The 66,785-nt window shown below is 41.3% G+C and overlaps 2 protein-coding genes and 1 pseudogene across 2 annotated transcripts; all 3 read left to right on the top strand.

Annotated features, from left to right (window-relative positions):
* The first annotated feature begins 742 nt into the window (after positions 1-742).
* On the top strand, positions 743-24,082 carry LOC139463800 (serum paraoxonase/arylesterase 2-like; annotated as a pseudogene).
* A 2,560-nt stretch (positions 24,083-26,642) lies between these two features.
* Positions 26,643-39,536, top strand: LOC139463801 (serum paraoxonase/arylesterase 2-like). The gene is made up of 10 exons (XM_071245115.1): positions 26,643-26,732; positions 29,154-29,225; positions 30,073-30,143; positions 30,665-30,720; positions 31,574-31,769; positions 33,219-33,348; positions 33,838-34,038; positions 35,225-35,306; positions 37,591-37,725; positions 38,842-39,536. The coding sequence occupies exons 2-10, from the start codon at positions 29,161-29,163 to the stop codon at positions 39,010-39,012; spliced, it is 1,107 nt and encodes a 368-aa protein (XP_071101216.1). The 5' UTR covers positions 26,643-26,732; positions 29,154-29,160; the 3' UTR covers positions 39,013-39,536.
* A 16,837-nt stretch (positions 39,537-56,373) lies between these two features.
* Positions 56,374-66,180, top strand: LOC139463802 (uncharacterized). The gene is made up of 6 exons (XM_071245116.1): positions 56,374-56,475; positions 61,579-61,711; positions 62,855-62,943; positions 63,638-63,691; positions 64,495-64,571; positions 65,163-66,180. Exons 1-5 carry the CDS (start codon positions 56,424-56,426, stop codon positions 64,563-64,565), a joined length of 399 nt encoding a protein of 132 aa, XP_071101217.1. The 5' UTR covers positions 56,374-56,423; the 3' UTR covers positions 64,566-64,571; positions 65,163-66,180.
* Positions 66,181-66,785: the final 605 nt, after the last annotated feature.

Genomic DNA, 66,785 nt, shown 5'->3' on the forward strand with positions numbered 1-66,785 from the left:
TCATCATGACTAATTATTGTGCATAAATATATTCAAATTTGTTAGTTTACTGTTTTCATACAAAATATGTTCTTTTGAAGTTTGATTTAACACAGAACTTTACCTATTTGAGGTAAAACCCACATACCCTGATCAAAGCATGCTGTCACCCTCAGAAAAGAAAGTTCTGAGTCATGCCTTTAGTGCCCCCTACCCCCAACACCATCCTCACCTCCACGCCCTACGGGCAAATTGGTCAAAATGTATTTTATAAGCCTAGACATAATGCTATTGTTAGGAGTATTCAAAACATATGGACCTTTCAGGGTTAATAAACATACCCAATCTCTTTGACTAGCACCTTTGTGGGACTAGTACACGTATACTTATACATGTATATGGTTGCTGCTGTAACTTGTAATAAGTTGAAATTTACTGCACATTATGACTAATATATCATAAATCATGTCCAAATATCTTTGTTTTAAGATTTTGTTGAAACATATTAGAGATAAAGTATTTTATACATCTTGTCCTTAAGTGTTGCAATGGATGAATTTATCAAGAGTACGGGTCACTGTGTTCAAGTGTTATACCAAATGTCGGATCAGGTCATTTTCTTCTGTGATGGCTGTCTGTCTCTGAGCGTGAATGGACTTATTTTGCAGCTTGTGTCTGTATGAATGTATGACGTATGTTCAGGGTAAACACAGACATTCAAACACTGACACCATATACTCCCACTGAATGCGGTGAAGACTAACAGCACGTCGATGTAGGGGGCTGGTACGTGTGTTAGTACATGTACTTAGGAGGACTCAGGCACAAAGGTAGGTCCTAGTACGCTCCCACTGGGTATCGGGGCCATAGCAGGGTTACCGTTAGTATAATTAACATTGCATTGTTTTGTTATTTAGAATTACCATGAGTCCGATTATAAGATATTCTTGTGTGGGGGAGGGGTGCTTCTGAAAAAAGCTCCCAAAAATACGGGAAAAAATATTGGCCTCAGGTTTCACAGGAAAAATACTGCGTTCACTTGACTGTGTCTGAAAATAATGTGATGTGATAATGTTTGTGTGCATATCTTGAAGGGCAAACTGAAAACATACTCCGTCTCAAACAAAACTCCCAGGCACTTCGAAGAATATTAAACGGTCGGTCCCCACACAGTGACGGGCGGTCCTGATAGAATGTGGAGCAGATTTAACATGGGCTCACAACATCTCGTATCGCATTGTCATCTGCACATGCAGCTATTTCCATAACTGAATAATACTGTTTCCCAGACGGTAATAAATCACATGGCTGTGCTAGAGAATGGCATTAATTGTATCTGAAATGTAAGGCACGGTAACAGGCCTTGGAAGCATTAGCTGCTAGTATATTATCTAACAGAGAAGCCAAGTTAGTACCAGTTAATGTATGTAATCTACCAGGCGTGATGTGAGGTGAAGTTGGGGAATTATATAGAATGGGGTGTAAAGTCGCGTTCAAGTTGCACTTAAATGGCAGCGTGCGTGCGTGCGTGCGTGCGTGCGTGCGTGCGTGCGTGTTATAGTTAGTGCTTGCCCACGGAGATACCATGCAGCAGTTTAACATGGATACCCCACTCAGACACAGTTTACTGCCTTCGAGTCGACCAGTCCTTCTTGTATTCCCTTAATAACTAGCACCAGGCAGGGTAACAACAGGTACCGTCTTTAAACGTCTTTTGGTATGACGCAGTTGGGGATCGGTCCACGGACCATGCGTTCTCTGTATTATTCGTGTATAATACGTGTGTTATATGCATCCTTAATTATGGGAAATTAAATTCTGGAAAAATATATTTGTGGTATATAAACATTTCAGGCTGTCAGCATAAACCACGACATTTACAATCTTTCAACTCTGTTGTTTTTCGCCAAAACAATATTCTAATAAGAGAGCGCCCTGGGCGCTTATTATGTCGAATACGGTAGGTCCACAGCGACATATGCTGGTCGTAGTGATGACTTAATGGATCGGGTGGTCAGGTTCGCTGACTTAATGGATTGGGTGGTCAGGTTCGCTGACTTAATGGATCGGGTGGTCAGGTTCGGTGACTTAATTGCTCGTCATCGTACCCCGATGGTCGTTGCTCTCAATATCAATCAAATCCGACAAATAGATGGAATATTGTTGGCATTGAAAGAACAAACAAAGGATTGCCACTAGGTCCTAATTCGCCTTTGCATCTCTTTACAATTTCTTCTTACCACTAACTGCAATGGCCCGTAGGCGACCAGCGGGATCAGGTGGTCAGACTCGCTGACTTAGTAAATGCATGTCATCGTATCCCAATTAGTGAATGAGTATGGTTTTACGCCGCTATTAGCAATATTCCAGCAATATCATCCATGTGGGGAATCGAACCAGGGTCTTCGGCGTGACGAGCGAACGCTTTAACCACTAGACTACCCCACCGCCCCGTATCCCAATTACGTGGATCGATGCTCATGGTGTCAATCACTGGATTGTCTGGTCCAGACTAGATTATTGACAGACCGTCGTAATATAACTTTGATATTGCCGAGTGCGGTGTTAAACAACAAACAAGAGAGAGAGAGAGAGCAGATCTGTATGAGACATTTGAGTGAGTGAGTGAGTATGGCTTTACGCAACTTTTAGCAATATTCCAGCAATATCGCAGGGTATGTGGATGTGGGGGCACTAGAAATGGTCTTCACACATTGTACCCATGTCGGCAATCGAACCCAGGTCTTCGGCGTGACGAGCGAACGCTTTAACGACTAGGCTACCTGACCGCCCCTTGAGTGAGTGAGTGGGTAAGTGAATAAGAGGAAGGGTGAGAACTTGAGTGAATGATATTTTGGGGTATTTCAGTTACGGAAAGCGATTGGAGCGGCATGTGACGATAGTAAATTCAAGCACACGCAATAATAAAACTGCCATTGAAAACCTCTTTGTCTGAAATGTATATCACATGTGTGGCAGCTTCAATAAATTAATTGCGTGGATCGATGCACTTGGTGTCAAGCACTGAATTGTCTCCAAAGTCGATTTTTCACAGACAGCCGTCATGTGAAAGAAACAAACAAACAAATACTACATGAAAGTAAATAATGCATACTTCACACGTAAATCAGCCGGGACAGTTAAAAACATACAAAAGTGAAAAAAAAGGCATCGTTGGCAATTGTAGTTTCGAACCTCCTTGCCTATTAGCCAGGCCCGACATTTCTGGACTTATATGGGATTAGAGTTAGCTCCCCTGTTTGTTTATGTGCTGTTGACGTGCTCGAAGTCCATATCAAAGGTGATTGTTGTTCTAGAAGCTGTAGGTGAAGTCCGTGATTGTGATATATAGGCTACACGTTTTCCACATTGAACATACGTTCTATAAAATTCGATATAAATGTGTATGTTGCTTTTTGACTACGCCTGATATTAATAATAACTTGTTAATCAGCTGTTGATGTGGAACTGGAAATGCAATGTCTGCATCTTTCTAACTCAACGCTCCACTAACACAGTTCGTGAACGAAGCTGTTTGCCCCTCCCCCTCCCCCCCCCCCCCCCCCACCAACACACACACACACATCAAGCACCCCATTCACGATCATTTGGGTCAGGTAGTCTACCCCTTAGAGATAAACATCCTTTCACGATCATTTGGGTCAGGTAGTCTACCCCTTAGCGATAAACACCCTTTCACGATCATTTGGGGGAGGTAGTCTATCCCTTAGCCATAAACACCCCTTTCACGATCATAAGGCCTAAAGGTTTGGCACCACTTCCCAACCAAACACTCCTTTACCATCCGTAGGGTTAGTTGTGAGGTATGGTTTGCTTAGCTGAGAGCTGCAATGGGTCCTAGATATAGGGTCATGTTTTGACTTTTAGGACCTCATCATGGCTCCTGGCTAGGGTTAGCTAGTAATGCCTTAAGTTATGAGACTCTTGAGATGTCGTGAGTTTGGCAAGAAACCATGGCATTTGCTTCAGCGCATCTAACTTTCGACCCGCGAAATGTCATGATCTGAAATTTTGCCCACACATTGATGACGTCATCAAGTATCGCATGCCACATGCCTTGTTGTCATCGGCTCCGTTTCTCATGATTTCTGCCACTGACTTTATGATGAGTCAGAGAAGGAATATTCTGTTGCTGGACAAAAAAGAAGTTATCATAGGCCTGCATTTGAATGGTAAATCTTGCAGAAAATAAGTCAGCTGTTAGATCTAGCCAAGAGCACAGTGCATGGTGTGATTCATCGCTTTAGCGAGAGACGAAGTTTGGAAAATCAGCCACAAACTGGGAGACCGAGGATTCTGATCAACCGTGACAGAGGTGTGTTGATTCACAGTGTCAAAGTCAATAGACAATCATCGCTTACAGAAATTACTAATAACTTCAATGAAAACAGGCCTTCTACTGTTTCCAAATAAACTGTTCAGTGTGAAGTATATCATGAAGGCTAGCACAGAAGGATTGTTCGCAAACACATCAGAATTTGAGAGTTCAACAGGAAAAAAGGAGTTTCTTGGTGCCGATCTTAACTGAGAACGCCAATTATTGGATTCTGGGATTAGGTGGTGTTTAATGATGAATCTAAGATAGAAATCGGGACTGACAACCGTATTAATGTGTGGAGAAAGGTGGGAGAAGACTGGTACCCAGGATGCCTCAGTCACCCCTTGGCAAATGTCTGAGTGTTATGCTTTGGGGATCCATAACGTTTGAGGCTGTTGGGACATTTACATTCCTGGAAGGGTGGGTAAATGCCCAGAAATATCAAGAAGTGTTGGAGGAAAATTTGTGGCCAGTAATTGCTTGACATTTTCCTAACAGTTCTTTCATCTTTCAAAATGACAATGCTCCCATTCACTGTGTACGGTCCATGGTCAATATAAAATTTAAAAACAACTCAACAACCAAATTCAGTTACTCACGTGGCCGGCACAGTCTCCAGATATGAACATTATAAGAAAAAGAGGGTTGAAAACACGTGTTCATGACATCGACGCTTATGAAGATCTTCAAGAAGAGATTCGTGACATATGGGAATCTTTGACTGTTGATAACATCAAAAGCTGATACAAGAGCATTCCAAGCAGGATTTTAATTTAAGAGTATACACTGTAAAGGGCTACATCACCAAATATTAGGTAGATCTATGTCCATTTGTCCTGAACAAATTACGCTTCCGGGGTCATGACGTCACTCAAGTGTCCATTAATTTCTGGCACAGTGCTGTACCTCACATCTTTCACGAATTAATTCAATGTAATTTGAGGGAAAATCTGTACAATTTTTAAATATCACTTTTTGAGTTTGGTTGAGAAAATAGGCTTCAGAGCATGTGCATCAAGGTGAACATTCAGTTACTGTTCACTGAGTAAACTGATTATATGTGACTGCTCGATATCTATGTTTGACCTTATACACGTTGTGGTACTTTGCTTTGCTAAGTTAACATCAAGTGGCATACCGGGCACCATACTAGACTATGATGGTTCCTGTTGATTTTATATGTAAAACTTAATGGAAAAACAGGTGAACTTCAATACCTATAGTCAATATTTTACCACCTGTGTTTAGCAGAAAATATTCATAGGTTTACATATATGGCAGCCAGGAGTTACCTCCCTTATCCCAACAAGCACCATCCTGAAAAAGATTTTACTGTTCCTGGCTTAGTGCTTTTTGTCAACAGACGGTGGCTGAGGCTGACATTTAGTCCCAAGAAATAAAGTTGTTGACTGCATTAGTATATATCTACAAAATAAGCATGTAGAACATGTACCATATTTCAGGCTAGAGCTGATGCAAACTAGACTTGCCAAATCAGAATTGAGTTAACCCCTTTTTTAATTTTTTCTCTAGGGTCTGGGAGACAGACTAACATTGGCCAAAAAATGTACAAACCTGAACCATGTTTGTAATAGGTGCGCATACATACCATCCTTTATTATGAAAGTAAATAATGTAAGCGTGGTTAGTGCATGGATTTGAACAGATGGGTAAGGACACTTGTTTCATGGTGAGAATGTTTTTTCTGCACATGGTTAAAAACACCTTGACACAATATTTCATTCAATAAATACACTGTCATTTAATATACACAGCGTTTTAACATGTCATTACATCAGTTAGATGTAATACAAATTAGATAGCTTATGAGCTTATGATACAGTTAATTACAAGGGGTGATAACTCCTTGGTCATGTTGATTGAATGAGTACCGGTACTTACAAATAATGTAATTGTAGTACAGGAACGGATGTCTTAATGTAATAGGCATGTCCGATTCAATAGATGTGATACACAATAGCACACAAAAATATATACGGATTTCCTGCCCTACGTATGACACAAGGGTTCAAATGTCAACAGTGCTGCTAAGTCAGATGACCGCCTCTGTGACAGCGTAAAGTCGGGGGTCCGATCCCCAGCCATGTCATGCCAATAGACATTAAAAAATGGTACTTGTTGTTACCCTGCCTTGCTCTCAGCATTAAGGGGCTAAAACAAGGACTGGTTGGCTCGGAGTCTGTATACTGTGTCTGAATGGGGTATTCAATTTTAAACTGTCACATGTTATCTCAGTGGGATAGCACTAAAAAATTGGCATCATTCTGAGCTGGAAAAAGCAGCCACTGATGATAAGTCATCACTGTGCGGGAGTGTATGGTGTGATGCTAAGTCATCACTGTGCGGGAGTGTGTGATGTGATGCTAAGTCATCAGTGCTTCTGAGTGTGTGATGTGATGCTAAGTCATCTATGTGCGTGAGTGTATGGTGTGATGTGATGCTAAGTCATCACTGTGCCGGAGTGTGTGATGTGATGCTAAGTCATCACTGTGCCGGAGTGTATGGTGTGATGCTAAGTCATCACTGTGCGGGAGTGTGTGTTGTGATGCTAAGTCATCACTCTGCGGGAGTGTATGGTGTGATGCTAAGTCATCACTGTGCCGGAGTGTGTGATGTGATGCTAAGTCATCACTGTGCCGGAGTGTGTGATGTAATGCTAAGTCATCACTGTGCCGGAGTGTGTGATGTGAAGCTAAGTCATCACTGTGCGGGAGTGTGTGATGTGATGCTAAATCATCACTGTGCCGGAGTGTGTGATGTGATGCTAAGTCATCACTGTGCCGGAGTGTGTGATGTGATGCTAAGTCATCACTGTGCCGGAGTGTGTGATGTGATGCTAAGTCATCACTGTGCCGGAGTGTATGATGTGATGTGATGCCAAGTCATCACTGTGCCGGAGTGTGTGATGTGATCCTAAGTCATCACTGTGCCGGAGTGTGTGATGTGATGCTAAGTCATCACTGTGCCGGAGTGTGTGATGTGATGCTAAGTCATCACTGTGCCGGAGTGTGTGATGTGATGCTAAGTCATCACTGTGCCGGAGTGTGTGATGTGATGCTAAGTCATCACTGTGCCGGAGTGTATGATGTGATGCTAAGTCATCACTGTGCCGGAGTATATGGTGCAATGCTAAGTCATCACTGTGCCGGAGTGTGTGATGTGATGCTAAGTCATCACTGTGCCGGAGTGTGTGATGTGATGCTAAGTCATCACTGTGCCGGAGTGTGTGATGTGATGCTAAGTCATCACTGTGCCGGAGTGTGTGATGTGATGCTAAGTCATCACTGTGCCGGAGTGTGTGATGTGATGCTAAGTCATCACTGTGCCGGAGTGTGTGATGTGATGCTAAATCATCACTGCTTCTGAGTGTGTGATGTGATGCTAAGTCATCACTGAGGCAGAATGTGTGGTGCAATGCTGTCATCATTGCGCCTGAGTGTGCACCTCTGTCTACTCCTTTAAATACCCATAGTCAAGCAGCTCCCTAGCCATAAAGTCTCGTGATCTCTATATGTAGATGGTCATTCAAGTAATCATTCTTAATTATTACAAATGTGTTTCAGATTCAAGATGTATATAAAGATAATAATCATCAGCTTGCTTGTGTTGCTGTTTCAACATTGTGTCAAGATATAGTGAGTATTGTTTTTTTCTCTCTGTGTAATATAGCTCTCTGACTATGATGCCCATGTCCTCCAAGGTTCAAAATTCCTTCAGATCGCTTGTGTTCTGGTGGGAGAGCGGAATGTCCAGCGTCCGATCCCCAAAAGGCATTACAAGGTGGTACTTGTTGTTACCCTGCCTGGTGCTAAGAGTCTTAAACAAGGACTGGTCGACTCGGAGTCAGTAGACTGTGTCTGAGTTGGGCATTCATGTTAAACTGCGGCTGTGGCTATATGGGTTTTCCAGTTGTAATTTAGAAACTATTCCCTCTTCTTTTTTAATAAGATTGATAATATGCTTTTCTTTTTTCATATCTGGGGGCACGGGTGGCCCAGTCGTCTAAGGCGCCGCAATTCGCTGTGCAGAGTTGCATCCCTTGGGCATGCCAGATACCTATGATTATAGGTTCGAATCCCGGTTCGCCCCGATTATGTTTCTAGGCCTGTCAGCACCATACCCATGATCATGGGTTTCACCGAAGTGTTAAACGGCTGAGACCTGCATCACTTCGGGCTTTCCTCCCACATTAAGCTGACACGCCACGATGTAACTGTAATACTGTTAAAAGTGGTGTTAAACTCAACTCACTCACTCACTCACTGTGATAACCACAAGGCAGTATTTGAGGTTGGTACAGTTGTCACACTGAGACCCCCATTGTTTATTACTGAGTGTCTCAAGGACTTGCAAACGTAGAAACTAAGGTATGAATGATTTGTGACATGTATTTCAGAATGAATGTCTGTTTCTTATTTCAGTTTCCTGATGGGTTTTAACAAGCATATATTCAACCATTACCCAGGCCCTTGTCATCAAGTGGAAGGAATGGGTATGGATAAATATTGGATCCTGTGGTATTTTCTTAAACAGCTTCTGTGAGTGATGGGGTTTTACACCGCTTTAAATAATATACCAGTAATTTCAGGGCAGGGTACCCCAGAAATAGGCTTCACACTGGCAGGGAAATCTTATACCAGTAGGCTTCCCCTCATCTTTCCGAGGCAAGGGAGTTAACTGACTGCATGAGTCCCGTTTCCACCCTAGCCGAACTACGCTGGAATTTTGGGGCTCGATCATAGCACCTCCGCTGACTATTATAAAAGAATCGACTTTCACTTTGTGTGAAATCATTGGAGTGAGGGCCCCGCTATGAGTATCAGAGCTTCACAGAAATCTAAGAGCCAGTCAGTATTAGACATTGGCACTAGTCCTGTAGTCTTTGCCAAACTGCCCAATAGTTATGGTGTCATGAGGACAAGTAGACACTCTTCTCGAGACTCGACCCGCGAAGATCCGGGGTAGAATAGGTCTTAAGCAACCCATGCTTGTCGTAAAAGGCGACTATCCTTGTCGTGAGAGGCGACTTACGGGATCGGGTGGTCCGGCTCGCTGACTTGGTAGAAGCATGTCATCGATCCCAATTGCGTGGATTGATGCTCAATCACTGGATTGTCTGGTCCAGACTTGATTATTTACAGACCGCCGTCATATAGCTGGAATATTGCTGAGTGTGGCGTAAAACAATAAACCAACCAACCAACTTCTCGAGACTCACCTTTGCCCAATGGTGTAAGGATTCCTCTTGTTCCCATCACATGGTCCAGACTTGATTATTTTAAAGGACACTGTAATTTAGCTGGAATATTGCTGACTGCAACAACATTCATACACTCACTTATTTATGTTTTTAGATTAGAAAATGGATTCCTGAAATCCTCTAAACATGTTAAAATTAGCATTTTTACAGTTAAGGTGCTAATAATATGAACACATCTGATCAAAAATGTCCTATTTTCTTAAATTTTGTAGATTTAGTGGACCATAAGAAGCCCTTGCCATACCTTGTCCTTTTAAATGTTTCTGATTAGAAAGTGACTCAGTTTTATGGGAGGGTCTTTTGTGTTCAGTGGTGGATAGTGGGAATTGATGCACATGCATTTAGAAGTGGTATAGACAGTCATTGGGGTGGAAATTAACCAAGATTGTCTACTAGCTCGAATAGCGACAAAATGTCTCTGTAACACCAAAATGTTTGAAATGATATTTGCCCTAAGGATACCTTCAACATTAGGCCCACTCTAGCGGCCTTGTGCTAATTTCTGTCCCTGTTAAATATCCCTAATAATTATGATAATATATCACTTAATTTGTTTATGGTTTAAAGCCACTCTCAGCAATATCTCAGCTTTATGATAGTGGCCTGTAAATAAAATATCTGATTGTATGAGCAGTGTATAACACATTTGTGGTCACCTGTGAAGATCTGGGTTAGAATAGGTCTTCAGCAACCCATGCTTGTCCCCTCGAAAATCTGGGTTAGAATAGGTTTTCAGCAACCCATGCTTGTCCCCGTGAAGATCGGGGTAGAATTGGTCTTCAGCAACCCATGCTTGTCCCCGTGAAGATCGGGGTAGAATTGGTCTTCAGCAACCCATGCTTGTCGTAAAAGGTGACTATACTTGTTGGGTGGTCAGGCTCACTGACTTGGTTGATGCATGTCATTGTTTCCACATTGCGTAGATCGCTGCTCATGATACCAATCACTGGATTCTCTGGTCCAGACTCGATTATTTACAACCCGCCGTCATATAGCTGGAATATTGCTGAGTGTGGTGTTAAAAAAACAAGCAAACAAGCAAAAGTTTGAGGTGTGATGACACACAATCAATCAACCATGTGTCTGACCACCCACTCCTTTTCATCACTGACCAGGGGGCACGGGTGGCCCAGTCGTCTAAGGCGCCGCGATTCGCTGTGCAGAGTTGCGTCCCTTGGGCACGCCAGAAACCTATGATTGCGGGTTCAAATCCCGGTTCGCCCCAATTATGTTTCTAGGTGGGTTTCACCGAAGTGGTAAACGTCTGAGACCTGCATCACTTCGGGCTTTCCTCCCACATTAAGCTGACATGCCGCGATATGACTGGAATACTGTTAAAAGCGGCGTTAAACCCAACTCACTCACTCACTCATCACTGACCAGCATAGGTGCATATGACCTATTGCAACTGGACTCCCCTCTTGTCCTGCCCAGTAATGTGTCTATGCATTCATACGCTGATGGACGTTTCCTGTTATTTTTAGGTTTTGGATCAGAAGACATGCACATGTTGCCAAATGGGATGACATTTATTACATCAGTAAGTTTGTAAGAAGTTGTAAGTATTCGGGATTCAGGATTTATCTAGACCTGCTCAGGCCAATATTTGTCCAGGAATCTTCTACAAACATCAGAAGAATGATCAAATTGGAATGAAAAGTGTCCCAATTCGTGTTGATGTGATCATGACGATGTTACCCTATATGTCGAGGTGACTTGTGTTTCACCAATAGGCGCAATAGAGAGGAAGAGTCATAAATGATTTGTTCTACATTATTTCATTGCAATAAAAATGTTAATATCGCGACCGGGAGGCTTGCTGACTCGGTTGATACATCTTGTATCCCAATTGCTTGGATCGATGCTCATGATATCAGTCACTGGATTGTCTGGTCTACACTCGATTACTTACACACCTCCATATAGCTGGAATATTGCTGAGTATTGAGTTGAAATCAAACAAACACAGACAATCTTGAAATAGAATGTTAAAATACTTCTGAATTTCAGAAAATAGAAAAATTGTCTGTCAAGGGCACTCTGTTTGAAGTCCTAGATAAATCCCTGACTTATCAAGAATATGCAGTGAAGACTTGCATCTCTATGGTTAAATTCTGTAAGGGTAGAATGTTCTTTGCCTTTCCCTGTTAAGCATAAGAAGGAATTATATATTCTTTTGCATTTGATCGGGTATTTTGCCTCATGCAGGACTTGTGTTGGGGGTATCAAGATGTTTTTCTCTTTTCTCAACATATTGTTGGATACCACAGGCAGTTTTCAAGGGGATGGAGAGGCAAAGGACATGCTTCCCTAGAGCAATGTGTTTCTTTCAATAATTTATTAGCAGTATGTTTACCTTAAGCGTATGGTTGCAGGGATTCCGACAATCTGAAAACCCACGACACTTTGAGAAGTTTTATGCACAAAACAACATCAGGGGGAGGATCTACTTGTTCAACATGAAGAACCCCAGGAAGGTGGTGCAGGAGATGACGCTGTCGTCCACGGAGGACTTTGACAAGGACAAGCTGCAGCCTCACGGCATCAGTGCTTGGGAGGACAAGACGTCGGGTGAGTTTAGGGTGTCTTGTTGATGTACAGGATATAAACTCCCACCTCATGGCATCAGTGCTTGGAAGGACAAGACGTCGGGTGAGTTTAGGGTGTATTGTTGATGTACAGGATATAAACTCCCACCTCATGGCATCAGTGCTTGGAAGGACAAGACATCAGGTGAGTTTAGGGTGTATTGTTGATGTACAGGGTATAAGCTCTCGCCTCATGGCATCAGTGCTCGGGAGGACAAGACGTCAGGTGAGTATAGGGTGTCATGTTGATGTACAGGATATAAGGTTCTGCCTCACGGCATCAGTGCTTGGGAGGACAAGACGTCGGGTGAGTTTAGGGTGTCATGTTGATGTACAGGATATAAGGTTCTGCCTCATGGCATCAGTGCTTGGGAGGACAAGACGTCGGGGTAAGTTTAGGGTGTCGTGTTGATGTACAGGATGTAAGGTCCAGTCTCACGGCATCAGTGCTTGGAAGGACAAGACGTCAGGCGAGTTAAGGGTGTCTTGTTGATGTACAGGATATAAACTCCCGCCTCACGGCATCTGTGCTTGAGAGGACAAGACGTCGGGTGAGTTTAGGGTGTCTTGTTGATGTACAGGATATAAACTCCCGCCTCACGGCATCGGCGCTTGGGAGGACAAGACGTCAGGTGAGTTAAGGGTGTCGTGTTGATGTACAGGACAAGCTGCAGCCTCATGGCATCACTGCTTGGGAGGACAAGACGTCGGTGAAGATTAGGGTGTCGTGTTGATGTACATGATATAAGGTTCTGCCTCACGGCATCAGTGCTCGGGAGGACAAGACGTCAGGTGAGTATAGGGTGTCGTGTTGATGTACAGGATATAAGGTTCTGCCTCACGGCATCAGTGCTCGGGAGGACAAGACATCAGGTGAGTAAAGGGTGTCGTGTTGATGTACAGGGTATAAGCTCTCGCCTCATGGCATCAGTGCTCGGGAGGACAAGACGTCAGGTGAGTATAGGGTGTCGTGTTGATGTACAGGATATAAGGTTCTGCCTCACGGCATCAGTGCTCGGGAGGACAAGACATCAGGTGAGTAAAGGGTGTCGTGTTGATGTACAGGGTATAAGCTCTCGCCTCATGGCATCAGTGCTCGGGAGGACAAGACGTCAGGTGAGTATAGGGTGTCATGTTGATGTACAGGATATAAGGTTCTGCCTCACGGCATCAGTGCTCGGGAGGACAAGACGTCAGGTGAGTAAAGGGTGTCGTGTTGATGTACAGGGTATAAGCTCTCGCCTCATGGCATCAGTGCTCGGGAGGACAAGACGTCAGGTGAGTATAGGGTGTCATGTTGATGTACAGGATATAAGGTTCTGCCTCACGGCATCAGTGCTCGGGAGGACAAGACGTCAGGTGAGTAAAGGGTGTCGTGTTGATGTACAGGATATAAGGTTCTGCCTCACGGCATCAGTGCTCGGGAGGACAAGACGTCAGGTGAGTATAGGGTGTCATGTTGATGTACAGGATATAAGGTTCTGCCTCACGGCATCAGTGCTCGGGAGGACAAGACGTCAGGTGAGTAAAGGGTGTCGTGTTGATGTACAGGGTATAAGCTCTCGCCTCATGGCATCAGTGCTCGGGAGGACAAGACGTCAGGTGAGTATAGGGTGTCATGTTGATGTACATGATATAAGGTTCTGCCTCACGGCATCAGTGCTCGGGAGGACAAGACGTCAGGTGAGTAAAGGGTGTCGTGTTGATGTACAGGATATAAGGTTCTGCCTCACGGCATCAGTGCTCGGGAGGACAAGACGTCAGGTGAGTATAGGGTGTCATGTTGATGTACAGGATATAAGGTTCTGCCTCACGGCATCAGTGCTCGGGAGGACAAGACGTCAGGTGAGTATAGGGTGTCATGTTGATGTACAGGATATAAGGTTCTGCCTCACGGCATCAGTGCTTGGAAGGACAAGACGTCAGGTGAGTTAAGGGTGTCGTGTTGATGTACAGGATATAAGGTTCTGCCTCACGGCATCAGTGCTTGGAAGGACAAGACGTCAGGTGAGTTAAGGGTGTCGTGTTGATGTACAGGACAAGCTGCAGCCTCATGGCATCACTGCTTGGGAGGACAAGAAGTCCCTGTTCTATAATGAACAATATGAATCCCAGTTCTGTACCTGAACATTACCTGAATCCCCTCTCTGTAATGAAGAACATGAATCCTTTTTCAGTAAAGAACATTATATGACTCCATGTTCTGTAAGGCAGCAGTTTGAAGGTACATGTATTAGAACAAGTCACTATGGGCAGCAGATTTTTTATTCTTTTTCACATGTAGCTGTTGAAGTTTATGCACATGACAAGGCTTAACTACAGTACATATTTCTGTATGATTCTGCTGACAAAATAATAAATTAATTTACTCTCAGGCACAGTGTACCTATTTGTTGTCAACCATGAACGGGACGGACAGGAGAAGATCGAGAAATTCCAGGTGTCGTTTGATAAACTTGCACTGCAGCATGTGAAATCCTACTACGGTGATCCAACACTGAAACAGTAAGTATTGTTCTCATAACACATGGGACACCTCAACTGTCACCAACCTCAAACTTTATAGATAACAACTTCTGGTTTATTGCATAAAGCGACGTTCCAGTGTTGATATGCAATAAGCCAGAAGTTATTTCCATAAAGTTTTACATTTTCTTATTTCTTCAAGAACTTCTTGAATGCCAATTAAACAAGGTCACACTTTTTAAATTTTATGGTTCACAGAATTATTCTAGCTTTTCCACACCTGGATTGCTTGAATAGACCATGATTGATCACACCTTCATTGCTTGAATAGAAGACAAGCCACACCTGGATTACTTGAATAGATCATGATTGATCACACCTTCATTGCTTAAATAGATTATGATTGATCACAGTTTCATTGCTTAAATAGATTATGACAAGCCACACCTGGATTACTTGAATAGATCATGACAGACCACACCTGGAAAGCTTGAAAAGACCATGATTGATCACACCTGGATTGCTTGAATTAAAAACTGTGTACACATGGATTTTGTGAATAGATGACAGATCACGCCTGGATTGCTTGAATAGACCATGATTGATCACACCTGGAAAGCTTGAATAGACCATGATTGTTCACACCTAGATTGTTTGAATAGACCATGATTGATCACACCTGGATTACTTGAATAGACCATGATTATTCACACCTGGAAAGCTTGAATAGACCATGATTGATCACACCTGGATTGCTTGAAAAAAAGACTGTGTACACATGGATTTTGTGAATAGATGACAGATCACGCCTGGATTGCTTGAATAGACCATGACAAATCTCACTTGGATTACTTTTGGCATAGATAATATAAAAGTATAGGTTAACAGCAAGAAGTCATAGAAGAGGTAATTGAAACATATTTATCTGAAACATGTTAATCTTCTCGCAGGGTAAATGACATTGTTGCCACCAGTGAAGACAGCTTCTTCTACACCAACTACCTGACAACTTCGAGCTACATTGGCCGGATACTGGAAACCCTTGCCCTGATGCCGTGGGCAGATGTGGGCTACTTCGATGGTACCCGCATATCGCATAGTGGCTGATGGGATCATGATGGCTAATGGTATTCAGATGTCCGGAGATGGAAGGTGAGAACATCCTTGGTTGTTGTTAAGGAATCTTCGAAATTGAAAATGGTAGAATTAGCAGTCCAGTTTAAAAGCTACCTGTGTGGTCTGGCTCTTTACCAAAGCCATCTCACCTTATTTTATGTGAGTGAGTGTGGTTTATGCTTTTTTTTAGCAATATTCCAGCAAGATCACAGGGGAGGAAACTAGAAATAGGTTTTACACATTGTTCCCTTGTGGGGAATCGAACCTGGGCTTTTGGTGTGACGAGCGAACACCTTGACCACTAGGCTACCTCACCCCCCCTTATTTTATGTTATATGTGTTGTCTTATATCAGTGATCCATATCCTTCCGTTTGTTACAGGTTCGTGTATGTTGTTGCCAGTTTGGGCCATGAGTTGAGGATATACGAGAGAAGAAACGATAACTCTTTACACTTGAGAGAGGTAGGTTCAACCTTTAAATCAGTTGGGAGAAAGTACTTAACTCAGCTATAATATTTGCCACAACAGGTCTAGTGTGTGAAGATACTGGGCACAGAAGAAGATAGTAGGGATGATCCCAGGTGTAACAGTGGCTGTGGAATCTGATTGGTCAGATGCATGGATCAGATCCTCATAACTGTCACTACCGATCATGGAAGAGCCCCTTCAGTGTAGTCCTGTTACCAGCACCACCAGTCATCTAGAGAATGAGTTTACTGTGTGGTAACAGTCCAGTAATAAGAGACCGCCTCCATGGTGTAGTGGTAGAGCGTTGGTCCAGACAGTGGAAGGTCTGGGTTTCAATCCCATGCTGCGTCATACCAAAAGATGTTAAAAGATGGTACTTGTTGTTACCCTGCCGGGCGCTTGTTATTAAGGAGCTAAAACAACGACTGGTCGGCTCGGAGTATAATGTGTCTGAGTGGGGTATTCATGTTAAACTGCAGCATGGTATCTCAGTGTGCTGGCATTATAAATCTGCATCAGTCCGAACTAGTACAAGCAGCTACACGCTCACGTACATGCAGGTCGCTATATCAGTGCAATAATCTTGGATGTGATGTGGTCCAGACTTGATTATTTACAGACTGCTGTCATATAGCTGGAATATTGCTGAGTGCGGTGTTAAACAACAACCCAACCAACCAACGTTAAACCCCATTTCAACTCACCTCCAATAAGAAAACACAAATGCAACTAAACCCCATCAAAATTCCTATGTCTGTATTGAATATTATTTTTTGTTTAATTAAAACAATACTGCTATGGTGTTTAGTTGTGTATACCACTCACAATGGGATTCATTCATTTATGTATATAATGATCCAATGTTGAATCACTAAGCTGAGTTTATATCTCATGTTGGTAATATGCAATACGCTTCAACATTATCCTATTTTGGCAGTTGCATCATGAAAAAATAAAGGAAAAATATATTTACAGCCTGTATTTCTAAAAGTGTATGTTCTTTTTTTGCCAGATCTATCCCCTTCACTCAGCTCCTGACAATATTATAGTTGATCCTGTGACAGGCGACCTCTACATAGGGCTCCACCCCATTGGCTACCAGTGTATGGCTCACCTTGATGACCCTTCTGTCAGGGCTCCGTCACAGGTAATTATAACCTACGGTGATAGAGTCAGGTTAGCTTTACAGGTGTGGTATGCAATGTCAGATCTGTAGGCATTGTTGGTAGAATAGGTCCACAGTACCCCTGCTATTTATGGTAGGTCCCTATTTTAGGTCCCAAGTACCTCTGACTTTTGTTGTTGGGAAGGATTGATCCACTGTAACCCTGACTTTTATTGTAGGGTAGAATAGGTCCCCAATATCTCTGACTTTTATTGTTATTTGGAATAGGTCCCCAGTATCTCTGACTTTTATTGTTATTTGGAATAGGTCCCCAGTACCTCTGACTTTTATTGTTATTTGGAATAGGTCCCCAGTACCTCTGACTTTTATTGTTATTTGGAATAGGTCCCCAGTATCTCTGACTTTTATTGTTAGGTAGAATAGGTCCCCAGTACCTCTGACTTTTATTGTTATTTGGAATAGGTCCCCAGTACCTCTGACTTTTATTGTTATTTGGTATAGGTCCCCTGTACCTCTGACTTTTATTGTTATTTGGAATAGGTTCCCAGTACCTCTGACTTTTATTGTTAGGTAGAATAGGTCCCCAGTACTTCTGAATTTTATTGTTATTTGGTATAGGTCCCCTGTACCTCTGACTTTTATTGTTATTTGGAATAGGTTCCCAGTACCTCTGACTTTTATTGTCAGGTAGAATAGGTCCCCAGTACCTCTGACTTTTATTGTTATTTGGAATAGGTCCCCAGTACCTCTGACTTTTATTGTCAGGTAGAATAGGTCCCCAGTACCTCTGACTTTTATTCTTATTTGGAATAGGTCCCTAGAACCTCTGACTTTTATTGTTTAGTAGAATAGGTCCCCAGTACCTCTGACTTTTATTGTTATTTGGAATAGGTCCCCAGTACCTCTGACTTTTATTGTCAGGTAGAATAGGTCCCCAGTACCCCTGACTTTTATTGTTGGTTATATTAGACTTTCTGGCAGGGTAGAATAGATCTCCAGTTGCCCAGATTGGTGTGTCAGGTCAGACTAAGCATTATATTGTATGGAGCATACATTTATACACACACTAATCTGTCTACACAAAGATAAGATCATTGCCTAAGATGCAGTTGTTTATTATGTCAGCCTGGTCAGCTTTAAGATGCGAATAAAATGAAAGACATGCCAGTAATCTATTTAAATCTATTTAAAGAATAATAGTCTTGGTTGTCAGGCACTGCCCACATCATCTTTAAGTTTGCTGCATGTTTTGTTTTTATTTCCATTTATAAAAACAGTAGTCAAATTCTGTATTCCAATATTTTACTCATCAAGGAATACATTTATGTAGGGAGGCCCTTTCCCAGGTTGATTGTACACAACTGTTTATTTGCTCACATACTAGTTTGAACAACCAAAAGAAAAAAAAGACACCAACCACCCGCACCATATTTTTAAAATCCATTGCCTGAGAACCAATACTTTTATTTTTCTAAGCCTAAGAAAACATTTTTATGAATGTCAACTTCTCTTTTATGAGGAACACAAGGTTTCGGAGCATATATATAAGTAGTAAAGAAGTTGACGTCCATAAATTCTCATCCTTATGTGTATCACTTCTAAATGCCCTTCAAAGACATGATAATCTATTTAAACAAAACACTCTTGTAGTGGAGATGTGTTTCAAACCTTACTTTTTGTTTCAGGTCCTGCAGATCAAGCTGAAGGATGGCTCTGTGTCTTCTGTGACAGAACTGTTCGTTGATGACGGAAACCTGATATCAGCATCAACTGTGGCAACTGTTTACAACAAGAAGATGCTGATTGGCTCTTTCCTCGACAAGCTAGTTTATTGTGATGTTGACGTGCCCCTCTAGAAATGTGACGGATACTTTATTCCATTCTGATATTTTTTTTATCCTTTGGAAATTGTTTTGACTAAGTTTTTAACTCATAGGTTGGGGTTTGAAAAAAAAGAATTTTACATTCAAAAGTCTATATTTTGTCAATGACTTCATTGACTTGTTTGTGTACATATTATGTTTGCTATCTAATTCTTTGGAATTACGCTCCTAATTATTCTGCAAATCTCACACAGCAACCATAATTCTTTAATAATTGACTCGATTTCATTTCTTGATCAGTTTCCTCATCTCCCATGCCTCAAGCTCTAGATGTGAAAAGACGTGCGTGCCATGACATTCCTCCTCTTGCATAATAGTAGCATTACCTTCCTCATCTGCCATGCCTGAAGCTCTAGATGTGAAAAGACGTGCGTGCCATGACATTCCTCCTCTTGCATAATAGTAGCATTACCTTCCTCATCTGCCATGCCTGAAGCTCTAGATGTGAAAAGACGTGCGTGCCATGACATTCCTCCTCTTGCATAATAGTAGCATTACCTTCCTCATCTGCCATGCCTGAAGCTCTAGATGTGAAAAGACGTGCGTGCCATGACATTCCTCCTCTTGCATAATAGTAGCATTACCTTGACTCTTGTCTGTTTCTACAACAGATCAGGAAGATACTTCTAGTTATTTACGTTTATATTTGATTTTAACTGCCAGATTTATATACATGTAAGTGTACTTTGTTGTGCATCTGTAAGTCAAAGACTATTTGCAACACACATCTATCTCAAATGTCGGTGCCAGTTTTTAGAAAATGAAAACGTTTGTGTGTGAACGATATTTGCTCAAACTGAAAAGTATGTGACTTTTACCTGTATTATACACAAGTGAAGATTTAATGCAAGAAATATGTTTGTATTGCATATTGCATATGTACAGTATATGAATGTTCTGCATATTTATGAAAGGCATATGTCTGTTCTGTCAGGATTATTTTAAATACTGTAAATCTTGAAATTAACGCGAGCGTGAATTTAATGCGAAAAATGTGAGCGGTCTTTGCTCACATTAATTAACTTCGCATTTCCAAAAGAACCATCATTAATAAGACCGCCTCACTGCAAGCTTGGGATAGCGGAAATACCAACTTGAATATAAACACAAACACGGTTTATTGAGCAGCAGTTGTAACAAGTATATAGCAATGTCATTCAAAGAATAGGAATTACACAATGGGCATCCGGTGAGTTATCACTGCTGGGGTCAAGAGTTCTACCCACTCGTGTCAAGCTTGTTGACACCTTCTCTGCATATCAATCAGTGAACTGTTGTTGGTTCAATTATTTTATTGCCTTTGAACTTCCTTAATGCCAGTCAACATATAAACTTTGTGTAAACTTTTATTGCTTTTATGGAAGTGCTCTACATCAGTGCTAATAAGCGGTGCTATTTGCTGTTTGATTGGATTAAGGTAAGGATATGTATCATTCCACTAGGGATGGGGTGGGGGGAGTCGCATTGATATTGAGTCGCATTTTTGGCTAGGGGTCAGCAGTCATATTAATTTGGAGACGCATTTATTTTTAGATTTACAGTAATAGTATTAATGCAGATAGTTTTTCCAATCTGATTTCGATACGGACATGTATTATTTTCAAGTCCTTTTTTGTCTTTTTTGACTTATCTTTTATATTCTTGATATTCATGGCTTCATGCATTTATAATACGGTGTTCATATTTGAAGTGTTTGTTGTGCTTAATACATTATGCCCTGTGGATTCTGGGTTAGAACCTATGCTTGTCATACAAAGATTAAATGACCCGTAACGATTGGGGGTAGAATAGGCCTTCAGCAAACCATGCTTCCTGTAAGAGGCAACTATGCTTGTCATAGGAGCCGACTGACAGGATCGGGTGGTCGGGCCCGCTGACTTGGTTGATGCATGTCATTGTGTCCCATTTGTGTAGATCTATGCTCATGATGTCAATTACTTGATTGTCTGGTCCAGACTCAATTATGTACAGACCGCCATCATATAGCTGTAATATTACCTAGTGTGATGTCTAACAACAAACAAAAATACAACCAACAACAAATATTAAATGTTTGGGTGATCAGGCTCGGTGACTTGTTTGACTGTTCGTCATCGTACCCTCAGGATTGGGTGTGGCTCATTATGTCAATCTCTGGTTTGTCTTGTCAAGACTCAGTTATTTACAGGATGCTGTCATATTGTTAAAATAGTTTGACATTAAGCAACCTATGGAAAAATAAGTGCTGTGTTCTTTGTTATCTTATCCTAGTTCAGTCGGACATATCGGCAAGAATGGCCCTGTTGTATAAAGTGATGGTAATCAATTACTGAGAGTTGTCCCCCCTTACTCATGACAGTATCTGCTGTTTGTGTGTTCCGAATATATGTCTATATCATGGTCACTTTGAGGTGACACATCATAGCATAACTGAAATCCTGGTTTAAGAATTGTTGACCCCAATATCGGCTTATTGATGATTGCCATGTCTACTGATACAGTAAAATGATTGAAAATATGTGTATATATGTGTATACTTTTGTATATTTGTTAAGCATAACTGGTCACCTACCTACCATATTTGACTAGGTATTAGCTGACATCAGATATAGACCAACCCCTAACTTAACCCTTGAAATCATGACCAATATATTTTCCTTTCAAAACGTAAGATTTTGCCTATGTTTGTCTGACTTTGTCACCATTCTACCATGACAAAATTAAACAAGAACTATTGAATGCTGGCCAAGATATCGAGGAATGCAGTATCAGTAAATTGACATTTGAATAGGTTGTTGATATGAATTAAGGAAACATAGTTAGTAGCCTTTGAACAAAGTTCAGTACTGTATATGGTTAAACATCGGTTATTTTCTTAAGAATGGTCTTTAACTTTGTGTGAGTTCAGTGGACTATGAACCTTCAGAGAGTGAGGGCCAAACTGTATGAACGTCATTCAAGATTACTGCACTTTTATATTGAGATGTGCATGAACGCTTGTGCATCTTCCCCGAGGCAAGGGCATTAACTGACCTTAAAAGTCCAGTTTCCACCCTTGCTGAACTTGGCTGGAATTTCCAGGCTCGATTGAAGCGCTACCAGTGGTCTTTACGAGTCATGTCCCTTCTGTGTTCCTCCTATTGACCAGTCACATTCCACCTCTCATATTACTTGCATTTGCTTAAAGACATCAAGATGATCTGATTGATAATCAAGATCTATATTGTAATGCATTGGGACTTACCTCGCGAAGTGCATCAAATCCCGTGTGCACCTTGAAAACGCCCAGTTGGTAGTACACACGTTTTGCCAATCCTGCAGTCGACGTTGAAATCCATGTTGTTTATGAACTGGATGTTTTGTTTGTTACAGGATTTTGAATTGACAATGCATAGACTAGTCCCGCCAAAATGTAACGCTATAATTGCAGCCTAGGTCTATAGTCAGTTAACTCCCTTGCCTCGGGAAGATGATGTGTGTGTGGCTGCTTGTACTAGTGTGGAAATAGCTTCACTCCCATCCTCAGTAAGCAGCTGGTAATAGGGCATGTAGACTTTTTATACTTTTCATGTCAAGATGTCACCATACAGAACTGTTGGTACATGTTCATTTTCGATCACTTGAGGATTGTTTGACTGTCGACATTTTATTGTATAGCTTGTCCTTTGTAACAAAGTCCAGTCTTGAGGAAACTCAAGTGATGGATAGAATGCATGAATAATGTTTAATGAACATGTTATGGAAACAGCGCTCTGATACACTGTTATCATGACCAGTAATGTACATATGTGCAGAAACTGTATTTTGGCCCAACAAGTCCTTTTGGGTCTCTTCAGACTTTTATTGGCCCGTAATTCCATATTGGCCCCCTTATATGTGTGACTGGGGTGTATTTAGGACAGTTGTTTAATCCTTGTATGTGCTGTGATACTTAAGTACTGATGCAGGACATCAAGTCTTATCCATAATTTATCTTAACACTTGATAATGCAAAATGTTGGAATATATCAATATGGTTTTAGTGAATTTTGAGCTATGAAGCTATCTGTAATACATAAGATGTGAAATCCATGGATGTGTATGATGATGAAAGGATGGTAAAAATGACTTGCTGGGTCCAGAGTCAAGGTGTCAGAGGATGCCCAGCATCATTGCCTTCTTTGAGACCCTCATGTGATAACCGCCTCCACCATGTGTGTTTATTTACTTTGAGACTTAGGGAGTATACATACCCCCCACCCCCATCCCACTCTATTCAAAATCTGCCTCTACAGAGTTGATATTAAGTCAAGTTGCTTCCAAAGTTAAGTCACCATACCCGTGCTCGTGGGTTTCACCGAAGTGGTAAACGTCTTAGACGTGCATCACTTTGGGCTTTCCTCCCACATTAAGCTGACACGCCGTGATATAACTGGAATACTGTTAAAAGCGACGTTAAACCCAACTCACTCACTCACTCACTCACTCACTCACTCCAAAGTTAAGTAATATTCAAACAAGTGTGGTTGGGATAATGCCAACTTTCAAATCTTTGTGTTGCACCTTCTGTTGCACCTTGTGTTGCACCTTCTGTGCAAATCATGGGAAACCACCTGCACATCTGCGTAATGACACTGCAGTTAAACAATTGTTTGAAGTGAACGTGATCAAGTTATAATGATTGCATATACTAGAATTCATAATTCTCTGTAATTTTTTTTCACATTTGTATTACCATGACCGAGTTGCTTCTAGCCTGCTTTAGTTTACACTTAAAGCTGCCAGTGTAATTACCAGATGTGTTTTAGAGCCTTGAAACTTAATTTGATTTGCACAATTATTTCTCTAAATCTTTTATAATAAAAAGATAAAATCTTCTCATAACACTTTGTTATTCATGAATTGGGTTGTGTGTATGATAAAGCAAAATATTATTACTGTTCTATTCGCCCAATGGGGACCTGGGTTAGAACAGGACCCTGGCACTCTTTTTCTTGTGGAAAAAGGTGACTTGGGTTCGGACTCAGCCTCGGTGACTGATTGTGTGTCATTAACCCACGGGTGGCCCAGTCGTCTAAGGCGCCGCAATTCTCTGTGCAGAGTGGTCCCTTTGGCATGCCAGAAACCTATGATTGTGAGTTCGAATCCTGGTTCGCCTCAATTATGTTTCTAGGTTTGTCAGCACCATACCCGTGCTCGTGAGTTTCACCGAAGTGTTAAATGTCCGAGACCTGCATCATTTCAGGCTTTTCTCCCACATTAAGCTGACACGCTGTGATATAACTGGAATACTGTTAAAAGCGGTGTTAAACTCAACTCACTCACTCCCTAAAGGCATGGGATGTTTGTTGATTATATCAACCACTGGTTTATCCGGCTTAAGATTGTGTACAGGATGCCATGTTGGAATATATCTAACTGCAGTGCAAAATAAAATTTTAGTTTGTTTGTTTGTTGTTTAAAGTTGCACTCACCAGTATTCCAGCAATATGACCATGATGTGGTGATGTCAAAAGCTTCCACTGTTTTTACTGATGTCAGGGAGCCTCAACCAAGTCAGGGAGCCTGCACCTTTAGTACACAGTACTGTACTGTCCAGAACACAATAGGCATTCAAGGTGTTCGTTTAGTAAACTAAGTATATTTAATACATGGATCCAAATTAGCTTATATTGTTCTGGATACAGTATGCAAGGTATTTTTACAGTTATGTGTGTCCTACAGACTCATTGACTTGGTTGATGCATGTTATCACTTCCCTAGTCCATGGATCGATGCTCATGATGTCAATCATTGGATTATTTGGTCCAGGTTTGATTTACAGACTGCTGCCTGCTCATATTAAGCCTGTGTATTTAAGTCGTAGTGACTGTACTAACAAGATGAGTTTGGGAGCAATGGAACTAAGTTGTTTTAAAAAAAATATTTCCCGGAGTCTTTCATAATAAAAACACAAGTTCATATCATACGTGATATTATATGTTTGTTGTTTAACGCTGCAATCAGCAATATTCCAGCTATATGATGGCGGTCTGTAAATAATCGAGTCTGGACCAGATCATGAGCATCGATCTACGCATTTTGGATACGATGACATGCATCAACCAAGTCAACGAGCCTCTAATCCCTTAATGGTCATCTTTTACAGCAAGCATGGGCTGCTGAAGGGTTATGGGACGGAACGCCAAATCTGGATTTCAGATCGTCCAGGAAGGTCTAACTCATAAATCGAGGGAATCTGCTGTTGGTACGGAGAGTGCCAATCGAAGATTACCCGTGAGTGCGATGAACCGTGAATGCGTGCCGTGTTATGATATAAACGAGGCATACCGAAATAAGTAGAAATACACTTTATGATATAAACGAGTTATTGACTGTGTTTACAATTGTAGCTAGTGAGTCTACTCACGATGCGAATGTGTTTACATATAAAGCGCTTAAGATCAAAACTATTACAGAGTTATTGACTGTGTTTACAATTGTACCTAGTGAGTCTACTCACGATGCAGATGTGTTTACATATAAAGCGCTTAAGATCCAAACTATTACAGAGTTATTGACTGTGTTTACAATTGCAGGGCGGCTACCCCCTGGATCCGCCTATGTGAGATTAAAGTTCAACATTTTACCTTGCAGATCCCGTATACATACCCGTGCATCACACCAGAAACCATATATTATTTTATGGTCTCTCATCATACACACTGAATTAAGTACAATACATTACTACATCCTACACAAGATGTGTACATGTGTGTGCATGTGCGTGCACGTGTGACCTATGTATAACTGAGTGAGTGAGTTGCATGTTTTACGCTTTGTTGGTTGGTTTGGTGTGTAACGCCGCACGCAGCAATATTCCAGCTTTATGACGGCGGTCTGTAAATAATCGAGTCTGGACCAGACAATCAAGTGATTGATATCACGGATCCACGCAATTGGGATCGATGACATGCATCAATCAAGTCGGCGGGCCTGACCACCCAATCCCGCTAGTCGCCTCTTACGAAAAGCATAGTCACCTTTTACGGCAAGCATGGGTTGAGGACCTATTCTACCCCAGGTTTTCAGGGTCGTTTTACCATTTGAACAAAAGTTGAGTTATATCACTGCATGTCAGCTTAACGGACAGTGAAAGCCGAACTTGGTGCAGGCCATCTCAATTGTTTAGTGAAACCCAAGATATGGCGCTGAGAAACCAAGAAACATTGGCTGTACAGGTAGGCGACTGCTGTCCACATCAGCAGGCGGAGTCCAAGGGGTCCGCCCCCATCCCTTTTGAAAACCAAATGTAGTATGGTTTAGTATGTTTTGAACACCTCCCTTTTAAAAATGTTGGAACCGCCCTTGCCGTTAGGCATAATACTGGGTTGTGTGGGGGTTCCCGCGGGGCGAGGTGTGGGGGAGGGTAGATCGTCCATACAACAGACTAGCTAACCCTGACCCGAGAATTGCCGCGACGTGCCGCGCTACCCTGTCTCGTCAATTGTGAGGAGCTCGGGCCCATGGTAGCTCGGCTGTCATAATGTAAGTCAGGTTACTGCAGTTAGTGTTTTTTTAAACATCGCCACAGCAGGTGATGTATTCCAAAACCTTAATATATCCCCATGAGCCGTATTTGCGATACCTCAACTTATTCCATGACTCAGTGGTAAGCTTGGGCGTTACGGTTGGGTGCGTCGAAGGGGACAAACGCGGTATGTGTCGGAAAATGTTGTGTTGAACTGTGTTAAGGCAGAGGCACCCATTTATCTTCTACGCTTATCAAGATTAGCAATTACAAAGTTATTTGACAAACGCCCCTATGCATGGAGCTAGTTAAACGATATATTAACAATCGACCGGACAGATACTTAATGTTGAAGGCTCCAAAACATCTTTCGGTTCGGTCACCCAAGCGTAACGTTCCAACTTTTACCCTACTTTCCTAAATCTATCGAATCCCTTGAGGGATGAGAATATAAAAATATATAGTTATGTGAAGCTTTGACACACACACACCGCTATTGCAGAGTGGTATCCACAATGCGCTTACTAAACATGTAGATCCACGTTTGTTATCAAACATGGACGACAACATAGGTCACGTGATATATTTTATTTTTTTCAGGCTCGGTAACTTGTCTCATTGCGTCTAATTTATTCGACGGCGTGAACAGTACTCATAATATCAATAACTGGTTTACCCGCTCTATATATATAACTAGAATATGCGCCGTTAATATTAATAAGACACCTCCCAAAAGCCCGCCTATCCGTACTCTCATCAACACAGGAACATTGGTGGCCCAGCCGGCTATAGCGCCGCAGTTCGCTGCGAAGAGTTACGTCCCTTGAACACGCCAGAAACATTTAATCCTGTTTTAGAATGCCGGTTCAACCCGATTATGTTATTAGGTTTGTCAGCACCATACCCGTGCTCCTGAGTTTCACCAAAGTGGTAAATGTCTGAGACATGCATTACTCGGAGCGTTCCTCCCACATAAAGCTTACACGCTGTGATATACATTTAACAGTGACTACTGTTTAAAGCGGGGTTAAATATAGAATCTTACCCGAGTGTCTTTTGATATCAAATATATCAACACGAGTTGATAAAAGTGGAAAAAACTCCGAGTCTTTTATCAACGAGTGTTGATATTTTTTATATCAAAAGACACGAGGGTGAGATTTTATTTATCATCCAACAGCTTCAGTAGCAGAGCCATTAGTGATGTCATTTGATTGTGACGTCATGGTAACCAATGACGTCACAATGGTCTGCATGTAGATATCGCTTGTGATCACCCAAGCGATATCTCCTGTGGGAGCCAGTTTTGGATGATAAACCCAACTCACCCACACCTGAACACACACAGCACTCCCAGCAAACGGACCCGTGAAGATCCGGGTTAGAATAGGTCTTCAGCAACCCATGCTTGCCGAACAAGGCGACTATGCTTGTCGTAAAAGGCGACTGACGGGATCGGGTAGTCAGGCTCGCTGACTTAGTTGATGCATGTCATCGATCCCAATTGCATGGATCGATGCTAATGATATCAATCACTGGATTGTCTGGTCCAGACTCGATTATTTACAGACCGCCATCATATAGCTGGAATATTGCTGAGTGCTGCGTTAAACAATAAACAAACAAATCAATAATCCCGTACGCGACGTTAAATCTCATTTCACCTCACCTCACCTCACCCAACCTCACCTCAAATGAAGCAGTCACTAGCATATACCATGAATTTTCCGCGATCTGCCCTCAATGCACGAGATCTGATTGGAGTTGTTGCTTTTACTGTGGCGTTGTGGCGTAAAACAACCAACCAACCAATCAAGCAAATGTTTCTGATGTATTTGTTTGTTTGTTGTTTAACGCCACACTCAGCAATATCCAGCTATTTGACGGCGGTTTTATTTTTTGTGACTGTTGTTTAACGCCGCAGACAGTAATATTCCCGCTATACCACGTGTGCCTGGAAATAACGTAGCTAGGAATAGGTATACTACCCATGGTGTAACTATTGACCTGGCAACACCAATAGTCCTTCCATCATCAGAGTGGCTTAGATATCACGTTTCTACATTGCTCCAGTTTATACAGGAATGCCATTTTAAAACTATATGATTTTGATAGGGACAAGCAACTATATAAATTAAAAAGGAGCCCCAGAGAGATTGGCGATTCAGAACCATACGTCACCATTCGCAACAAGGTTTCTACAGTCGGCTCGTCCCGGAATGGGATGAGTTGGTCACGAAAGATTTAGAACCTGTAGTAAATCTAGACTTTCTTCATTTAGGGCCTACAGCATTAAAGCTGGGCTTGGTGTAGCGAAAATTATATGGTTCTGTGACTGTGAGACAGATTACTTTACTTGAACCTTGTTCGGCATGTTTAGAGCATGTTTCTGTCCCAATAAATCATAATTATTACACATAATTATGAATATATTTCAGCTTCAAGATGTACATAAAAATCATCGTCATCAGCTTGCTCGTGTTGCTGCTCCAGCATTGCGTCAAGTTATAGTAAGTATTTTTTGCCATGGAAACTATCACCATACATCGCATGTTTCCAATCATGCGGGTTCGAAACCTAGATTCACCGGAACTATTTTTATGTCAGCACCAGACAGTATTCTTGGTTACACGAACGTTTAAACGACTACAACCCCCATTTTCTCCACATTACCATAACACGTAGCCCCGAGTCAATAAACGCGGTGTTTAGTAGGATATGCCGAAACAGGGTTGTGTTTATGTTGTGTCCTGGAATTGAAAGATGAACATTTGTATACTTAATTTGTTCAATAGTAATATATTGTGTAGTTTGGTTACACCAAAACGATTTAAATAATATCGTCATTAGATTATGTTTAGTGCTACCTCGAAGTCAATTACAGTGACAATGCGTGGTAATACATTCACTTCATGTGCAGGGCGTCAAAATGGCCGACACGATCAACGCGACGGTTTTGTGTTTTTTAACAAACGATATTACGCAGTTTATTACCGTTCGGTTGTCCGTTGTCATTCTACAGAGCCACCCCTGAAGATCCGGGTAAGAATAGGTAGTCAGCAACCCATGCTTGCCGTAAAAGGCGACTAAAGGGATCGGGAGATCGGGCTCACTGACTTGGTTGATGCATGTCATCGTATCCCAATTGCGTGGATCAATGCTCATGATGTCAATCACTGGATTGTCTGGTCCAGACTCGACTTTTTTTACAGACCGCCGTCATATAGCTGAAACATTGCTGAGTGCGGCGTTAAACAACAAACAAACAAAACAATATACCAGTAGATTCAAAATAACATTATACGTGTAATCGTCTACCATCGTTACTATGGTTACAGTTCAGAAAATCTGTTCCAGCTTCCAGATGGACTTCAACAAGCACGTGTTCAACCATTACCCCGGCCCCTGTCAGCAAGTAGAAGGAATGGGTGAGAGATAGTCGCTATGCCTTACTATAACGCCGCTGAGTGGTTAAATCGTTCGTTCGTCACGCCGAAGGCCCTGATTGGATTCCGTAGATGGTTACAATGTGTGAAACCCTTTTCTGGTGTCCCCCGCCGTGACATGGCTGGAATATTGCTAAAAGCGGCGTAAAAGAATTCTAACTCACACACTAATACTAAAACCTTGACCTTCAGTGAGTGTAATGGCTTAAGAAGCAATAGTGTGTCCAGATTGGATTCCTTCTAAATTATCGTACTAAATCCTTCATAGTGCAAATACATCCTGGACCTTTTTCAATCATGACTTTTTAACGCATTTTCTAGTTCAGTGCGACACAATGTTGGGAAGGGCTACAGTTCAAGACTATACGTCTTGATTTCGCGTTTCCTCTAACGTTTGATATTTAAAGTCCAATGTTGTTTCTTATTTGGTTTGTTACATGTCACATTTTAGCTACCCCTATGAATACTGGATGAAATGAAGAAAATGGTTTCTTCTATTTCAGGTTTTGGCTCTGAGGATATTCATATGCTGCCAGATGGGCGGACATTCATAACATCAGTAAGTTTCTCAAGAACATGTCATGTCAGATATATCAAAGATACATACGAACATGGTACTTCACACATAGGAGTCAATATTGTACACTAGGACGGACATGGTACTTCACACATAGGAGTCAATATTGTACACTAGGACGGACATGGTACTTCACACATAGGAGTCAATATTGTACACTAGGACGGACGTGGTACTTCACACATAGGAGTCAATATTGTACACTATGACGGACATGGTACTTCACACATAGGAGTCAATATTGTACACTAGGACGGACGCGGTACTTCACACATAGGAGTCAATATTGTACACTAGGACGGACATGGTACTTCACACATAGGAGTCAATATTGTACACTAGGACGGACATGGTACTTCACACATAGGAGTCAATATTGTACACTAGGACGGACGTGGTACTTCACACATAGGAGTCAATATTGTACACTAGGACGGACATGGTACTTCACACATAGGAGTCAATATTGTACACTATGACGGACATGGTACTTCACACATAGGAGTCAATATTGTACACTAGGACGGACATGGTACTTCACACATAGGAGTCAATATTGTCCACTAGGACGGACATGGTACTTCACACATAGGAGTCAATATTGTACACTAGGACGGACATGGTACTTCATATAAGGGAATCAACATTGCCATGGTACACTTATTCTGCATTCTTCAAGAAAGATGGTATTTTAAACGTATACACCAGGTGGAAGTTGAATATTCAATCTCTGTATCCTGCCATCCCGCCAGTTGTTGCTGAATGTTTGGCGTGTACCCTTTTATAATACTGTGCACATCGGTCAGGCTTTCTATCTAATCTCTGCTGGTTGCAGGGGATCCGGATGGCTGGTAATGCTCCTTCCCTTGAGAAGTTTTATGCACAAAACAACATCAAGGGGAGGATCTACTTGTTCAACATGAAGAACCCCAGGAAGGTGGTGCAGGAGATGACGCTGACGTCCACGGAGGACTTTGACAAGGACAAGCTGCAGCCTCACGGCATCAGTGCTTGGGAGGACAAGAGGTCGGGTGAGTTTAGTGTGACGTGTTGATGTACAGGATATATAGTCCAGTCTCACGGCATCGATGCTACGGAGGACAAGACGTCGGGTGAGTTTAGTGTGTCTTGTTGATGTACAGGATAGAAGCTCCAGTCTCACGGCATCAGTGCTTGAGAGGACAAGACGTCGGGTGAGTTTAGTGTGTCTTGTTGATGTACATGATAGAAACTCCAGTCTCACGGCATCAGTGCTTGAGAGGACAAGACGTCGGGTGAGTTTAGGGTGTCTTGTTGATGTACATGATAGAAGCTCCAGTCTCACGGCATCAGTGCTTGAGAGGACAAGACGTCGGGTGAGTTTAGGGTGTCTTGTTGATGTACAGGATAGAAGCTCCAGTCTCACGGCATCAGTGCTTGAGAGGACAAGACGTCGGGTGAGTTTAGTGTGTCTTGTTGATGTACATGATAGAAGCTCCAGTCTCACGGCATCAGTGCTTGAGAGGACAAGACGTCGGGTGAGTTTAGTGTGTCTTGTTGATGTACATGATAGAAGCTCCAGTCTCACGGCATCAGTGCGTGGGAGGACAAGACGTCGGGTGAGTTTAGTGTGTCTTGTTGATGTACATGATAGAAGCTCCAGTCTCACGGCATCAGTGCGTGGGAGGACAAGACGTCGGGTGAGATTAGGGTGTCGTGTTGATGTACAGGAAATAAGGTTCTGCCTCATGGCATCAGTGCTTGGGAGGACAAGACGTCGGGTGAGATTAGGGTGTCGTGTTGATGTACAGGAAATAAGGTTCTGCCTCATGGCATCAGTGCTTGGGAGGACAAGACGTCGGGTAAGATACGGGTGTCGTGTTGATTTACAGCTGGGTGAAAATAAAAGATATTTTCTTACAACAGTATGAAAGATGACAGAAGACAAAAGAAACATGACAAATCAACCGAGTTTGAGATTCGGGTAATCCAGTGCTTTAATGTACCGAAGCTAGTTTTTCAAAGTCGCGTCCCAGAGATACGGTGAGACTTGTTGAATTGTGTATCGAATAACACATTCACCTTCATTATGATCGTTGGTTTGTCATGAAAGACCCGTGAATACCCGGTTATTTACTTGTAAACTTGAACGACCTGAATCTCTTTAGATTTTTCTAACAAATTACGCACATCATGATGTGGCTGAACTACTGTTTTGACACAGTTTTTAACTGAACTCTCAAGTGGAAACTGCTTTGTTCAATTCGTACAGTTAAATGTACAGTGCAGATCTAAGCTCTTTGTTCATGGTTGTCGTCAATGTTATTGTCTTCATTGGTTCTCGTGCATGGTCCCAATATTTTTTACAAAGAATAAGTAAGTTGCATCTATGTCGCAAATCGAAAATGAGCCACTAGACTACCCAACCGCCCCGATATTACACAGAATATAATACGTTTTAAAGCCCTTTTATTAACTATGAAATATTATTTTCTCTTTAGGTAGGGTGTTCCTGTTTGTTGTGAATCATGGACATGACGGACAGGAGAAGGTGGAGAAATTCCTCGTGTCTTTCGAGAAAGTTTCATTACAACATTTGAAGTCTTACCATGGAGACTCAGCCTTTAGGAAGTGAGTCAAGGAGTGAATGAGTGTATAGATGTACATTGCCGCGCAGGCACCAGAAGTAGTCCCCACGCATTGTACCAATGTTCGGAATCGACCCGGACTTTCGTGATGACAAGCGAACGCTTTTACCACTAGGCTACCTGCCCGTCCAGAGCAGAGCAATGAATGTAAACCAGAATCTACTTGCACTGCGTAATGTAATGGATTCGTCCATACCACACTGGTGAAAAATATCTATGATCGCCGTTAATGTTTGCTACACCCTATCTCAAAATAGACCAAGCTGTGTTATAACTGGAATACTGTAAAAGCGGCGTTACACCCAACTCACTCACTCAAAAAAGACGCTGCGATATCACTGAAATATTGTCCTCTTATCACTGATAAATGTCATGGACACTGCGTTAATTTATAACACTTTTGATGAGATTATGATTTTGTTATTGCCTTGTGGCATGACTGTATCGTATGAAATGTGTTCATATCTTTCAGCTTAAATGACCTTGTCGCCACCAGTGAAGACAGTTTCTATTACACCAACTTTTTATACAGCGAGAGCATTGTCGGTAAAATTTTGGAAAGTCTCTCTTTCATGCCCTGGGCCTCTGTGGGCTACTTCGATGGAATGGGTTATCGCATTGTGGCTGACGGGATCATGATGGCCAATGGTATACAGATGTCCGCCGATGGAAGGTAAGGTCTTCCTGTGTTGTTGTAAGAATCTTCATCATTGAAAATAAACCAGGTTCCGCCACTCAGTCTCATTAATATCAGATCTTAGTTCTATACAGACCGCTAAACAAAGATGTTAGGACACCCCATTACAGATCACGTCAGAACGACCTTTGGCGAAATTTGACCGACCAATGAAATGACTAACAAGAAGTCGACATTAGCTAATCAGAAAGCAGTTCTCTCGAGCTATGCGGGGCTAGTTTCAAACTGCCAGCTACCATTCCAGATATTTTGTCTAGATTTAAAATTTGAATATTGACCAGAAGAACATTTTGGAATGTCTAATAGATGGCCGATCTTTCATGGCAGTACTTCCCTCGGGGTATGCAAAGTCTCTTCAGTTTAAAATGTTTATCCCATTGATGCGAGGGATGGACGATGAATCAGAGTAACTGTCATTCGGAATACCACGTGTCAACCTTTTCGAGGCTGCTTGATAAGAAAACACATTCCGACTGTAACGTTCCTGATCTGGTAAACGACGTACTGACTGGTCGGAGGTTAGGTCGTTCAGACGTGACCAATAATAGGATGTCCTCAGGTCTTTGCTTATCGGTCGCGAGGAGTGAGATCTGATTTTAATGACATTGCCGTCAACTGTAAATTTAAAAAATGAGTTTCAAGATTGTCACACTTATACATAAATCGACGTGCATGCACGCGTGTGTGTGCGTGTGCGTGTGCGTGTGCGTGTGCGTGTACCGTATGTACCGAATATATCTACTAGAACTGGTCAAAGACTTGCTCCTGTTCAAATATTACAAAACACCTCCCGAAAACATCAGAATTTAATTAAACATACGATGCCTCGTAAAAGAATCGATCATCATGAGGATGTAGACGATATATTAATGCCAGGGTATGCATACATCATAAACTCATTCTTTCCAAATGCACCTAACGTTTGAAAGTAAACAGTTCCACGAAATATTCAAACATATTTGTCTCGTTTCTGCCATCATGAAAGCTACAGTACTGTAGCATTTGTGCGGCTGCTGGTATGTGCTTAGAAAGTGCCATGTCGTGGATGTGCATGTTTCTAGAATGTATGTTGTAACGTTCCTCTCTGTGGCTACGTTACGTTGCAGTAACGCGCACAGTGTGTTATACAGAGTGCTGCAACCTATGCTATTCCTCTGTCCAGGCATATCTATGTCACCGCCTCCACGGCCCACGACCTGAGGATTTATGAGAGGAACGATGACAATTCTTTACAACTGAGAGAGGTGGGTGCAAGGTTCACAGAAGATCCAGAGACCTTGAATTTAAGAACACCCTTTTGAAACCTGGATTTTTAGAATCATTCTTGAAAAGCCTTCAAAATTCCCAATATAGCTTCAAAAGCCTTGAATTTGTACGAATTGACATATTCATGTTGATAAAAAAGTCAAGTCAGAGTCATGTAAAAGTGTTGTCTCGTCACGCGGGTTATAGACCCGGGTTTTATTCCCCACATGGGTACATTGTGTAAAACCCATTACCCTGATATTGCTGGAATATTGCTAAAAGCGGCGTAAAACAATACTCGCTCACCAATTTATTTGTATCGGTTATGATATATATCATGTTAAAATATTTGTGATGTATGGCTTATATGTATAATGCTGGATTTAAGGAAAATATTGACGGATAAAACAAGCCTTGCAAATGACAGTTAAAAGCCTTGAAATTGCCATCAAGTTTTGGGTTCCATATCTGTATGAACCTGGTTGTTGGAACAGAACACGTCCTGTAGTAGGCCGTACTCTCCACCGCTAAGAGCTTGATGGCCACTACTTGCACTTGTGAGTGTAGGTGCAGCCGGTCAGGGTAACCAGACATATGTAAATAAAAGCGACAAAATCCTTTCGATAAACGTTCCAACTGTTGATTGTCGTTATCCAGTCCGGGTGTCTTGTAAGTTTCGAAGTGACCATAAAACTGCATGTCCACTGCATCACTATCGTATCTCGAAGTTCCAGTTTGGTATCAAGGTTATCTTACTCCTGCAACTTTTGAATATTTCACTTGATTATCTCGAGACTCCGGTTTCTACAAACTTTCCTTGATACCATTTCACTTGATTATCTCGAGGCTCCGGTTTCTACAAACTTTCCTTGATACCATTTCACTTGATTATCTCGAGGCTCCGGTTTCTACAAACTTTCCTTGATACCATTTCTCTTGATTATCTCTAGGCTCCGGTTTCTAGAAACTTTCCTTGATACCATTTCACTTGATTATCTCGAGGCTCCGATTTCTACAAACTTTCCTTGATACCATTTCACTTGATTATCTCGAGGCTCCGGTTTCTACAAACTTTCCTTGATACCATTTCACTTGATTATCTCTATTCTCCGATTTCTACAAACTTTCCTTGATACCATTTCACTTGATTATCTCGAGGCTCCGGTTTCTACAAACTTTCCTTGATACCATTTCACTTGATTATCTCGAGGCTCCGATTTCTACAAACTTTCCTTGATACCATTTCACTTGATTATCTCTATGCTCCGGTTTCTACAAACTTTCCTTGATACCATTTCACTTGATTATCTCGAGGCTCCGATTTCTACAAACTTTCCTTGATACCATTTCACTTGATTATCTCTATGCTCCGGTTTCTACAAACTTTCCTTGATACCATTTCACTTGATTATCTCTATGCTCCGGTTTCTACAAACTTTCCTAGATACCATTTCACTTATTTATCTCTATGCTCCGGTTTCTACAAACTTTCCTTGATACCATTTCACTTGATTATCTCTATGCTCCGGTTTCTACAAACTTTCCTTGATACCATTTCACTTGATTATCTCTATGCTCCGGTTTCTACAAACTTTCCTTGATACCATTTCACTTGATTATCTCGAGGCTCCGATTTCTACAAACTTTCCTTTGTACCATTTCACTTGATTATCTCGAGGCTCCGGTTTCTACAAACTTTCCTTGATACCATTTCACTTGATTATCTCGAGGCTCCGATTTCTACAAACTTTCCTTGATACCATTTCACTTGATTATCTCGAGGCTCCGATTTCTACAAACCTTCCTTTATACCATTTCACTTGATTATCTATATGCTCCGATTTCTACAAACTTTCCTTTGTACCATTTCACTTGATTATCTCTATGCTCCGGTTTCTACAAACTTTCCTTGATACCATTTCACTTGATTATCTCGAGGCTCCGATTTCTACAAACTTTCCTTTATACCATTTCACTTGATTATCTCTATGCTCCGGTTTCTACAAACTTTCCTTTATACCATTTCACTTGATTATCTCGAGGCTCCGGTTTCTACAAACTGTCCTCTGTACCATTTCACTTGATTATCTCTATTTTCCGGTTTCTACAAATTTTCCCTTGACCACCTTACTCGCGTTTGTACACTCTTCTGTTGTATAAAGTTGCTTTTAGGCCATTTTATTTACTTATCCTATAATCAAGTTACCATTTTCTTTTTGTCATTTTTCTCCATTTTACACAGTCATTTTATCATTTTACTATTTCTGTTACCGTGTGCTGCAGATATACCCATTGTACTCCACGCCAGACAATGTGAATGTGGATCCCGTCACAGGCCACCTGTACGTCGCACTGCATCCAATCTACTATGTGTCCATTGCTCACTTCACTGACCCTGCAAACAGATCTCCTTCCCAGGTATGCCATTAAACATGCCTGCATACATTAATCAGTAAAGACGTTGAACGTTTTCGTGGTCCAGTTCCTTCTCCGCTTTGAAAAAAATCTTGTCTATATCATGTCGTGTCAGCTTAATGTGGGAGGAAAGCCCGAAGTAAGGCTCGTCTCAGACGTTTACCAATTTGGTGAAACCCACGAGCACGGGTATTGTGCTGACAAACCTAGAATCGGGGCGAACCGGTATTCGAACCCACAATCACAGGTTTCTGGTTTGCCAAAGGGAAGCAACTCTGCACCGCGAATTGCGTCACTTTAGACGACTGGGCCACCCGTGTCCCCGACTACCTTCTGGAAGGCGATTAAAGTTTAAGAGAGTGCAGTGTATTTTTAAGACAGTAAAACTTTGCGATTAATATGTAGCAAAATGCGGAGGAAAATTTAAGACGGTTCGGTGCAATTCTATTCAGGTGTGGTAATTATTTAAAAAGATGCGGTGAAAATGTAAGGATGTATGGTGAGATGATAAGACCATGATTTTACGGATTAACCTAACGTACATGGAATAGGCCAATTCCAGCTAAGCATTGGGTGGACAGGATTCTTTGATGTGATCCTAGGTTTGTCGCGCTTGTGAGTTGAACCAACAAAGTAAAGAAACTTCGACCTGCTTCACTTTGGGCTTCTCTCCCATGTTTAGCGACCGTGTCGGTGGTCTTGTGGATATAGCGTCTGCCGCGAGAGAGGGAGGTTCGTGATACGATTTCCCGGCCGCGTCATACCAAAATACGTTAAAAGATGGCACCCTGCCTGGCGCTCGGCATTGAGGCGATGGAGCAAGGACTAGTTGGCTTTGTTACTATAATGTGTCCTGAGTGGCGTATTTATGTTAAACCGCGACATGGTATCTCAGTGGGCTAGCTCCAAAACGCCGGCATTAGTCTGGCCTATTACAGGCACGCAAGTCGCAATACAATAGCAATAATCTTGAATTCGACGTTAACCAACATTTCACCTCATCCACATTAAGCTGAAATACTGTTCAAAGCGGCGTAAAATCTAATTCACTCAGTCGCCACTTAATGATTTCATCTCCGCAACTGGAATGTGTATGGTAATATTTTCTTATTGTTTCAGGTCCTGCAGATCAAGCTGAAAGATGGCTCTGTGTCCTCTGTGACAGAACTGTTCGTTGATGACGGAAACCTGATATCAGCATCAACTGTGGCAACTGTTTACAACAAGAAGATGCTGATTGGCTCTTTCCTCGACAAGCTAGTTTATTGTGATGTTGATGTACCCCTTTAATTTTATTAGTGTTTGTTATTTACCATTGCATTAACAACAAACAATTTTTTAAGGATAAAACATGACAATAAATTTCTATTTTCAGAAACATCACATTTAGGATGCGTTTTATGTTTGATGTATATAAACTCGCCAAAGAATATTTTCAACAAATTATCAGGCTTTGGTTTAATTATGGCAACATGTTGGCATCGACTGTATCTGACGTTTCTAATCCGTTTCTTTATTTTAACCTAAAGTCACTCATGCATACATATGCATTCTCGGTCCCTCGTTAGCCTGTGACCTCGCTATGAGGAAATGAATTGTAACTGTATGGCAGCTGAATGCCCTGCACCACCAGATGTTTGGGTCACGAGTATAACGGTTATATTCTGATGATGTACCCCTGCCAATATGGGGACGGGTACAAGAGAGCACCCCCCAATCCCCAACCCCCACCCCTCAACCCCCAACCCCCAACCCAATTTTGGAGCATACTAATTATAGTATGTTGGTGTATTAAAAGCGTGTAACTAAATCATTCGGTGCCATGTTTTTCATAACAACCACTATCAATTGGTGAATAAATGAATCTGTTTCTAGATTTATATTTATTTATTATTTTATTTTAAGTGCACACACACACACACACACACACACACACACACACACACACACACACACACACACACACACACACACTCAAGCATGAGGCATATTATTTCAGTGCGGACGTAAAATACGCGTCCATTCTATAAGGTTCTGAGATGTGACATCGAATATACGATCATCCTCTTTATATACTTAGATAATCTAAATGCCAAGAAAATTATATGCGACTTGCACCAGCTTTGATTTATAAAGCCCTCGATCCCTGAACATTTGGTGGACGTGCTTCACGTTTTCATGAGAATTTGGGAGGACTATCGACGAACGCAGCTACAAATACGAGCATCGTTTGTCGTCCATTTTCTAACTTGATTCAGTGTCCGACAACCCCTATTGAAGAGAGTTTAATTTGAACATATTTCATTCTTTTGATCAGGCTTGGGCACAAGTAAACAGGACTTAGCACGCCCGCTCCCACATATATCCATGTATGGTTAATACAATACATACATTAAGTGACAGAAAGGGAAGAAGAGAAATAGAGAAACATATGTACATCATATCATTGCTAACTCCCACCTGTTTGTTTTCATCATATTTTGTGTGTACATTCCTGAAAATGTTTTCGTTCACAAGCTGCATTGTTAGCTAGTATCAAGCCGATACTATCGCTACACGTATCTTTCACAAGTAGCAATAGTGATTGCATCAATTCGTTTCTTTCTAATTTGAACTGGGCAGTGGGGTAGCCTAGTAGTTAAAGCGTTGGGTCGTCAAGACCCGGGTTCGATTCCATGGGTACAATGTGTGAAGCCCTTTTTATGGTATCCCCTGTGGTATTACTGGAATATTGCTTAAAACGGCGTAAAACCATACTCACTCACTCTCATTTCAACATTAAATGAAACAAATGATATGAGTTTTCACATGTGCTGCCACCGTGCCCCATCGGTTATGTGAAATCCGTGAGAATGGGTTGGGTGCTGACCATCAAACTCGCGGCAGGTCTAGGACTCTAACCGACAGAGGAATAAGGCACAAAGAATTAGACTTACTGAGCTCACCGTTTACTTCTACAAGAACTACCCAGAAATAAACAACTTTCGTTCTCAAAAGTTTTGATCTATCTGTATGAACAGGAGCAATTGCGCTTGTAACAGCTAGGTAACAAGCTATATTTTGCCGCATGTCCACATCCTAAACTGCTAATTTAACCTGCATTCTCAACTCTCTTGGAAGTATACAAGCTGAGTATCCTCCTTTCTTATCTTCACATACATGTCATGAAACATCCCAGGATCTACATGAGAAACGCCCTTCACTGTCATTACCCGTATTCAACATTGAACAACAAATACCAGGTCAACTCAAGCAGAACGTCATGATGATCTCAACAGGAAGGGTCAAATTTAGTTCAGTCAACGTCACGTGTGTATGGAGCAGTAAATGCGGAGGTGACTGTCATGGACTAGACTCACATTTAATCCCTTGAAATAAATCTACTTTAAATATATATTTACAAAATTTTAAAAAATCCAAATGGAGCCCAGAACAATCCTTTATTTCAGGCTGAGACTTGTCAAATCATTCCAGACTTGATGTGGACTCCTTTTTTAATTTGTGTCTCTAGGAACTGGGAGATAGATTAGTCATGGACCAGTGTCAGCCTGACGTTCAACGTCTCCTACTAGGGACACGGGCGGCCCAGATGTATGTGCATGTTCCTCTCGGTCGTGTCAGGATCCGATCTAGGGTTCAAATTCGCCTTGATTATGATCCTTGGTGTGTTCGCTCTGTATCCATTGTTTTCACCAAAGTGGATAACATCTATGGCCTGTGTTACTTCGGGCTTTGCTCCCACATGAAGCAGACTGATATAACTGAAACACTGACTGTTCATGCAGGGGGCGTCAAACAACAAATTTACTCACCACCTCGCAATTTGACCATAACTTTTGCGATCCTTTAACCAAAACGACTCACTCATCCCTTCTTATACTAAGAGGAAAAGAGAAGTTTGTTTTCTTTATCTACTAGTTCCCCTCGATGTAGATTAGGAGTTTTCTGTATCAACAAATGTCAAAAAATGTTACCCTTTAAAAATGAAGGTCCTTTTCTGCATCCAAGAGATGATGCTAAATGTACATATGTAGATTGTTTTCGTTAACATGCCACACGCGATGTGACACTCCAAAATTCTAAACTGTCAACTTTCATTATGACCCTTCTTAGAATATTGGACCCGGGGTTGAATAGGTCTTTGGCAACCCATGTTTGCCGTAAAAGGCGACTAACGGGATCGGGTGGTCAGACTCGCTGACTTGGTTGATGCATGTCATCGATCCCAATTGCGTGGATCGATGCTCATGATATTAATCACTGGGTTGCCTGGTCCGGACTCGATTATTTACAGACCGCCGTCATATAGCTGGAATATTGCTGAGTGCGGCGTTAAACAACCAACCAACCAATCTTAGAATATTGTGTATTCGGTATGACACTTTAATTCAACCAATATATGCAGAAGGTTTTCAAAAACATTTCACATGTGTTACAAAATGTACACAAAAAGATAGATAAGCGCAGATAAGGCAAATATCGCGACATTAGCACATTAGGACATTAAGCTTGTATTTCAAGCACTTGTAAAATTGGGGAACAACACATCTTTGATTTGACTTTGAAAACATATTTGATTGATGCATCAAACGTTCCTACCCAGTGTTTTCAGTCAAGAGATCAAACTCAAATGTTACCAAAGGATTTCAAGTGTATTTGACGACTAACCGCCCCACCCAACCACGCATTTTAGTAATATATTATTCTTTTCAATTTCAGTTGCCGCAAGTTGCTCTACCACTTTTGAATGTGTTCTATTTCCATTTTATCAAATCCTCGCCATCATGATTGTTGACGTAGGCGTAAGTGCACAAAGTACATTATAGTTATGCATTTATGTGTGTTTGTAGAAGAGTCCTTATGTGTTTACTCCACGGATGAGAAGATGCATCTTGTGTGCCTTGTAATTACAGTTTGTGATGCGGAGTTGAGTAGGTCTGCAGACAAGGTATCATTATTATTGTGTACAGATTAAAATAAAAAATGGAGCAAAGAGGGTTTGGGTGATCCTGGCACAGTCAGGCTGGTTAGGCTCATCATCAGCTCAGGGCCCTTGCTTCATCTACACGCAGCCCAGACAGTGAATGAGACTTCTTAAAGGAAGCGCTGCCTAGTCGAACCCACCCAGAACTTTTCGGAGAATGTGAAGACTCCCCAACACTGCAGCCTTCTGCATTACCCAGATTGTCACAAGGGCTGTATTCCTGGTAACACACCCGGGTACTCTCCCAATGTCAGTCAACATATTGGGAGGTACCAAACCCAAGGCACAGAAAACAATGGGGACTCGGACAACTTGGGGACTCCCAAGGATGCAAGCGTGACATTTCGAAATCAATGTCCACATATTTGCCATGTTTTTTCTGAATATTGTCAATCACATTAGTGTCAAAAGGGACAGAGAATTCAATAACATATATGATTTCATTGGTTTTATCAAAAATGACAAGATCAGGTTTTTTGGTCTGGATACGTCTGAGGCTGTAAACGGGCCTATTCCATTTTTTTTTTGTATTTATCATTTTCCATGACGCCCTCTGCATAATCTGGGGAGTACTATGGATGGACCTCTATGTCACAACCACAAGCATGGCGAAGACGGTAAGAAAAGGATCGAGAAACTCCATCATGTCGCGTTAAAATAATGTGTTTGTGCCAAAGCTGGGTATCCACTGACGTGTTGGACAGCCTTATCAAATTCATTGTATGATCTACTTTTCGTATTATAATTTTACATTTTGATGCAAATTTTCAAACATTTGACGGTTTCGAGTGGGAATTGACTGGTACTGAGCATCAAACAGAAAGCCTTCTGTTTCCAACTTCATCCAAGCGAAGGACTCTTCTGGGTTTATGATCTTCTCAACACACAGCACATAACCACGATGCAGTGGGCGGTCAGATAGCCGTTTCCATGAAAAATTGGGCCTTGGCTGATTTGATATGGCAGTTCGCTTGGTTGACATTCAATTCTGTACCGCCAAGATAAAACAGAACCATGAACAAATTCAACATTGAGATTATGTACCACATCCTTGGCTCGTTTAAGAAAACTGTGGAATGCCTTGTTTTCATCATGAGTCTTGACATGCTTCACAATCATCAGACAAATATCTCAGTGGGCTAGCACTATAACATCCGGACTAGTACAAGCTGACACACACATTTGGGGAATATCTGGGACAAATGCAGACAGAACGACTGCTGGCGATTCTAAAGGTGGGCCGTTGTATGATTTTAAATTAATAAATGTTTGAAGTATTATTCTGTAAAACCCAAATGGACTGTGGATCGCTTAGATGTCTTACTATGCACACACGACTGTGGAATTTTAAAAAAAGGTTTTTAACGTCAAGTAATAAATATACCAAACTCGCTCCCGAGTAATACCAACTTGATGAAACTCGTGACTACTTCTTGTTGTTAAACATGTTAAATATTGTTATAGCCAACGATCATGCCATAAATTATACACATTATAGATATTAATTTAACCAGACATTGCCTAAATCTAAAAAATCCTTCCAGCGCAAAATCGATTGAAGGGGAAGAAAGGGTTATTATGGAGACGGAAAATTCCACGCTATCTAAAGCACATATATAGAACCAGATATATGTGAATAGTTCGTCATTAACTTTGTCACAATTACAAAAGGAATGCACATCTTTCGATGGTTCTCCAATCGATAAATTGTATTGAAGGATCATACAGTCCAGTCAATATTTGCATCACCGTTGCCATTGCAAATGCCGTTACCATGTGCTGGCTTCTACTGCCATACATGTTGTTTATGCATAACTGCAAGGCAAATTCTACGAGACCATTAATTTATGAACACATTCTTCTAACACTCATGTTATTGATTTAATTCACAGAATTTACAAAACGATTATGGATGCTACGGCACTGGTGAATACAAACACACACTGCAGGTGACGACGTATTTGATATCGATCTTTGCAGTCGGGCGATGACTTATTCATCGCAAGTAACACCCGCTGCAAGGACATGTCTTTTGGCAGAGTTACATGATGCAGTGCCGGGGTATTATGGTATTCCAGCAATATGGCTGGGTGTCTCATTGATTACCTTTAACACACGTTGGTGTGTGTGTGTGTGGGTGTGTGTGTGTGTGTGGGGGGGGGGGGGGGGGGGGGGGGGGGTGAGGGGTGTGTGTTAGATATGAGTGTGTGTGTGTGAAGGGGTGTGGGATGGGGGTAATCACAGACTCTAAATGTTCATCAAAAATAAAATTACATCATCAAAAAACCTTCTGGTCGCCCCTTAGCCCACTGAAACTACAGTAAAATTCACACGGTAGACTTTACAGTTGCCCTCTAGAGTAATTATACACACGGTAAGTTAAACTAGTAGTTACGTAAATTATACATTGTCACATGTATAACACATGGCTTTTTATCGCCGTCTGGTAGTTTGGTCGCGAAGTAGTTGTGAAAGCTGAGATGATTGATCTAAATATCGAAGCATTTAGAATGGATCGATGCTTATACACGTATCAAGTATCCATATACCACATCATCTTCCCGAGGCAAGGGAGTTAACTTACTATAAAAGTCCAGTTTCCACCCTTGCCGAACTAGGCTGGTATTATGGACTAACGAGTCTATGCATAGTCCTATCAAATTCGCGCAACGAAATCGAAATCCGGTTCGGTAACTGTCGTGCAGATTTCGGTCGATTGCAGGATTTTGCAAAGCATGTGTACAGCTAACTCGTTGTCAACAGATATTTTCCAAATCTTTTCATGTTTTTAATCAAGGTGGTCACGTCATGTGATGCACATCGCGATGTAGGACCCGTTTTATCACAATAAAGATCTTGATTATCGATCAAATCGCCGCCATTTTGTTTGAAGCAAATGCAAGTGATACGAGAGACGGAATCTGATTGATCCATAGGGGAGGCATAGAAGGGACATAACTCGTAATAGCCAATGGTGGCGCTACGAACGAGCCAAGGAATTCCAGCCTAGTCGGGCAAAGGTGGAAACTGGACTTTTAAAGTCAGTTAACTCTGTTGCCTCGGGAAGATGATACCATATCGATCCCCCGACTCTTTTGCTCGTTCCGATAGACGTATTGATATGAAAACAAATCTAATTTTTTTACCATCTTTTTGGTTGAAAAAAAGCAGAACCTTGTTTGTCCTGTCAAGCTGCGAAACAAAGAGGAGCGTTGGTGGCCCGGTCGTCAAAGGTGTCGTAATTCGCTGTGCAGATTTGCGTCCCTTAGTCGTGCCAGGAACCTATGGACGTCTGTTCGAAATTTACTTTAGCCTAATACAGTGTCTTGGTTTGTCAACCTGCGTTCGTAGGTTTCAGAAAAGTGGTCATCGTCTAAGACATGTTTCACTTCGGGCTTTCCTCCCACATTTAGCGAACTCGCCAAGACATAATTGAAACACTATTCAAAACTAAATCCAACTCACCCATCACTGGACAAAGAATATGATGAACATGTTTGGCGATGACATACAAAAACCAGGAAAGCCTAAATTGTGACAAGGCAGACGCCATACAATATTACATATATTTATGATCCAAATATTTCATTGTAATCTTATATTAGCCAATGCATTCCAACTATCGCCATTATGTCATTATCTCAAACAACGTCTGATGCTACTCGCAGTGTCTCACCCAATAATAATGACAGTATCCCAAACAATGGCAGTTGGCACTGATACATATCAAGCCACTTATATTACGTTTCAATTGTAAATCCTTACTAATAAGCTGTTTATTTAGTGAATTCGAAGCTGTAGTAAGTGTTTATGATTTAATGTTTGAGATATTTGACGTTTTTCCATTCCTGTAAGCAATATGTGTTCCTTAACAACAGTTGTCACTTGTCTAAAACTTGTCTAAACCTTGTCTAAAACTAATTGTGAACTGTGTTATGTTCGTACACTATACATGTATATAATAGAGTGTTTCGATGGATAACCGGCACTGGTTATTTTCAGGCGTTTTATATCAACTAATATAAGATAATACCTTTGATATAATTACCTTGGTTGGTGAATGTCATGGTATCCCACTTGCGTGGATCGATGCTCATGATATCAATCACTGGATTGTCTGGTCTAGACTCAATCATTTACAAACCCCCGCATATAGCTGGAATATTGCTTAGTGCGGCGTTAAACAAACAAACAAACAAACAAACATCATGAGAAGACATTTCCTAATAACACAAACATACTTTCATAGGCGTTTTCATGACTCCAATCTACTAGTACAGGAAAAGTACACGTGCTCACCTTATCGCGGACACCTGGTGTCATCGCTATTTGATAGTGATTCATAAACACGTGTTCATGATATAGTCGAAATCGAACTATGGACAAAGATTTCTTGTGTTTATGAACATGTTTTTATCGCTTTTACTCGCTTGTGTTCGTTCACCCGACAAGATGCGTCATTCGCCGTCACACGGAGAGTTGGTGTACTGAGAAACATTACCAAGAAAACTGGGTATACAATTTGTAGAGGGCTGGGAGTTTCCTTTGTGTATCCGTGGGAAGAGCCTTCAGTACAGCAAGTCATTAGGTTCATTCAGCTTATGGCCTATGCCAAACCTATCAATTTGGATGTCCATACCTACGTTTCGGTGACGGTGAAGAACCAGAAAGGCACCCATGACATTATAACCACCTGGGTACCATTTTTTTACACAAATTTGAAATAAATAAACCCAAATTGATGTAATGTTTGCAAAAGAGTCGACGGTATATCTTTAAACAATAGTGTTTTAATTTATATTATATTGTATGTGAATCCAGTTTTTAATTTCTATCAACCGATCATGTATTTTTGGATTAAAATGAACAACAATTATACCGGTTTTCATGAATGATGTCAACCTGCATATAAAAAGAAATTATCTGCAGAATCGAGCAGAATAACCTTGAATCTCTTGTCAGAAATCCCTTTGAAGCATGATGTCCTTAAAGACTATTGGCCTCGCGGCTTTCTGTGGCATTCTTTATGGTACATGTAGAATTAGGTTTAACTTCAACATTATTATGGCTGTTTGTCCATGACATTTACGATTAAAAATAATCGAAAAGATTACTTTTTACCCTAAACATAATTTTATATTGATATATTTGCAACTGCGGCAAATATTTGAGATCTTTTTCAGAAACATAACGCATATATCTATCTTTGTTATGACAATAATACACCAGGGGATTTTCGTTTACCTTTCGAAAAAAACAACAACTGTTTTTATCATGGTTTATTTTTATTTAGCAGGTTGAAAGTAAATTTCACTCAAGTTTAGATACAGGTGCAAATCGACTTTCAGGCACATTTGCATATTGAATATTAGTCATCGGTTTATTCAGGAGAATAGGGGCGTTCGTTTTTTTGGGTTTTTAAAAAAAAAAATACTACATTCCTTATTAATATTTGAATCGAAGTAAGTAATTCTAGCGTTTGGTATAGTCTTTCCGTACTTAATGTCCCAGGCTCTGCTGGACTGTACTTTACAATAAATGGATAGGTTGAGCTTTTGGACTTTTTATTTTTTAATATCTTGGCCAACTGACTTGGATTTCCAAACCACATTTTCGTGAACACCCAAAATAAACGTCTGGCCTTTCGAGCCCTCTTTCTCTGTCAGACAAACTCTCAGCTGAATATGGATATTCATCGTAAAAACAAAGCTGAAGGCTCTGGTCCAATTAGCGTTCGTCAGTTAAGTCACGTGCAGTACATTTATTTCCTGATAATGTACTCCCAACCAATACAGTTATACAACAGTCTAGTGGATGGGGCGGCTGCCTGGAGAGCGGAAAGTGGGAGGTTCGGTCCCCGGAAATATATATATATTACTTTGAGTAAAGGCTGAGAATATCTAGCACACAATCAAACATGTCATGACATACACGAAAACATGTCATGACATACACGAAAACACGTCATGACATACACAAAAACATGTCATGACATACACGAAAACACGTCATGACATACACGAAAACACGTCATGACATACTGATCACTGATCACTGTTGTGTTTGTGAATGACACTCAGGACTTAGTGGAATGTGTAGGAGATTCAGTTTTGATAGTTTCAAGCCAGATAAAGACCTAAATTTTGACAAAGGTGATCTTGTGAGATGTAGTGTATGTATTCCTATGCAACCTTCCCAAATCTGACACAGACAGAATTACTTTTATGGAATGCTGTAATATTGCTGTTACCCTTATTCCCTCGAAATGAGGGTTTGGTAAACACCGTTTCGAAGGGTATTTTAGTTATATCACAGATGAAGAAGGAAGGCCCAATCAGATGCAAGTCTTCCACCTTCACTACTTTGGTGAAACCTCAGAGCATGATTGCTCACAAACCTAAAAACATAATCAGGACAAACCAGGAATCGAACCCAGGATCGAAGGTTCCTGGCACGTCTAAGGGACGCAACTCGCAAACGGCTGACCACCTGTTCCTTTAAAGGAAGCACTATGTGGCAGAGTGAATTTCAGTAACTGAAATGTATTTTCAACTCAACTAAAGGGGCGGTGGATAGCTTAATAGTTAAAGCGTTCAATCATAGAACAAAACATCCAGCATCTATTTCCCAAATGACTAATTTGGAAAATTATTTTTTGGATTACCCCACTGTACTTCCACCAGGCCATTGACTTCTATGGAGGTATCCGTAGAACCGGACTGTGCCGTGGATCGAGATCCTGACGAGACTAGAAAGTTAGCCATGTCTTAACTTGTGTTTGTCAACAAAACAATTTCTGTACTCTATGGACTTGGCTCATCTTAAACAGGGGGCGTTTCAATTGCAAGAATAAATTTATGACTTTTACGAAATTCAAATTTCAAAAGCGTAAATGAAAATGTGAGAGTTGTAAACATTTCTACAACGCCCAATTCAATACTACATGTTTTCAAAAGCACACATGCAGACCCTTTTTGTCTCTGAATAATTTCAAAAGGCGACTGAAGAGTAAAATACCATTAATTGTGTCTTCTTATCACTTCAATCTGAAACAGTTGCTTGCAAAATACCTACCACCACCAGCAACCCTCCCCCATACACACACACCCACCTCCCATCCCACCCCACCCCACCAAACATAATTGACAAAGAAGACCTTGCTGCAAGAAGGACACAGGGCTAAACACTGTTGACAGTGAGCGTTGCAGGTATGGAGGTAACCCAATGACGACGCACGTTGGGCAAACATCTATTGATTCAGATGCGAGGGAAGAGTTTCGCGTCAGGCATCATCGAATCGGGCCAAGGGTATATTTCGTTCAGCAACAACAAAGTTGTATAGCATCTCGACAGTCAGCTCATGTGATGTGCGATTAGCCAGAGCGACGCGTTGAACCATGCGACTTGTCAGTTGCTTCAAGCTTTCGTTGGTCCCCATGAGAACCTAGTTGTTATTCTGGCTGACTGAATCTTCTATCTGGCGAAACTACTTCACATTTAGTCGTCACAAAAGTTCTGAAAGTTTCTCAAATGAAAACGACATTGAACAAGGTCGCCCTTGTACATACTACATCAACTACTAAGGCTATTACTATAGCGCCATATCAGTTCCACATCACTGAGGGACACGCTCAATATGTGTGTGTAGTGGACTAAATACCATAAGCACTGACGCACAAACAGGATACTGTCGTTTTGCAAACAATATTTGTGTCATTTCTATGACTTCCATATTATATAAAATAATGTTCCCAATACGCTCCACATTTACACGGAGAAGTAGTTGCATGCAGAGCTATTTCGGACAGTTTCCTTCTTAAAATATTTCCAGATCAACAAATTATGGATAATTGTCCTTGATATTAACATAGACCTTCCTAATAGCATCTGTCCAGAAGCGTCTGGATTAACGGAGTCGAAATGTTGTTTATGTCAATTCAAGAGAGTTAAGCACACGTCTATTTATTTCGCCTGCAGTAAGCAGCAACGTGGATGCGAGAAACGCAATGTTACATGACCGTCACTCTAAACACTGTTGAGTCACCTGCGTAAAGAGTCACTGAAGAAGTATCAGTGTGTTATAAGAGAACAGTTAGTATCACTGTGTATAAACTTCATGTTGAAAAAGCCCAAAAGAGACGAAGATCGAAGGTGTTTATTATTTGAAAAACGGACAACATGGGCAGACGACCCAAGGGTGGTTATCGAGGCGAGTGTGGTATGCATACCAGATAGGATAAGAAAAAATGAGATATGTCATTTTTGTAACCAAAATAAGTTAGCGTGAAGAGGTAGAAACTACATTGGAATGTTGATCCTTACCTTGACATCTGATTGAACGACGGACTTATATAGGTCCGTGATTGAACTAAAGGTGGAGCGTTTATTATCGTTATCCAGCATAAAATGTTTTTATTACAATTAGATTAAGCATCCTTCGGAATGACATCCATCAATAAACAATAAGTTATTTTACTGTGAAATGTTCCTATGGTAATGTAGCTCTTAAGGGATTGACAAACAAGAGATCATCTCATCTATAAGAGGCGACATTACTGAAGGACGGGTATGTTTACCGGGTAAAGTGATGCCTCGCCAACTGGTCCAGGCAGCCGTCCACGCCCTATACCATCTATTAATAAACCCGCTAAACTCGATCTGCGTGTTATTGTCATCTACTAGTTTGCCGTTACAAGTTTCAACATGGCCATGTAAGGTCTCCTCGGTAGGACGACCTTGCACAATTTCCTCGGAAAGTACACACAAGGTGTATCGAGTGGCGGTTTTCGTCAGTGCTATCTTTTGTATCTCTCTGTGAATGTGTTGAAATATGTACTTCAAAATCTTCAGAAACCCAACGCGTTAAACCTTTACAGAAAAGGAGGGAATGTGCTTTTGAAATAAAAATCTCAAGATGATAATCAAGATGACGACCGCAGTTACTGCTGCATTAATGAAAGTAGATCTGTTTGTTTCCGCTCTTCTGTCTGATAAGTATCTTGTTTACTGCTTGTCTTCTATCTGAATGGGGTCTGTTTGTTTCTGTTCTTCTGTCTGAATAGGATATTGTTTTCTGTCTTGTCTAAATTGGATCTGCTTGTTTCTGCTTTTCTGTCCAAATGGGATATTGTTTTCTGTCCTGTCTGAATTGGGTCTGTTTGTTTCTGCTTTTCTGTCTCAATAGGATACTCTTTTCTGTCCTTCTGTCTAAATTCGACCTGTTTGTTTCAGCTGTTTTTTTGTCTGAATAAGATACAAGTATTTGTGTGTCTGAATATGATCTGTTTGTCAGTCTGATCGGTTCGGTTTGTTGTTTAACGCCGCACTCAGCAATATTCCCGCCATATGACAGTGGTCTGTAAATAATCGAGTCTGGACCAGACAATCCAGTGATTGATATCATGAGCATCGATCCACGCAATTTTGATCGATGACCTGCATCAACCAAGTCAGCGAGCCTGACCAGCCGATCCCATTGTCAGTCCGAATATGACTTTTCATTTCAATGTTTTTATGAATAATAGCTTTCGGGTTTTTCTATCTGAGTAGCATCGGCTGTTTTAAGGTACGTTGTCATCTTGGTTTTCGTGGTTTTAATATTTATTTTTATATATAACATTGTCTGCATCGGATCTGTTTGTCTGATCATTATCTCCAAGGATATGAGTAAATGTCTCTGAAAATGATGCTATGTTTGTTGTTTAAGGCCGCGCTCAGCAATATCTCACCTGAATGGCGGAAAAATACACCAGACAAACCAGTGATTGATGTTATGAGCAACGCCCAACATTGTTGTGTACGATGACACGCAACCAACATGTCAATCCAATGAGTCGCCTCGTACGACTAACATAGGTGCTAGGGGCGTACCAATGTTAACCCGAAATCCCCACTTGTGTATGTTTGTTGTGCGACTGTCTGTGTGGTTGGTGTTTTGCAATGTACATGAACTTTTCTCAGTGTCTTGATCGCGAATAGTAGTGAGTGAGTGAGTGAGTGAGTGAGTATGGTTTTATGCCACTTTTAGCAATATTCCAGCAATATCACGGCCGAAATGGGGTTCACACATTGTACCCATGTGGGGAATCGAACAGGGTCTTAGGCATGACGAGCGAACGCTTTAACCACTAAGCTACCCCACCGCCCCTGTTTTGATCGAGGTGATCTTCATGCTTACGTGCCCTATTGACACGATTTTTATGTTTCAATCACCGCCGTCAATGCTTACTGTAGTAACACAAAGATTAAGGCATGTGTTAAAGGATTCGACATTCTGACATCTGCCCAAAACACATCTGCATGTCCAGTCGACAAACTTAAAGAGAGCTGCACGTAAGTTATATTCTTTCACTGTCTGTGCGTATACTGAGTCTTAGACACAGCAGCCATCTGAATGAATGTATAAGCTTTAAGATTTATAGGCTAGCATTCACAAAGTCAAATTCGGAACTTTCTAAGTGATTCATATCACAGGGTTTAAGATTAATGAAATCCCAAAGTGACAAGTTTGAAGACGGTTACTACCTTGATAGAAAACCACGCGCTCGGGTAGGTGTTGACAAACCAAGGTTCATAATCGGGGCCATTGATAGCGGATCCTGGTAACTCTTCAGAGCCACATATTGTGGTATTCTACAAACGGCTGAAATATTGACTGACTGTTCTTAAGGGAAAGGGATCTCTATAACTGACAAATGAACATACGTGAAAAAAACCTTTTCAGTTACAAAATACATTTTTCAGAAAGTTCAAGGTTTTGAAGTTGTGCTTGGACGTTGAAGATGATGCTACTGAAGACTGTAAACCATAGATCGGGATGGCCCTGAGGAAGTGCCGTTTGTGTATTTACAACATATGTATTTGGTAACGCTCTAAGCTCTTAGCCACTCACTCACTCAGATATACCGTATAACGTATTCTGCTTTCACAAAAGGTACCTTTCTATTCTCATGTGCAGTTTGATGTCTTGGGCATTCACATATACAGTGCCATGTCTTGAGCATTCACTTATACAGTGCCATGTCTTGGCCATTCACATATACAGTGCCATGTCTTGGGCATTCACATATACAGTGCCATGTCTTGGGCATTCACACATACAGTGCCATGTCTTGGGCATTCACATATACAGTGCCATGTCTTGAGCATTCACATATACAGTGCCATGTCTTGGGCACTCACATATACAGTGCCATGTCTTGAGCATTCACTTATACAGTGCCATGTCTTGGGCATTCACATATACAGTGCCATGTCTTGGCCATTCACATATACAGTGCCATGTCTTGGGCATTCACATATACAGTGCCATGTCTTGGGCATTCACATATACAGTGCCATGTCTTGGGCATTCACATATACAGTGCCATGTCTTGGGCATTCACATATACAGTGCCATGTCTTGGGCATTCACATATACAGTGCCATGTCTTGGGCATTCACATATACAGTGCCATGTCTTGGGCATTCACATATACAGTGCCATGTCTTGGGCATTCACATATACAGTGCCATGTCTTGGGCATTCACATATACAGTGCCATGTCTTGGGCATTCACACATACAGTGCCATGTCTTGGGCATTCACATATACAGTGCCATGTCTTGGGCATTCACACATACAGTGACATAAGACTCTTCTTATGGACCACTGACGCCTGTTGGATAAAGAGACTAAACGGTCCATGAACTTGTCCATAAAGGATATGACTATATTGCGTGTTGAACATAGATAAACATTTAGGTGTACCCGGGCTAGAATAATTCCATAAGGTCACACACACACACACACACACACACACACACACACACACACACACACACACACACACACACACACACACACACACACACACACACACACACACACACACACAAAACACACACACACAAAACACACACACACAAAACACACACACACACACACACACACACAAAACACACACACAAAAAAAACCCACACACAAAAACAAAAATCCGCCGCACACAGCAATCTCCCATCCCAGAGATCAACATCATGAGCAACTATCCACACCTTGGGGGTATGATGACACGCTTTCAGCCAAGTAACCGTACCAGTCCACCCGATCTATTCAGTCGGCCTGTTAGTTTAGTTGGCTTGGGACCAATTGTAAATGGAAATGTCTACGAGGCAACTGAAATGTAGGCACATGCTTGTGATTCACTTGACCGTATCCTTTTTAATATTTTGATAAAATTGACGATGATCAAAGAAATGCACCAAACGTTTCATTGGTGAACTTTCAAATGAAACATAGGTACGCAAAAAATAAATATGAGGAATATAAATATGTTGTGATATCACTTATCATGTAATGATAAAAAAAATCCGTCAATATATCAATAATATATTTTAAGGTAAAGGACAAAAGATACTGATGAAAACGAATAAGGGAACAATGAAAAATACAGGGAAATAAGCTTTTAGTCAGTACATTTGAAATAGCGCGCATGTCAGAATCAAATGTTGAGAGCCGTCATGTAGGTGGAATATTGCTGAGTGTGGCGTTGAACAACAAACAAACAAATGTTTAGATGTGTTTGTGTGCATTGTTTCTAACGCGTGTTTGGTACCAACGAGTATTTGGTAGACAAGCCTGGGAACCCATGATAGCATATCATTTTACTGTTTCTAAAACTAAGTGTTACCGTGTTTATTTCCACCAGGTTATAGTTTATCAGCGCCCCATGAATACCTACAGTGTTTCACCACAATTGGGTGTTGACTACATAGGTCAACGAGATGTGGAATGACGAGAACAATGACAAAAGTTAAAGAGCCATCTTGAAATTGATAGGGTTTTTATCCTTTAATCCATGGTTATTACTACTATGATACAGGTAGAAATGGTTGTCTTACACGCAGACACTATTTACAGACACAGGGAAAATGTTGAGACACCATTCCATTTTGTCTCTACTCAATAGATAGAGATACATATGCACGATTGTTAATACACAGTATTGCTGACAGAGTGATAATTAGGGGCCGACCATTCAATATTCTGGGGTTGGGTGGGGTGCTGGGATTTTATCGAGAAAACAAAAAGTTTGAAAAAAAATATTTATACTTCATTTTCTTGGTAAAAAAGGAACTGTCTGCCACAAAACACGCATTGTGGTTTTTTGTCGAACAAATATTTTGGCTCATAGGTTAACATAAAAATATATATCTGATTTTGAGGCTGTAGCTGAAAAAATATCTGGTCTCAATACACATTCCCAGACCTTTATCCCCTCCATTAAATATCAGATGGTCGGTCCCCTAGGTACTCGTAGGTACATAATAAACACGAACGTACACCTGAGTGATTTTTCACTGAATGAGACATATATGGCCTTGCCATTGAACTCATTGTGTAGGCCATCTGTAACCGGTGAAATGTAAAATACCTTCACATAAAATCACACCACGCGATTTTATCCTTATTGCAAATATGGTGCAATACAGAATAAAACACGTTCATGCAATAAATACACTCCAATTCCAAGTCTAAATGGGCTACGTGGTGTTACTTTTCCAAAGAAAATACCATTTCTATTACAGTTTAGATTTTCACATGGATCTTTTAATCACACAGGATAGTTTTTCTCCTTACACCGGTTAAATGTACAGTATTTAAGAAAGTCCCCACGCGCACCTCAAACATCTTCGACTTTTAGACCAAGCAGTAGGTTTTTAATCAACTTGTTCAAGATGAAGTTGTATCAAATTCTTGGAGTCTCAGTACTGGGCCTGTTTTTGTGCTGTAAGTAATATAATATATTTTCCTTCAAATAATTATATCCGATTTTACTAACAATCAGATAATGGCAAAAATTTAGTCTATTTATTTTCATCTGTACTAAACATCTTCTTAGGAAAACATTAAAGCGCTGTATTCAAATTCGCGTGGAAAAATGTTTATACTTTGATGCCTTCCTTTTGCTCATCTCCAGTCAATCTGAAATTTCCGTCACCAATCCACCAATTCATCCTCTTGAATATTTATCACCCCGCACTGGAAACAATAAATTATCGAGTTTTCCGTTTAAAAACAAAGTAACAAACGCTTTATAGTTATTCTCAAAAAAATTCGCAGAATTGAAGTAACTTTTCTGATTGCTTGTTATTTTTTCGCTTTTTAAAAAACCGTCGTACTTCCAATATAGCACAGAACCAATTTTGCAGTTTCCCTAAGCAACAGACACTTAGCATTAATTCCCAGTACCGTAAACCCGTAATGTTATAAAAACCTAGATGTGGTGGGTAGAGGATGTCACCTGGCTGATTTTCATCAGCGTACCCACAGCATAGATGCTCAATCTGGTTTGTATGTCTGTAACAAGGTCGGGCGTAGCCGATGTATTTTGACTAACTCAGTCAATACGGCTCTGTACAAAGCCTGGCTAGGATCAAAGGCGCCAACGGAACTTTCTTTTATCTACGAGTAAAGTACACTTTCTGAGTACAGTCATAATGTATGACGTCACATGGCTGTTCAATTTATCTCCCCCCTCACCCTCCTATGATCTAACGTATCCGTGGTTGCATTGTTCTATCATGTCAGTGTCAATCAAGATGGCGCATTCACAATAATATTCGAACGGCAGAGCATTGGTGTAACATTCTTTAACAACTGATGTTTACCATCTCCGCGGGTTTATTCTAAAACATACACAGACCTCTTGTATTATGATCCAAGGGTTGCCAGCACCAACACGCTGTTTCACATGCGTTATTTTTCTTAGTTTCACGGGTGTATAATTAATGTTGCTGTTCAAACATAACCACTCGGTTACGTTTATGCATTCCCACAATAGACGTTTATGGATGTCTTTGTGCGGCTTGCTATGAAATGGTTTGGTGACGAAGTAGGCATGGGTCTGTCGGGCATGAAGGCAATTAGACAGTACTTCTGATAATATCTGAATTTCACTTGTACTTGGTAAAGGCGACGTCTGTTATGTAGCCGGACGTCGTTCACTAGTTCACATTTGTATGTAATGACATCATATATGTTTACCTTCTTCTGGTTTATTGTGCTATGCTAGTGTCAGGGACATCATGTCGCCCTTGTGTCTCGTATACAAATTTGACAAGGCGTCTTCTGTATCATGCTGAAAGAACGTTTGGCATACATTGTTGACTCAGTGTCTTGTATGTAGTGTTGGCTGAGTGTCTGGTTTGTAGTGTTGGCTGAGTGTCTGGTTTGTAGTGTTGGCTGAGTGTCTGGTATTAAGTGTTGGCTGAGTGTCTGGTATGTAGTGTTAACTGAGTGTCTGGTATGTAGTGTTGACTGAGTGTCTGGTATGTAGTGTTAACTGAGTGTCCAGTATACAGTGTTGACTGAGTGTCTGGTATGTAGTGTTAACTGAGTGTCCGGTATACAGTGTTAACTGAGTGTCCGGTATACAGTGTTGACTGAGTGTCTGGTATGTAGTGTTAACTGAGTGTCCAGTATACAGTGTTGTCTGAATGTCTGGTATACAGTGTTGACTGAGTGTCTCGTATGTAGTGTTCACTGAGTGTCCGCTATACAGTGTTGACTGAGTGTCTGGTATGTAGTGTTAACTGAGTGTCTGGTATACAGTGGTGACTGAGTGTCCGGTATGTAGTGTTAACTGAGTGTCCAGTATACAGTGTTGACTGAATGTCTGGTATGTAGTGTTGACTGAGTGTCTGGTATGTAGTGTTAACTGAGTGTCCAGTATACAGTGTTGACTGAATGTCTGGTATGTAGTGTTGACTGAGTGTCTGGTATGTAGTGTTAACTGAGTGTCCAGTATACAGTGTTGTCTGAATGTCTGGTATACAGTGTTGACTGAGTGTCTGGTATGTAGTGTTAACTGAGTGTCCGGTATACAGTGTTGACTGAATGTCCGGTATACAGTGTTGACTGAGTGTCCGGTATACAGTGTTGACTGAGTGTCCGGTATACAGTGTTGACTGAGTGTCCGGTATACAATGTTGACTGAGTGTCTCGTATGTAGTGTTCACTGAGTGTCCGGTATACAGTGTTGACTGAGTGTCTGGTATGTAGTGTTAACTGAGTGTCCGGTATACAGTGTTGATTGAGTGTCCGGTATGTAGTGTTAACTGATAGTCTGTCCGGTATACAGTGTTAACTGAGTGTCCGATATACAGTGTTGACTGATTGTCTGTCCGGTATACAGTGTTAACTGAGTGTCCGGTATACAGTGTTGACTGAGTGTCCGGTATGTAGTGTTGACTGAGTGTCCGGTATACAGTGTTAACTGAGTGTGTGGTATGTAGTGTTTGCTGAGTGTCTGGTTTGTAGTGTTAACTGAGTGTCCGGTATACAGTGTTAACTGAGTGTCCGGTATACAGTGTTAACTGAGTGTCCGGTATACAGTGTTAACTGAGTGTCCGATATACAGTGTTAACTGAGTGTCTGGTATGTAGTGTTAACTGAGTGTCCGGTATACAGTGTTAACTGAGTGTCCGGTATACAGTGTTAACTGAGTGTCCGGTATACAGTGTTAACTGAGTGTCCGATATACAGTGTTAACTGAGTGTCCGGTATACAGTGTTAACTGAGTGTCCGGTATACAGTGTTGACTGAGTGTCCGGTATGTAGTGTTGACTGAGTGTCCGGTATACAGTGTTAACTGAGTGTGTGGTATGTAGTGTTTGCTGAGTGTCTGGTTTGTAGTGTTAACTGAGTGTCCGGTATACAATGTTGACTGAGTGTCTGGTATACAGTGTTGACTGAGTGTCCGGTATACAGTGTTAACTGAGTGTGTGGTATGTAGTGTTAACTGAGTGTCTGGTATGTAGTGTTAACTGAGTGTCTGGTATATCGTGTTGACTGAGTGTCCGGTATACAGTGTTGACTGAGTGTGTGGTATGTAGTGTTTGCTGAGTGTCTGGTATGTAGTGTTAACTGAGTGTCTGGTATATCGTGTTGACTGAGTGTCCGGTATACAGTGTTAACTGAGTGTCCGGTATACAGTGTTGACTGAGTGTCTGGTATACAATGTTGACTGAGTGTCCAGTATACAGTGTTAACTTAGTGTCCGGTATGTAGTGTTGACTGAGTGTCCGGTATACAGTGTTGACTGAGTGTCTGGTATACAGTGTTGACTGAGTGTCCGGTATACAGTGTTAACTGAGTGTGTGGTATGTAGTGTTAACTGAGTGTGTGGTATGTAGTGTTTGCTGAGTGTCTGGTTTGTAGTGTTAACTGAGTGTCCGGTATACAATGTTGACTGAGTGTCTGGTATACAGTGTTGACTGAGTGTCCGGTATACAGTGTTGACTGAGTGTGTGGTATGTAGTGTTTGCTGAGTGTCTGGTATGTAGTGTTAACTGAGTGTGTGGTATGTAGTGTTTGCTGAGTGTCTGGTTTGTAGTGTTAACTGAGTGTCCGGTATACAATGTTGACTGAGTGTCTGGTATACAGTGTTGACTGAGTGTCCGGTATACAGTGTTGACTGAGTGTGTGGTATGTAGTGTTTGCTGAGTGTCTGGTTTGTAGTGTTTACTGAGTGTCCGGTATACAATGTTGACTTAGTGTCCGGTATACAGTGTTGACTGAGTGTCCGGTTTACAGTGTTGACTGAGTGTCTGGTATGTAGTGTTAACTGATTGTCTGTCCGGTATACAGTGTTAACTGAGTGTCCGCTATACAGTGTTGACTGAGTGTGTGGTAAGTAGTGTTTGCTGAGTGTCTGGTATACAGTGTTGACTGAGTGTCCGGTACACAATGTTGACTGAGTGTCTGGTATGTAGTGTTGACTGAGTGTCTGGTATGTAGTGTTGACTGATTGTCTGTCCGATATACAGTGTTGGCTGAGTGTCTGGTATGTAGTGTTGACTGAGTGTCTGGTATGTAGTGTTAACTGAGTGTCCGGTATACAGTGTTGACTGAGTGTCCGGTATGTAGTGTTAACTGATTGTCTGTCCGATAAACAGTGTTGGTTGAGTGTCTGGTATGTAGTGTTGACTGATTGTCTGTCCGATATACAGTGTTGGCTGAGTGTCTGGTATGTAGTGTTGACTGAGTGTCTGGTATGTAGTGTTTACTGATTGTCCGGTATACAGTGTTGACTGAGTATCTGGTATGTAGTGTTAACCGAGTGTCTGGAATATTGTGTTGACTGGGTGTCCGGTATGTAGTGCTTACTTAGTGTCTTGGACATATTTGATATATTATATACCAGACACTCAGTTAACACTGGGCACGGGTGCCCCAGTCGTCTAAGGCACCGCGATTCGCTATGCAGAGTTGCGTCCCTTGGGCACACCAGAAACCTATGATTGTGGACAGCGCTAAAGATTGTTGTAAAACCTTTCCTAGAACCTTAAAGCGGCTTAAAACAATACTCACGCAGTCTTCTGGAAAGCCAATCTTGGCACTACCAACCGTCTCTAATCTTTCCTTTATTTATGAATACCTACGAGGAAATGTGCTATCCAGCCAAGGGCCACACTGAGGGCAAGTCTGTTATTCAAACCCATAATCCTATGAACGGATAACTGCCATTCTGTCCAAAATAATGTGATGACGTGTGATTGATCCTTCACAAACGAAAATATTAGAAATGTCTGTTGAACGGATTGCGTGAGTCAGTGAGTTGGGTTAACGCAGCTTTGAACAATATCCCAGTTGTTTAACGACGTTCAGTTTAATGTGGGAGGAAAGCCCGAAGTGACTCCGGTCTCGGACGTCTACCATTTTGGTGAAACCCACGAGCATGGTTATGGTGCTGACAAACCCAGAAACATAATTAGGGCGAACGGGATTGGAACCCATGATCATAGGTTTCTGGCGTGCCCAAGGGACGCAACTCTGAAATCCGGCGCCCTAGACATAGATTGTTTTTGATCCAGTATAATTTACTTTCAGATACCACGGCAGACGCGGAGTGCCAAGCGAGCGATACAAAGATAGATGCGTGTGTGAAGGTGTATGTTACAGCAAATTCAAATGCGAAAAATAACACAGCCTGCCTCAAAGATCAACTGAAGGGGAAGTGTTTGTATGTACTCACAGTTGATGTTGACACGGGGACGTTTTTACCCTTTACCGAGAGCTTTATAAGAGTTCAAAATGCTTTAAATTTCATTTTGGCAATACCAGCTTAAGGCATTGTTCATTGGCATGTGTTACAACCCATGATGATTTCTTTCGTTTACAATATTATAACACTTTAACATGAAAGTTGTAGCTCCAGTAGTGTTGGGTTTCCAAGAATATAAAGTCGTGTTTAAAAACAATTTTGACAAATTAACATTAAAGATGAAAGAACTTCTAACACATTCCGTCAAATCAGGCCGTTAAATGGTATCTGGGCTTGATTGATTCAAGTCATCCAAAAACATTTTTGTCTACTAAATCCTCATATGCATTTTATGAATCTGGCAACTTTTGTTTTTCAATATCATTAAAATCAGATCCTAGTTCTCGCTATTGCTAATCAAAGATCTGAGGACATCCCGTTACGGGTCACGTCAGAACGACCTTTCATCCGACCAATCAAAGCGTGGCTTACCAGATCATGTAAGTGACAGTCGGAATGTGTTTTCTTATCATGCAAGCTCGAAAACGTTAACAGGTGTATTCTGAACGACAGTTACGGCCCGTACGACTGATTCCGTCAAAATTATCGTCTATCTCTCGTTTCCGTGGAATAAACATTTAAACGGAGGAGGCATTGCACAGTACGTGGGAAGCACTACCGTACAATCTCAACCATATATTAGACATTCCGGAATGTTCGTTTGGTCAGTTTTCAAAATTTTAACCGAGAGCTGTGTCAACATATTTTTCAAGAGTAGTCTGAAATGGAAGTCGCCAGGTTGAAACGAGTGCCGTAAAGCTCGAGAAAGCTGCTTTCTGATTGGCTGATGTCGACTTCATTTCAGAGGTAGGTCAAAGTTCGCGCAAGGTCGTTCTGACGTGACCCCTAATGGGATGTCCTCAGATCTTTGTTGAGCGGCAGCGAGAGCGATTTTAATTTGATTGCTTTTTTTGGAGCTGTTTTGATTTTGAGCAGTACAATGGGGTTAATTATTTCATAATTAATGTAATAAATTTGCTCAGTTCACAATCACTTCAGCTGTATCTGTTTCCTATGACTGCATCCACATTCCCCATTAAATGTTTCACCATTGTCATTCAGTGCTTTCAACATTTTCAAAACTTGCCTCAACGTCGGAGAGGATGCGACGAGTTCCGCTGAATGCAAGACAAAGATTTCCAAAGAACTGAGTAAGTGTCTTTCGTATACGTATGTTTCATTTTCGAAAGGAAGAAAAGTGCATGTCGTTGTAGCGTGACGGCAAACTGTTCCATTGTGCTTCTGATGGGACTATTTATGCATAGGGTCACGGGTGTTCCAATGAAAGCCGCAATTCGTATTGTCGCAGCTGTGTCAGCATCATTTGGTCATGGGTTCGAAACCCATGATCCTTGGTTTGTCAGCACCATACCTCGTGGATTTCACCAAAAGATATATGCATGAACTTTTGATCCAAGCAAATATTGTTGATAGAAAAAAGAAACCCTACAGTCTTATTAATGGCCACATGAGCACGACAGGCATCTAATATAAATGGGGTGTGACACGTATGTGTTCCATATACGTATGTTTCATTTCGAAAGGAAGAAAAGTGCATGAAATTGTAGTGTGTTGACAAAAAGTTTCAGTGTGCTTCTAATTGGACTGTTTTACCGTTATGTTGGTAAATATTTTATTTAACGCCCATGAAATACACTGCTATAGCTCGTCGATTAATTTGTGGTGACAAGTGGTGCACAGTTTTACATACCAACAATCGCGCCCAACGAGCGGAATTGTAGAGCTCCAGTCCCCATCGAGGGAGCATTTCTTTTGAACAGTAGTCTGTGTAAGACTTGACCTTGAGCTAAATGACTCATCTTCATCTTCATCTTTGTTTTTCAGAGGATGAAGGCATCGCGTGCACTTATGATGAAGTGGTCAAAGCAACCATGTGTGGTAAGACATACATCATTGAATGAGCTTATTGAGTTACATGATAATGACATGATGTCACTTTAATCAGCTTGTATTTAAAGCATCATGGTAAGAGCTTAAATTTCGCTTTCGAAATGTCACGCTTGCATCCCAAGTACCAAGTTGTCCGACTCCCCATTGTTCTCGGTGCCTTAGGTTTGGTACCTCCCAATCTGCTGACTGACATTGGGAGAGTACCCGGTTTTGCTACCACGAATACAGCCCTTCTGACAATCTGGGTAATGCAGAAGGCTGCAGTGCTGGGGAGTCTTCACATTCTCCGAAACGTTCTGGGTGGGTTTGACTAGGCAGCGCTTCCTGGGAAAAGTCCCATTCGCTGTCTGGGCTGCGTGTAGAGGGGACAATGGCCCTGAGCTGATAATGACTGTGCCAGGATCACCCAAACCCTTTTTGCTGCATTTTTATATTTTAATGTGTAAATAATAATAATGTGTTTTTTATAGTGCGCCTATTTCCACACCACGCAGGGGCATGCTCAAGGCGCTATTATCACTGCATCAGTATGCACTCATCAATGCAACACGGGCTGCCAGTTAGGCGCCAGAAGGTTAACGACCTCATCCTACCGGGTACCCATTCACTGCTGGGTGAACAGAGGCACATTTTGAACAAAGTCACTTGCCCAGGGTGACACCACACGGAGAATACAGCATCTTATATCGTAACGAATGATTCATGAAAGACGGTCTTGTTTTATAACTCAACTGAATAGATAGATTCTCAATGAATATTACATGTTTTGGTCTCTTCTTTCTTTGTTCTAGGTGCGTCTGGACTTACCTTCAACCTGGCCCTGTTTGTGATCACAGCACTGCTGGCCATTGTGAAGTTCTAACTAAAGGTTAGTACATGATGTTCCAATGAAAGCTGGTACCGCAATTCGTATTGTCGCAGCTGTGTCTGCATCATTTGGTCATGGGTTCGAAACCCATGATCCTTGGTTTGTCAGCACCATACCTCGTGGATTTCCCCAAAAGGAAAGGAAAGGAAGTAAAGTGCATGATGTTGTAGTGTTTCGGCAAACAGTTCCAGTGTTTCGGCAAACAGTTCCATTGTGTTTCTAATGGGACTATTTTACCGGTATGTTGGAAGTTTATTTAACGCCAATGAAATACACTGCTATAGCTCGTTGATTAATTATGGGTACGGCAGGCATCTAATATAAATGGGGTATGACAAGTTTGTGTGTGTGTGTGTGTGTGTGTGTGTGTGTGTGTGTGTGTGTGTGTGTGTGTGTGTGTGTGTGTGTGTGTGTGTGTGTGTGTGTGTGTGTGTGTGTGTTTGCGTGTGTATGTGTGTATGTTTATGTGTATGTGGTTGTATATGTGTGTGGGCGTGCGTGTGTGTGTGCGTATGGGTGTGCGTGCGTGTGCGTCTACTACACGATAAATCATAGTGTTTACCTGTCAACTGAATATCGTTCTACTTGCAGCGCGCCGTACCCACTCGAAAACTCAACAATGAAGACATCTTTAGACCCGCAAAATTGACATGGGTGACCATAAGGATGACCCGCTGACAAATGGCGTCATCACGCTAAAAACTGAAACGTAGCACAGCCATAGAATTCGATGATGTTACGAGCTGCATTCTTTCGTCAAGACACTTTGGGCAAACTTCCAAATTTTAAACAACTGGTGTATATGATGGCGAAAGGTTATGTTCCAAGAAATATTATGTTTATGTTATTACTAACAATGTTTCGGCCTGTCCTATAGCTGCGTGAGTAATATTGCTTCCATGTAGTTGTACGCGTGTACATTTAACATTTATTTAGTATGTCGTATTCAACTTGAAGAGGGACTTTGCTGTGTCCTCGTTCACAGCCTTGGCCTGGTCTGTCTTCCAGACCCTGATACAAATATGTCCAATACAGCCCATGCAAGTCTGTAATGTTTGGCAAGTCTAGATTACTGCAGTATCTGGAAATGAAGAGAGTCTTTGGTTTCCTTTTTATTATGTTTTATTACGATAATTTAGCTCTTTTTTTCTTAAGATATTTTCATTTTAGAGACTAGAAGTTTGTCTAAGGCTTGGCCCACACGTTATAAGTGCCACATTTGAAGCAAGGTTTTGTGTGTAATCATTAACTGGTGAATCTTTCTAGGACCGCCAGCCGAGCCTAGTTCCTCTTTAACGGCCCAATTTGACGGAGTGTGTTAGAAGTTGCTGAGATGTCCTGTCTTTGAAGCTACTCACCACTCCTGACCTTAAAGCGCTCATATCAAAACTGTCAATATTAATCTGTCGTCGAATACATGACCTTATATTATTTAGAACGTAAGTTGAAGAGAGAGATTTGGTTTAACGTTTTGGTTTAACGTTGCGTGTCCAATTACTCGTCATGTATTCTCATTGTACGACTTTCACCATTGCCTGTTAGCTTGTGAAATACATGTATACATTTTATTGCTTGTTGAGAAATAAAACAAATATTAATAAACTTACAATAGTCATGATTGTCTTGCATAACATAACTCATCTTCCCGAGGCAAGGGCGTTAACTAATTATGAAAGTCCAATTGCCACCCTTGCCGAACCAGGCTGGAATTATGGAGTTACATTTTGACTGGATAAACGAGTCTATGCATTATTCACTCAAAATCATGTAACGAACTAGACATCCGGTTCGTAAACAACATGGTTTTCAACATGCAGGTTTCGGTCACTGCATGTTTTGCAAAACATGTGTACAGTCAACAGGGCGTCGACAATTATCTTATGAATTTTCATGTTTTTAATCAAGGTGAGTTGATGTACTTTGCGGGAAAAGACACGTTTTATTACAATATAGATCTTGATTATTGATCAGATCGTCTTGACTGGGCGCCGCCATTTTGTTTGAAGCAAATGCACATGATATGTGAGATGGAATCTGATTGGTCAATAGGAGGGATACAGACGAGACATACTCGTAACAGCGACTGGTGGCGCTAGCTATAGGTTCGAGCCTGTTAATTCTAGCCTAATTTGGCAGAGGTGGAAGCTTTACTTTTACTGCCAGTTAATAACTCCCTTGCCTCGGAAAGATGACCATAACTGACCATAAGTCAAG

The sequence above is a fragment of the Haliotis cracherodii genome, unplaced genomic scaffold (assembly GCF_022045235.1).
Source record: "Haliotis cracherodii isolate W230 unplaced genomic scaffold, xgHalCrac1.p SCAF_16, whole genome shotgun sequence".
NCBI lineage: Eukaryota > Metazoa > Mollusca > Gastropoda > Lepetellida > Haliotidae > Haliotis > Haliotis cracherodii.

Coding starts and splice junctions, on each gene's coding strand:
- LOC139463802 (XM_071245116.1), top strand. CDS start 56,424: ATGAAGTTGTATCAAATTCTTGGAGTCTCAGTACTGGGCCTGTTTTTG. Junction 56,476..61,578: donor ACTGGGCCTGTTTTTGTGCT/GTAAGTAATATA, acceptor ATTTACTTTCAG/ATACCACGGCAGACGCGGAG. Junction 63,692..64,494: donor GGTCAAAGCAACCATGTGTG/GTAAGACATACA, acceptor TCTTTGTTCTAG/GTGCGTCTGGACTTACCTTC.
- LOC139463801 (XM_071245115.1), top strand. CDS start 29,161: ATGTACATAAAAATCATCGTCATCAGCTTGCTCGTGTTGCTGCTCCAG. Junction 35,307..37,590: donor ATTCTTTACAACTGAGAGAG/GTGGGTGCAAGG, acceptor CGTGTGCTGCAG/ATATACCCATTGTACTCCAC. Junction 37,726..38,841: donor CAAACAGATCTCCTTCCCAG/GTATGCCATTAA, acceptor TTATTGTTTCAG/GTCCTGCAGATCAAGCTGAA.